This window comes from Lepisosteus platostomus, chromosome 6 (assembly GCF_059453375.1).
Source record: "Lepisosteus platostomus isolate fLepPlt1 chromosome 6, fLepPlt1.hap1, whole genome shotgun sequence".
In the NCBI taxonomy this organism is placed as follows: domain Eukaryota; kingdom Metazoa; phylum Chordata; class Actinopteri; order Semionotiformes; family Lepisosteidae; genus Lepisosteus; species Lepisosteus platostomus.
In genome coordinates, this window is record NC_142616.1 from 17,662,015 (window position 1) to 17,734,103 (window position 72,089).

At 39.6% G+C, this 72,089-nt stretch overlaps 1 protein-coding gene across 2 annotated transcripts; it reads right to left on the bottom strand.

Moving 5' to 3' along the window:
- Positions 1-25,629: 25,629 nt before the first annotated feature.
- cxcl12a (chemokine (C-X-C motif) ligand 12a (stromal cell-derived factor 1)) lies at positions 25,630-35,693 on the bottom strand. 2 transcript variants are annotated; one of them, XM_088634495.1, is made up of 4 exons: positions 35,538-35,693; positions 33,389-33,506; positions 30,847-30,930; positions 25,630-28,702 (listed from the first exon to the last, which is right to left on the bottom strand). In XM_088634495.1, the coding sequence occupies exons 1-4, from the start codon at positions 35,602-35,604 to the stop codon at positions 28,672-28,674; spliced, it is 300 nt and encodes a 99-aa protein (XP_088490621.1). In that variant the 5' UTR covers positions 35,605-35,693; the 3' UTR covers positions 25,630-28,671. The 2 variants fall into 2 exon arrangements, with proteins under 2 accessions (XP_088490621.1, XP_088490622.1); XM_088634496.1 differs by having other exon boundaries at positions 30,823-30,930.
- Positions 35,694-72,089: the final 36,396 nt, after the last annotated feature.

Consider the following 72,089-nt stretch of genomic DNA (forward strand, 5'->3'; position numbering starts at 1 on the left):
CCCCGCAGCTCAGGGTGAAATTATAGCCTTCCTCTTGCCTTCAGACCCAGGAGCAAGAAAAACAGCTTTCCCCATTTCTGAGTGAGGCTTGCACTCTTACCGGACTGCGTCCATCATTTGTTATTATTAAAGTCTCAGCAATGCATGAGCTGGAAATGACTGCTGCCTTTTTTAAAGAGCCCAGGACATCGTTTCATTTATTTAATATCTTGCAGAGTTTCCTTATACATAATGGAACATGATAGGTCTGTAATTCTGAAAGAAAGATATTAGGTTGGCCTGTACGTGCTACTAAGTCAGACTTTCAGATCTCTGAAGCCCCAAAAATCTTTTAGGCATTTTACCCTTCAGCTGTGTGACATCTTATAAAACATATCTGTTATTCCAAGTCTTTTCTGGGCTCAGTGACAAAAACACAAAATACCGACATTTCTGGATCTCATACTCTGTTTATCATCTTTTCCATTGTGGAAAACAAAACATACATATAATCACCTAGGATTATGAGTGAAAGATCTGAAATAAAATGTTACAGATGGCATTTTGTGGATGGTCCATGAATGGATTTATTATCCACATTTATCAGGTTACACATGTACAGTAGGATCCCTAAATATCACAGAAGATGAAACATCATGATAGTCTATTCATCTGGGACAATAATTAATCAAAGGAAAGCTTTATAAATGCTTTATTTATCTAAAGAATTGAATTTTACAAGGAAGAAGAAATAACCTTTCTTACTAAACTGAAATGATCTCAGACTACCGAGCTTTTTGGTAACATTAAAATAATAAAAACGTAAGATTGTTATGTAATAATGATGCTAAGAAAGATTTTTAAATTTTCGTCCTTTGAAAGATCCTTTATTCCCAACAGCTGAGCAGTAGAGTATGCTACTATGCTAGTAGATTACCTTACACTTTTCTGGGCTCTATGTCCCTAAAGATCCATTCCAGTGATTTATCAGGATCTAATTCTGCGTCCTGCTTCAATGACTAAATGGCTATTTAGCATTACTTATGCACGGCGGAGATCTATTAGGATTTTTCTTTCATATTTTACATAATTCAGCACATTCAGATGTTTCTAGATTCTATGAACAACTGTTTATAATTCTAAACGGTATAATGACTTTCAGATTGTGTTATTTTTTCTGCACACCTTGATGTGAACAGCTTTCTTACTTAATAATATTTTTATTTTTAGACTTAAATGTGTAACAGTAAGGTTTGAAGTGTGTGTAATAGATTGTTCTCTGTGAGTCACGATGACTGTATTGCCAAAGGAAGTGGTGCCAGACTGAAAACCTGATTATTCCCTAACTCAGGTTATTGTTCCACTGTATTTCCGTCAAGGACTCGGAACATCGGAGCAGTTCAGGAAATTTCTTGGGAGCACTCTTGCTCCTTTAGCCAAAATTAAATTGAATAGAAATAAAAATAGAATTGACATACATGCCCTCCATTTTTTTTAATGAGGTTACAATATAATTTAAAACAAATGGAAAAGATCCACGCAACACAAAAATTCAAGAAGAATTCCTCATCTCTGTATTTCTAGAGAAATATTTGCTCAGAGCCAGTGCTGACTAAACCTGAAATTCCCTGAAGTCTTGGTTCTTTTCATTCCACTGAGCCCAGTCCTTTCCTGCGCAAACTGGACCTGTGTTTGACGGATGTACTATATCTCATCCATTGTGGTATCATCCTTCTACCAGCTCCTCTTCCAGACACATAGACACCTGGAATGTCGGCACACTCAATCAACAGACTCCGAGTGGTATGAACTACAGCTGTAGTATTGAGGCATGTTGTCCTGACTACAATATCCAAACTATAGAGGACTCAGGTTCTCAAAACTCATCCAGCTAACCACAAGACCACGGTGACCAGCTCTCTGATCTTCCGACCCCTTATCCAACTGCCCATTAAATCTGGTTGAGGAGGCCCCTGAGATCAGCTTGCTTCTTCTTCACCTTCCTGGGAAACTACAGCAATCACTTCACACGTTCAGCTACTTCGCCTCTCCACTCAGGAACTGTCTACCAGAGGAGAGGCCCTTAACCTCCCCTTGCCTGCGTCTTAATTGAAAACAAACTCTGTCTCTCCTGGTTTTCCCTGAAACACTTACTGTACTTTTCTTTCAAGTGTGATATTCGTTCCCACAGAGATCTGTACATGTTGCACATGGCTTTTATCAGGTTGTCATTGTAATGCAAACATACCTTTAAGTCATAAAATCTAGAAATTTAATGACATTCCATGTAAGTCCTCGTGTATCTTCTTGTATCTTACAAGAAAGAATGCAGTTTCTCTTTCTCTGTGAGCTTTATTGTCTGTGTGTTTGTTTATTTATAAGGGTGGGCTGACTCCAGTCATTGTAAAAATAAAATGCTCATGTTCCATTGTTAATCTTTACCAGAGAGCTTATTGTAGTTGGTTAGCAGTCCTGGAACTCTTGTCACAAGTATAGATAATGCTGCAAGCTGGGACCCACAATCTTCTGTATCTACACGGTTCTTGAGATTCAGTTCAGATCTGCCCTCTGAGAACAAGCTGTGTTTCTCACAGGAACGTTCAGACTGCCTTTTCAGACTGAGCAGGGAAGCATTAATCTCTCAGGAGAATGTGCTACAGTGAAGCATCAGAAAAGACAGATAAATCACAGTGGAAATACCACTCGAATACTTTGGAACAGCAAATTCGCATAGTTCTGTTGCTTTTTATAGAGGTGCATTTAGAAATGTTATTAAAGGAAAGGACTTAATCTTTTCTTCTGCATATCACTTTTATCAGCAATGGCATAATCAACTTTTAAGTTCATAAGAAAGGTTACAAATGAGACGAAGGCATTCCACCCATCTGAACCATGTGGCAGGTTATTCTTCAGAGGATCTCATCCAGCAGTTTCTTGAAAGACATTAAAGTACAAACTTAAACCATATAGTGAGTAGCTTCTTCCATTCCACAACCCTTTGGGTGAAAAATTGTCTCCCGTTCTCAGTCTTCAATACCTGTCCATGTAATTTCCACTTGTGTCCTCTGGTTTGTGTCTCACTGTTCATTGTGAAGACTTCTGCTGAGTCTTCAAGTTTTATCAGTCACTTTGTCAGTGCTTTGGAGGTCCTTGATTAAATGTATCAGGTGTTCTTTGTTCTAGACGGTTCAAGGAGGTTCAGTTCTTTCAGCCTGACAGTGTAGGACATCCCCTTAAGTCCCAGAATGCCTTTGGTTGTTCTTCTATGAAAAGCTTCCAGAGGTGCAATATTTGTTTTTGTAAAGAACAATATTGTACACAATTTCTCAATGAGGTTTTTCTAGTAAATCGCCAAATGTTCTCATAACATCCCTGGATACGTTCTAAGGCTTGTCTGGAAAATGTAAGATGTGAAGACCCCAGCCTTTTCTTAACTCAGTGATTCTCATTTTGTATTTAGAGTTTGTCTTTAAGGAACACCAGACAAAGAGTGAAGTAGACTGAAGTAGTTAACTGCTGCACTGCTTCACATTGGTTGCTTTTATACATGTTATAAACTAGACTTACAGTTTGAAGAATCTGATGAATGTGACTTAAAGACGCCAAATGACATGCCTGATTTCTCTTTATTGATAGCAATAACAAAAAAAAAATACAAGTGCAGGCTTTGAGCTACTCGGTACTTAACAACACACTCATTTTGCAACGCCTGCTTGTGCTGGAGATCTGCACATTTTTATAAATAAGCTTCATACGGTGACATGGCATCATTTCCTTACTACGTTTTGCTCTTAACGTAAATCTTTGCACAGCTCCTCATAACTGCTTGTCAGGTCTGGAACATCCCAGAGCACCAGAGTGTCTACATTTTCATTCTTTTAGCAAGACCAGAGTGTAGTTCGCCTCAGTTGACCCTGGTGACCGAGTACGTGACACAGCAGGCTCGTGTCCTGGAGTGATGTGAGGACGGCCCCTGGCACGGGGGTCCAACAGCAGGGCCCCACCCTGGATTCAGGGTCACTGCTCCAGTCTGGAGGCCAGAGCCCTGACAACTGCTCCACCCGGCTGCCGAAACACATAAAGTACCACCCCAGCCTTTTTGAATGGAGCCCTCAGATTTCACAACGAGCTTTTCCTTGGCCTTATCAGTTAAGTATAAATTAATGGCCCCATTGAAGATTACAGAAAGCTAGTCCTACAGTTTTCTTTCGCGGGGAAGGAAATTGCACTATTGGTAACAGGAGGAACACCCCAGACTGAACAATAAGAGTTCAGCCACTTTGCCAACCAGCCCAGCATTGCCAAGCTGGTCCTGGCAAAAGTATTCCTTCCACACGCGAGCATGGATGGCCTCCAGGGTCAACAATCCTCGTTTTCCTGTCTTTAGCTGCTGCAGTGCAAAGGCACATATGAAATGTGTCATTTCAAACCCAGTGCTGAATTTTCTAAAGTAAAAGACCCTCATCTGCAATATAATGGATCCTTTGGACGTGAAAAAGAAAAAAAAGAGCCAGTATTTTTCAGGTCCATGACATTTCCCGGCATTTAAAAATTATTTTTTTTCTCAACAACACAAAAGACTTCCCAGGAAGAACATGAGTCATCTTCAAAATAAACTTTTTCTGAGAGAGGGGCATCCATGTCCCCGTAAGTATTTCTGTTACAAAACTGCTTTAGCAACTGTTTTAAACTAACTTATTCAGGCACACCTAGACCTTTCCTAAAGACCTACAGTACAAGAAACCCTGCCTTCACTATGTTTAAACAGCCAAAAAAATAAAAAAACAGCATCATATATGCAAAGCCCACTAATTAAATCCCACGTGAGAATGTCCATTATAATTAGTAAGTTATATGATTGTTCTGGACCTTTAGCATGAAAAGACTGAATTTTCACTAAGTACATGTCTGTGACACAAAAATAGTTATTGAAACTTTGTTTTGCCTTTCAATAAATAAATAATGTCTTGCATGAACCCCGTTTAGTAATGAATCTCATAGCTCCACAAACGAACGCAGCTCTCCCTTCGAAAAGAGCTTGTGCTGTATTTCATCTGGTTTTCATTCCCATGCTGGAACCCTGCCTCATACAAAATCACTCTGTCACTGCGGACTCCCTTTCTGTCCTTCAGCGCTGTTCAGTCTCAGCTGGGAACCATAACCAAGTATCTACTCACAGTTCAGACAGTGTACTACAGTACAGGTCAGACATCTTACTGATATAGTTAGCCAAATGTATCTCTCAAAACTGCCATTGCGTTCACTTGTCCTATAGAGGTTTAGCATGTTTCTTGAAGTGGGAACTATTCCTGTCAGAAAAGTCCAGTCCTGTCAGTAACTGTCAATGATCAGTTTGGCTACGTTAAGTTTATTTCTCTTAAGGAATAGAGAACATCTTGTAAGTGTTTATTTGAATTCTGTTCTAAAACAAAGCAGTCTTACGAGCACTTATAAGAGGCAAACTTGTTTGTTTAAACTTGCATGCCTTTCCAAATTGTTGCAATGTCTTTATGAATCTATAAAATGAACTCAGCTGAGAACAGTGATGACCCCAGGAGTAATCACAACTGCAGAAAAATGTTGGACATGTTGTCTTCTGGTTTTCATTACAGCTGAGTAATAACTTAATTGGATCAATCAGTTGTTTAATTAGTAGAAGGGGAGCCGTTTAAGGCTACCTATAAAACCTCCAGGACTATGGTTCCCCAGGGTGGGATCCCTGCTGTAGTGAATCTCTTCTTTTTTCTGTTACTGCTTTAATGAGACCTCCTTTAAATTAAATTGAGTTCCATTCCAAGGACAGAGTATTTCCTGCCTGTCCAGTTAAAACAAAACCAATGCCATATCTTTACATTGTGAGATTTAATACACCTCCTTTTGTAGATCATGTTCAAGACAAATAAACAGATTATCCTGGTGTTCAGGCTCTGAGACATTCACAGATCCTGGTGTTCTTCAGGTTTACACACGGGGTTTTATATAATTCAAGTCACTTACAGATTGCAGGGTGTATCAAAAATATAAATAGCAATCATAAACATCGCAAACAAGAAAACAATGCTTACTTTTATTTTTGTAGCAGAAAAAATAGAATCATGCCGTTTTTATTGAAACATCACCCACAAAATACAAGTCAGACTGAAGAAACTGATAAATAAGGCATGCATCTGTGTTAAAAGTGTCATAGCGCTTCACTTGATTGAGCCTAAAACACTGCAATAACTCCTTCATCAACACTGCACAACATGATAAAACAACAGGCAATAAAAAACACACTGCAAAATAAAATGTCACATAAACACACCCTGAATGCTGTGAGGGCTGAATGACAATCGTATCAAAGTAAAGACACGGAAAGTAAAAGACAGTACCATGCAAGACAAAGGGCTGATCTCCTCTTTAAAGGGGAATTTTAAGTAGGTGACAAACTGACATGAATGACTTTTTAATTGGCCACAGGAACTGGGGGCACAGGCAGGTGTGGTCAGTTTACAGCTTTATTAGAACAGAAGGCATCTGCATGGCTTTAAATCTCAAAGACCGTTCTCAACAAATGCAAATGATTAGAACATAGATTATTGCAATGATTAGTGCTTTCCGTCTTTGCACAGTCCATAAGTGGGAGTACAGTAAATGATTGTTATGTTAAACATACACAAGGCAAACAGCATTTCTCAAAGATTGAATAGCAGAGGGGCTGGCTGCAATTTCTCAGCTGGGTTAAATCATGTTTGGGCCACTACCAGTGCACATACATTATACTGGGCTTTTTTTGCACAGTAAAATGCTTTCCATTGGAGGCAGGATCGGACAGCTCCACTGTGTCTTTCCAGACTAACATACCAGTCAACATCAGTGCTGTCCCATCCGGTGAAGTGCGACCAGTCTCATTCTCTCAGTGTCTGGTCCCCAGCTCCTCTCCTAGGCTTCCCATAACCCTGCGGAGAGCATCTCCCAGAGCTGTACTACCCCATGCCAAGGAAGGTCATCCTGGGTCAGTCCCTCAGCTGGTGTGTGCCCTGGCTGCTGGGATTCTACAAGTCCAAAATACTTTTGGAAATTCCTTTTACTTCACAGGCTCCCACTGTTTCTCAAAAGCTGAAAAAAGTACAGGCCTGTCAAGTGTAAAAGACCATTCCACCGCTGATAAGTGTACACTGAGCGTGTTCCTGACAAGTTACAGTAGGAGCATCCCCTTGTGAGGGGGAGGCTCCTGCAGTAACCTGGTGCAGTTTTCTCTTCACAAGTGCGTTTACCACACTTCACACTGCGCCTTGTTTCTTTACCATTGTCTAGCGTGATTTTGCTACACTCTCAGCACTGGAAATTCCAGTACACATTTATATGGGGAAAGCTATACAAAAAAATTAGCAGAAACCGCTGTGGCTTGAAATCTTGACAAACGTGGAAAACTAATTTTAGAATCCCAAGCCTTGCTAAACTGGGAATACATTCAGAGACCCACACAAAAGCAGAGTGCACTCCTGAGTTTTAAAAATATTTCTCATCTACAGTATCCCACAAGGTCATTGTTTTCCAACAGAGTGTAGTAACTGTAAGCCAAGGGTGGAATCACTAATTTGAAGATGGTAAAAAAAAATGTTTCAAAACAATTTCTTACATAGCCAGCTAAGAATTCTTCAGTGAACACAACCATTTAAGAACAAAGGAGCAATTAGCTGTTTTCCCTGTGTTTCTTAATGATCAAATTAGAGGTGCATTGTTCAGGGTGAATGGCTCACAACTGAGCACACAGAAAAGAGATTTTATTGCCTGTACTTACTCTTGTCTGCACAGGGTTGTTGATTTCAAGCTTACAAGTCCACGATCTTAACAGAACCTTCCACATTGACTTTTGAAAAATGTGATTTTTAAACAACTGTGTTAGTTCTGAAGATTTCAAAAAGTTTGAGTTATTGTTGTCAGAACCCTCTCATGGTTCTCACTGTTTTCCTTCATAGATACCAGATACTTGAGGTCCTTTTCTACCTGATAACTCATTAGGACCTTTGAAGATCTTAATTGTACCAGGGACTTCCTGAGGGAATGTTGACCTACATGGGGGAACTCCAACTAAGAATCTAACCAAGGCTTTCACAAGCCCAGCTTCGGGGCCTTTGTTTTTAGTATGTTTGCCAGTAGCCTGGCAGCTTCCGTAGTTAAAATTGCTTTTACAAACAGGGAATACAAACCTCTGGGGGCTCCAGGTGCAGCTGTCACCCCTCAGTTTCAATTCAACAAGAACCTGACTTGTATTCCAGAGGTGAGCTTGGATACTTCACTGTGGTATTAACAAAGCCAGCCACATTGCCCTGGACAGAGCCTTTTGAGCCTAATCCTCGTTAGTTTTAGTAGGAAAATGAAGTCAACTATTTTTGGTGTACATAATTTACCTCAAGGCAAATGAATAACCTAATTAATCCATGGTATCAGCTTCGGCATATTTTTTTCATTTGATCATATCAAAGTCAACAAACCTTATTGCATTTTTCTCTAAATAATTTCCAGCTGAAGAATAACCAATATACGGTTACTAAAAACCACATGTGAATCAGTTAAGCGTTAACCACAACATAGTTGTGGAGACTAGTAATTTATCGGTGAGATAATTGCCATGCAGTTACTCGGCATATGTTTCTAAATACAACTTTTGTCTGTGGAAATTAGTTCTGCTGTACCGTGCCCTCCAAAACATCCCAAACTGCTGGCTTCACTCTGAGAGTGTGAGCATCTCCTGATGTTGATGTTTGTTGTTTTCTGTTCAGCTGATAGAAGCTGATGCTAAAACTAGGGCGCTGAGCCAAGTCCATCGGTTCATATTTATTGCATTTCATTTCACAATCCTTTAGGAAAGCAATTTCAAAACATCAGTTTCTTTTTAGCTGTGCATGAGTGATTAAAATGATCTCTGTTGGTTTTTTAAAGCCGTTTCCTCTAGGAGTCTTAGCTTTAAAGACTTCCTTAGTAAGCATCACCCATTTCTGTTTTCATCGCTGTTTATTCTCCCCCGTTGCAGGGAGAATTACAATGGGCCAGCATCAATGACGCAGATGTGTTCTCGTGTTCTGTTCCAACTGGTCCTAGTTGTGTTTGGATAAACAGTGTGGAAAATGCCTTCAAAATCCATATTCCAGCAACACAGAAGACAGTCAGCAGTTTAACTGTGAGTAAAATTCGTCTCATGAGCTCTAATGAAGTTCTCAGGAAAATTAGCAGTTCTGCACCCTGCTGTGATAGGGAACTTCGATCCACCATTGATCTCTTTAAACATTGAAATCGGAGCGCCCTATGTTCAGGCTACAGAGATACGTTGATTTTCACTACTGAGCGGCATCTGAGAGTACAATGAGCAATCTTCAGCTTCAATATCTATTTTCTCTACCGGTTTCACAAAACAAAAATGACTGTATGCTGTGAGAATGTTTGTAAAGCACATATTTTGCATACATGTTCTTTCTATCCAGCATGTGAAAGAAAACAACATCAGTTCACAGCCCACATGGGGTGTGCCATCTTTTTTACCATTTTTTGACAATTTAAATACTGAGCATCAAGAAATGACCCTGAGGGCAGACGGCTATGGCCCTTGTTCTCCCTGGACACTCGTTTCCTCTTATTTACAGCTATTTTAGGCCCAGCATCCTCCTCCCCTCCTCACACATGCTCCCCAGGAACGCCAACGAACGTCTTTGGGGGGCTAATAAACTATACCACCCAAGACAGCATCTCCAGAGCTCTGGCCCACACAGCATACCCTCCTGATCACAGACCTGTCTCAGAAAAAAATAAAATAATCAAAACCGCATCTGAGCGCAGATAAGCATTACTCTTACTATGATTCTCAGATTTTTAGTAAGAGTGTCCACCTTCTTCCACTGTAGAAATCCTGGTCTGTCCCTTCTGAATTATTTCTATTCCTTCTCTGAAGCCCTTTTCACTTCTTGGCAAAAATGGGTGCAAACTACATTTAACCTCATTTTTCCATGGGAACCTTATCTCCCACTTGAATGACTTTTCTCAATGCGAGGTTTGTGTCTGCGGTTGCATATAACCAGGGGGGAGCTGTGCAGAAATTCATTCAATACATCAATGTTTACTCTTATACATGTATTATCAATGATTGAGACCCTTAATATTAAATGGTGTTATGTTTCTGTCTTATTTTTGAAAACATAGATACTGATATTTTTAGGGAAGACACGAGCCGTCATGTTGAAAGTGTTCTTTGAGTAGTTTGCAGAAGCTGTGACGAGTTGTGAAGGTCTCTGACAAGGAGTGACTGGTAAGCCGGTGTGCCACTGCTGCTGTCCTCCTCGACTGTGCTTTCATTTCTCTACCATTGCAAGACATCTGTACCAATCCATTCAGAAATGGAATTGATGGCAGCGCAACACAGCATGAAATAATGTTTATATAGTCTTTGCATTCACTCTCTTCATAGTCCTCTTTTCAATGCATGATTATCTAGTATTACTGGTGGAAATCAGATCTCTGCCCACCTCCAGCACTTCACAAGGGAACTTTTTCAATCAGAGCAGCAGAGTGCACCTTGTATTAGAAAACACAATGGTTAAGTCTCACAGATCGCTAAGCTCGGAATATTAAAGTTTAAGATGTGCAAATGGTTGGCAAATAACAGACTTGTTAAACACCTTCATCTGATCCTAATGCGGTCGGGCAAGTTGCAAAACGTTGCACCGCTGTCTTAATCATATATATCGCTGCACAGCAGCGATAGAGCATTACATACCACAGGCTGTTGTGAAATCAAATGAATAAACAAGCCTTATTTTTGAATTATCTCTAAATCCCTGACGTTTCACACCTCATTCAGGGCAGAGACAGCCCACTCTCCTGCCTCCTCACCGTTGCTCAATTGCACATTTATCTGTCAGAGAGCGACTTTTACACAAATTAAGGCAAAGCAGAAACAAAGAGATAATTTGTTTGTACCAGGCTTATAATTGTGATAGAAATTCCACTCCCCGTATTAACTTAGCTTTTTTTTAATTATACTGGGTCTTTAAATGGCTCATGATTTCAAGCAACTGGGCCACAAACGTCTTAATGGCTTTTTATGATTTCCAGCAATGTGTTCTTCTTTAATAGGTCAGTGTTATATGTGTACTCCGAAGCGACAGTCTGGATTCCTGAGCGAGTTGTTATGCGATCTATCCAGTATGTGTCACACAGAGGCTCACATACAGTACTTCTGTGCAAAGGTCTTACGTGGTGTACAATCTCCTGCTCTTTACACTCATTTTTTTCACTTCTTCGTGCAGAAACACACTTCCCTGCTGCTCTTCTACAGAAGTGATACTCATTTCACTCTAAGCTTACAATGATTGCTGACAGCCCTGACCTCTATTTTATAGTACTGTATAAGTTTTATGGGTGTTGTAAAAGGGCTGATGATATTAGGGATGTGGAGCACATGACAACAAATAAACCACTCTGGGAGTGTAAAAATGATGGATTGACTCCTACAACGCAAACATGTAAGAAAGACTGCAGACGAGATGATTCCATGTGGCCCATCTAGTTTTTCTGGTAATTAGTATTTAATTGATCCGAGTCATCCAGTCAGTTGTTGAAAGAAACCAGTTCAAAAGCAAGGCTCAGTAGCTGTTTTTTTCTTCCTGCGTGTTCCACTCTTCACTTGTCTGAACTAAGGGACACATGCCAGACATGTCCTCAGTCTCGGCTTTTGTCTCCTGCTGTCATTTCTTACTGCCTTATGTTTACTATTTTTTCCTTCGGCTGATGGACCTGTTTTTGAAGATTTCGATCATTGTGAATTAAATAAATATAGTTAAATGTCGAGCTTGGTTTCGTCTAACCCAAACTGAGCTGTAGAAATAATCACAATTGTTCTAACGGCAGAAAACTCTAGATGAGGCTTTGAGTTAATTGTTGATGTTCATAACACACACATTGTAACACCTGATTGTCTCTCATATACAAAACTCTTTTGCACAGCATTAACACACAGTTGTATTAAAATTAGATATAGCGTTTATATAATAGGTTGTAAACAAACTAGCAACACGGGTTAGACATTTTCTCTTTACTCCAGCAATCACAATGTTGACTTCACTTTTTAAGATAAGAACTAGCCAAGTTTATTTGTATCTATGCAATTAGACACTCTCAGGACACTGATCTGAAAATTCTCTCACACAGCACTTACATGTTTAAAACACTTTGCAAATAAGGCATTGGCTTCTGAGATAAATTCAAAACCACATTCAAAACCAGACAACACAGATTCAGCTACATTCTTGGCAGGAATTAAAGCTAGCAAATGTGTCACATACAGTATCTTCCTGTTGATTTAAGTCTCAAGGTCAGCAGAGAGTGTTATTTTGGCTCTGCATAGCCTCTATCCTACTGTATTGAGAAACATAAACATGTGTCGCCTGCATTCTGACCTGACTTCATAACGGTTCTTTTTATATTGTGAAGGACTGTCTCCAGAGACACATATTTTCACTCTGGCACTTACAGATTTGGACTGCAGTTTGGAAAATAGAAATTAATTTGTCACCTCTGTGGTCTCTGCTGTTTTTTTTATTTTTCTGATGTTAGAATAAAGGATACTAAGATGTATCAATAACACATAAAGTGTTAATGAATTATCTTGTGACGTTTCCTCTTTTTCTTCTCTTAATTCTTTCAATGCCTTGCTATCAATGTGGTGTTGCCTCATCAATAGATCACATTCAGTTATTCTCTAGTGTAACAGGACTAGTGCCAAGACTTGTCTTATTAAGTCCATGCCTGGACAGGTACAGTAGGTGCCCTGAGTTCAGTTAGTTATAGAGCTGTCTGTATGCAGATGCTTGATTGGCTTGCTGACTGATTGTGTATGAGAATGCAGATTCTCAGCACAGATTTTTTTGAACACAGAAAAAAAGCATATGTACTGTAGATCCAGAACAAGCACTGCCTGAGTGACCTGATCCTGGTCATTGACATTGTTGGCACAAGCAGACCTGGCTCCATTCAGTGTGAGAGAGGTGAGGTCGGGACAGAGACACATTTCTGTTGCACTGCTGTTCTGCATTTCTTTCAAAGTTGTCCAGCAATTCTGAAATACAAAAGGGATCTGTATTGCTGGATGAGGACAGTCACAGCCATACTGGCTCCACAATAAATAGCTACTTGTGCCCAGGCTGAGAAAAAACACTGCACTGCCCCACAGCACAGACTGAGACACACCACACTGTCCCACAATATAGTCTGACACACACCACACTGTCCCACAGCACAGACTGACACACACCACACTGTCCCACAACACAGACTGAGACACACCACACTGTCCCACAACACAGACTGAGACACACCACACTGTCCCACAACACAGACTGAGACACACCGCACTGTCCCACAGCACAGACTGACACACACCACACTGTCCCACAACACAGACTGAGACACACCACACTGTCCCACAACACAGACTGAGACACACCGCACTGTCCCACAGCACAGACTGACACACACCACACTGCTCCACAGCTCAGAGTGACACAACCGCACTGTCCCACAACACAGACTGAGACACACCGCACTGTCCCACAACACAGACTGAGACACACCACACTGTCCCACAACACAGACTGAGACACACCACACTGTCCCACAACACAGACTGAGACACACCACACTGTCCCACAACACAGACTGAGACACACCGCACTGTCCCACAGCACAGACTGACACACACCACACTGTCCCACAGCACAGACTGAGACACACCACACTGTCCGAAAACATAAACTGACACACACCACATTGTCCCACAGCACAGACCGACACACACCACACTGTCCCACAACACAGACTGAGACACAACACACTGTCAGACAACACAGACTTAGACACCAGACTGTCCCACAGCACAGACTGACACACACCACACTGTCCCACAACACAGACTGAGACCCACCACATTGTCCCACAGCAGACTGAGAAGGAGGGGAATGTCTATACTTGTTTCTTTATATCAGATCCATTATTCTTGTAAGCTGTTTGCTAACTTCTGAGATGTTTTTTTATCATTTCATTTTTATCATTTTCAATTGTAGAAGTTCAACATTGTTTGTTTAAACTTACTAATTACTATTTACATAGTTAATTGCACTTTGTAACTGCCTTGAAACTAGCCCAGATTTGCCATTTGTTTATTTTGAGTCAGTAATGGAAAAATAGTCTTGCTTTAATGAGACCAAACCTTAGAGATGTTCCCTGACAATCCATGTTTTTCTGAAGGTAAAGTCAACACAAAACATTTTGCCTTAATTTTGTAAGTATTTTTTTCTAAACAAAACGGGACTGATTTTAACGTATACTTTAACTGTTATATAAAGCCCCTAAGAATGCCCTTTAACTGAAATGCATACTCTATTACAGTACCTAACGATTATGATTTATGACTTAAATTGTTCTCCTTCTTGTCCCATTTGAAATGTTGGCTTACTGTCTGTTTGCATATCTTTGTCTTATCTGATTTTAAACTAAAAACAGAAACTCCACACTTCTATCCAAACAAATCAAAAGCAATTTCTGTAGCCAACTTTGCAAACTTCTGCAAATATTCTTTTAAAGGGGCCTAAACAAACGCTTTTCTTATCCTTTGTTAATTTGCGTCAAAGGCTCTCAGCTTGGTGCAGGGAGGCAGGAGTAAACTTGTTATTACGCTTTTCATGTTTACTTGTGCCAAAAAATCTGATACACTGTTACTCAATCAGTGCAACTTAAAGGAAGAACATGTGTACGAGAAGTGAAGTCTGGGGAATCTTGGCTGGTCCACTATTGTTCTGCGATTCTAGAGTCTATTCGAGCTTATTGTTTCACATACTGTACTGTTGTTTACTTCTGTCATATGAAAACTACATTAATTAAATTAATTTTAAAATGAGAACATTGAACATAGTACACACATCAAATGAAAACATAGCATCGTTATCTTTCAGATTTGTTTTTGCAATATTTCTGAGGGTTTTCTATGATAATGTCCTTTCATATAAACAGAGTCACTGCTGATGAAACACAAATTGGTTGTGGTTCAGAACACAGAGTGGTTGATGTGCAGGACTGAAGCTTTGGAAGATCTGAAGTTTTGTCCTTGTGATTGGACAGTTGCTTCCACTGTTCACTTTGTGTTCCTACAATTGTCTTGCTTGCCAGCGTTTTCTTCTGTCAAATCTTTGACCATCAAAGGTAAACAAACAGAAGAAAAAGCCTGATCTTGATGATAAGCTGAGTAGAGTGTCCAGATCACAGTATGATAAGATAAGATCACTTTATCAGCCATATACAACATTCTTGTATCAGGAATTTGTCTTTTTACATACCCTAATTTGCTCTCCATGAAACACACAGACAGGGAGAGAAGCTTGGGGTCAGAGCACAGGGTCAGCCATTTTATACAACATCCCTGGAGCAGTGGGGGCTAAGGGCCTTGCTCAGGGGCCCAAAGGAGTAGGATGCTTTTTCCAGCCACAGGACTTGTAGCCATAGGTGCAGATCCTTAGCCACAGAGCCACCACATCACCCAATGATAGGCAGGAGACCAGGGATCCTCTACTCAGTGGGCTGTCTGGATCACAGTGTTGTGGGCAGTGGACCCAGGAATTCTCTTTCACTCCGAAATGTTCACTTTGTGTGGGGAAACACTGGTGGGGCTGTAACTGCGGGGGCTGCACTCGTCTGTTTTTAATCAACCCGCGAATGAACAATTTAGACTCCTTTTGTTTTCTTAATTCATCATAGCCATCTTACTCACCCCTCAAGCTGCAAACAAGACCCTCAGAAGGTTAGTAATGTGGGTGTGCATGAGCGCATTAGGGAAGGAGTACTGAGTGGGGCCTGTCTGGTGTCGAGTCTCCACTTTTCTTTGAACATTTTGGTTGCTTGCCCACATATTCCTTGTCAAACTTTGGTTTCCTTACAGTATTTCTGTAACACAATTATATTAACCTGCAGCCTCATTTTAATATGCCTACAATGCAGAATATACCTTGCCCATCTGTGCAAAACTGAGAGCAAAACTGTTGTTAATGAGTAAAGGGGAAAACATCTTTTCACCAATGATTCTGTTTCATACACACCCCTGTTACAGTAAACTGCTTTGCTGTGTGTTGTAACTACGCCGAAAAACAGCTAACCAACAAATGTATAAACACATTTTTGAGACTAACTGCATGTGCACTCTGGCACAATGAAAAATCCTTTATCTCCTTCTCTCCAACAAGACAAAACACAATTTGCCCCTTTTTGCCACTTGAAATGTATATCATTTTACTGGCATGTGCGAATTACAAAAAGGACACAAAAATATCCGTTTTTAAAGAAAGGTCAGAACACAGAACTTCAAATAAATCCTTTATCTCTGAAATATAAACCCCAGTGGAATTACAGAAAAAAAAAACTAATGGTGTTCTAGAGATTTGAACCCAGCTGGAAAAAATTGCTCAACACTGCGCCGTTTTATAAGATGACGGATCTTGTCAATACACAGTACTGACAAAGCCCTCATCCCCGAGCAATGGTCACATCTACTGAAAGCTTTGTAGGTCAGCCAAAAATGAAACATTCGGAATTCAAAGTTCTGCACAGAGGCAGTCTATTTCTGCCTGCAACATTTTAAATACAGGGCTTGTCCACAAAGTGACCAACAATGATTTAAAGCTGAGAGCTCTTGCAGTGAATGGGGGCCTTTGGTCTGTCATTTGTGTCTGAGTCCCAGTCTTCCAGTTGTGTGGGTGCACACACTGAGGCCTGTCTCTGTTTCATCTCAGAGGTCTTTGCGCAGACTAAGGTGTGAGGTCTCTTGCCTTCCATCTCCTATTAACACATCAAGAGCAGGCATCCTTAGGGGGCTGTTGTAAAAACTTTTTTTCCATCTTTCTCCTTTTCACTTTCCTTTGTTTCGCATTCAATGTGCTGTATGTAGCTATTCCTGTGCTTCCATTTCTTTCTGAATACATTCTATTCTGTGTTGCTCAAGATAATCCTCATGGGACATTTAGAACCGCACTAAATTCCAAGATTTCTCTGCTTTCATCTCAAAAGACATCTCAAAAGTTCACTTGCAGTATTAAAAACATTTGACGCAGAAAAGTCCTTTGAAATTCTATGAAAATCTGTGCAAGGTTTCCAGTCAACATATTTTTTAAATAAAGATCCTTATTCCTGAAGACCATCCTGTGGGCAGCACTAGGGCCAGCAGAAATGTACAGAAACACTGAGTTCTACTAATGTGTTAATGTTTCCCCAGAGAAAAGGCCTTGGACACACAACACAAGAGAACTTCTACTAACTAGCATTAATCCAAAGACAGAAACACCAACATTAAATGACTGCTGTGTTAATAATACACATGAAAGGGTTTGAATGGCAAATTGTTGCCAAACATTTCATTGCCTCTCAGGAGAATATATTACACAGAATGTAAAATAGTCCTCAATTTCCTAATCCTGAATCAAATTTAACAAAAAAGCTTGGCTATCAAACTTTAAATGATACTCACACAGCCAGGAAACCCACCACAATGTGTAACAACTCACTTTGTGGTTTTTGCCGTTCCTAGCTATATTCATATTAGGACATTTAAAAGACATTTTAAAGATTTTACACAATTATTTTTATGTACACTCAAAGGACTGTGAATTTAAATGACTGTTACCTTCTCCCCATTTCAGGTTCAGCCTGAAAAGACAGACTAACAAGTGAGACATAAGCCCACCTGTTTTTAATCCTCTGCACTCACATTATGACCCTTCTTCCTATTACAAGGTTAAAGCAATGTTTTTCCCTTCTTGATAAATGTAAGAACATTCCAGCAGGGCTCACAGCTCCTGCACCGCCAGCCTGGTTCCAGTCCTGCAGGATGTGGGCTGTGAGAGATCTGGGGTGCACCAACTGTGAACCTCCTGTCTTCCACAGTGAGTTTCTCTCATCTGCTGTCAGGTGTGGAATTTCCACCAGTGCTGGCATCCTGACTGCCAGGTCTCTGAGACAGGGAATGAGACTAATGCATTTTGTCTCGCCACTTAAGATGTGCAGTGATTTAAAAATGGTGTTAACATAGGCATGTATTAAAAGTCATATTTGTTTCATATGATTAATTTCTAAGTTTATTAGTTTAACTTTCGGCCTGCATCTTCTTCCAAAGCTACAGTTCTTTACTCATGTAGCTACTGCTTTCTGTATTTTACCACCTGTTTTGTTGTTAGATCTATTTCCATTTCTATTTTGTTTGCGATTAACACCAATATGGAATAACGGCTGCACTCTTCATGACTTGATCTGAGCGAAGTGTTCACTTGATCGGTCTACAGTACCACAGCTGCAGGACCTTTACTCGTTGAACCTTGCATAAACCCTGGGTGACTATGGCTCTCCAGGCCTAGCAATGAATACCATTGGTCTGCAGGGATCAAGCCTCTTCACACCTGAAACCTCCCTGGTGGCCAGATGGTGTATTACAGTGTGACTGTCTTCTTTCTAAACGATCCTCACTTTTGAATTCCACAAGTTTTCATCATTAAAGTGGCCTTGTGTGACAGCTTCAGGCCTCATCTGTGTCCGCAGATCTGAACATTTAGCCATTTGTGAAGCTGATACTGCCAGGGCTGTAGGGCTTTGTTTAATGCTTCTACAGTACGTGTGAGCAGCTCTGGGTTAAAATCCCAGATAAGCCTCCTTGTGTTCCGACTATTCTAGATGGGTCGAGTGGCCACCTCTCGTTTCTCAGTTTTATTGTTGCCTATCCTTGCCCTGATCTTGGCCTGGCTTCCCCTCGGGGAACGGATTATCCCTCTCCAAACTCCGAATGGACTGGAGGTGTCCAGGGACAGATGATCAGTAGTGCACTCTCTGGTCATGTGTGATATTCTCCTGCTTATTTTACATCTATTCTGGGGGCTCTGGGATGACAAACTTGAAGGCTTTATTGTCGTTCTTAATGAAGAAATGATTTCTTTGCTTTTTCTGTGTCTGTGTCTTTTGATAAAGACCTTTGGCTGTTTTTCAATCAGCTGGGTGGTTGTATTTGCTGCCTGCCACTTAGTACATATTCCTTAGCTCTGACAATGAAGGTTGTCAATAACTGTCAGCATACAAAAATACACATTCTAACTGGAAACCTGCACAAGTTGAGGACTTGGAATTTGTGAGCAGTTACTATTACAATTAACTGAGAGTTAATTCAGTTATTCAATATTTTGGATAAACTGGAGTCCATTTCGTTCTATATGTGACTTAAAATGAAACTTAAAAGCAACATTGAAAAGAAACAAAAAAAAACAAGTTCTTATTCTAATGCGTTTTCACATGATATTTGCCAAGTTGTATCCAGTGTGCTGTAAAAGCAGATTGTTTGATGTTAATGAAAGATGCTTCTTCCAAGAATTTCCCATTTTACGGTAACTGGCCAGCACCCGTTCAGTTGCACAATCCAGTCACTCCAATCCAAGAACATTGATCGAACTTTTTTTTTTCTCACGCTACGCAGCTCTAACAAAGTGGCAATAAATACTATAGGGGTTTTCCTTCCATTAACTTTAACTGTTTCCTAGGTTTTCTTTTAATACTCCTGCCTGAAAGACTCAGGACAGTAGGACTATAAGAGCAGGAGGACTGCACAGTGTGAGATGATACAGTATGTAGTCTTAGAACTCTAATGGCCATCTGATCTTGTTGCTTAATTGTTCCTGTTTCTAAACATTTTCCTTCTGATTGAATGGAATGTTTGCCAGATCAGATTCATTTTGCACCATTGTCATTGTACCTTGAAGCAAGACGATTCACAGCTTGTGCACTCAGTTGCTGAAAACGGTACAGTGTGCCTTTGCCAGAGATGGCACAGCGAGATGCCCTCTTCTTTGAAACGTATTCTTCCTATCTAAGCATTTTAAAGGATTTATTGGCCCGACTTTGTTTGATATCTAATAGCTCTGAGCATTTTCCAAAATTCACATGTTTGAACAGAGACTGGAAAACAGATCACCGTGTTCTCATAGGGAGAGTTTCTTTTTCGTGAAATTTGAACAGGATGGAAGGCTATTACAAAACAGAATCTCAGGTGGGTGTTGAGCTTTATAATCACTTCTCACAAAAACTTAACATACCTCCAGGTGGAAACTTTTTGATAAATCAAATGACTGTTTATCCTTCTGAATCTACATGTTAGTAGCGTGTTGATAGACCTGACTTCACCCTTTCCTTTAGCAAAATTTGAGGGAATGAGCCCGTCATCCTGCTGTGAGGAAGACAAGTCTTTCAGTGTTTTTCCTCAATGCTGAACCTACAAAGAAGAGTCACAGTGTCAATGCAGTGACTGAACAAACATTCATTGTGTTTTTTGCGAGTCTCCATAAAAAATATTACAAGCTTCCCACCAGCTCAAAAAAAGTGAATTTATTTAAGATGAGTCTCTTAATTTACCCATGGCACTTTTTTATTTGTTCTGGATCTGTTGAAGGTGCTGTTTCTTACATGACAAAACTAAAAGCATTTGTCGAGCTAAATAACTCATAACGGCATTAAATGTACCCTGTTGTTCTTAGAGTTCTTTGGCACATTCATTTATTTCTGTTAGCTGCTGGTATTTGCTCATGTGTTCATTTTACCTCTTTATTGCTGCCCTGGTCCTGAGATCAGCATTTTAGTTGCGTGCTCATCAACAGATTTCAAAGACGCTCTTTCTGAAGGTGGAAGAGTGATGTGTGTGCTTGCGTGTCTGTCTGCGTGTCCAGATAGACAGGGGGCAGTGTGGAGATGAGCCAATCACAACCCTGAGTGAACCAATATGGTTTGTTCTCCCCTGTATGGGCTGTCACCACCTTCACCACCCACAACCCCACACCCACTGTGTGCTGATTTTGACTTGTGTTTAATACTCTTATCTCTGTACGCCATGCACTTGTAAAGTTATGAAGTAACACACCCTTTACCACTTTGCTGTATTTGATTTGTCATGGACATCATCAATCATAAATGTTAAGGGAAAATGTTGATAATGCAGAGTGCTACTTCTGATGTACAATAATAATGCTTACTTTTTTTGTGAAAGGCTCCAATTTATATTGTTTTATTAATAAGGTACTGTATAAGAAAGTTTTATCCTGTTAAGACTCTTCATCCTTTAAATACATAATCACTGCTGTCCTATCATATGGCAATTCACTAATTGGGTGAATTCACGTAGGGGTGTAACCCCGGTGTCCTGGCCAAATTTCCCATTGGCCCTTACCAATCATGGCCTCCTAATAATCCCCATCTATGAACTGGCTACATTACTCTGCTCTCCTCCCCACTGATAGCTGATGTGTGGTGAGCGTTCTGGCGCACTATGGCTGCCATCGCATCATCCAGGTGGGGCTGCACACTGGTGGTGGTGGAGGGGAGTCCCCATTACCTGTAAAGCGCTTAGAGTGGAGTGTCCAGAAAAGCGCTAGATAAGTGTAAGCAAATATTAATTATTATTATTAATTCACAGCACCAAACCTAAGTATAATGACCATCCATTCTTGATCTTGAGTTTATCTGATTACATTCTTATCACACAATGGAAGATCTCAGAATTGAAATTAAATAGATATACGGGATGGTTCCACAACCTAATTATTATGTTGGATATTTCTAATATTTTAAATATGGACATTTAAAAAATACAAATACAAGTAATATGCTGTGGTTGCAAATGACATTACTTTTTAATCTTTGTTATATTCACAATGTCCTTTCCATTCACAAATCGATTAATAATAGGAATCCATAGTGCACAGACATCAAGATTGGAAGAGAGACATATTTTTCTTCCAGTCACAGTTTCTGAAAGAAGATAAACTGTCCTGTCACAGTATTTCACAGCTGAGCAGGTGTGTACTGAAAGCCAGACTTTGTGTAGTTGATTTGGATAATCAGACTACTTCTCACCTTATTAGTCAGTAGGAATTCCCATTCCCAGGCCTCCACCTCCTCCAGATAATTTCTGGATCGTACCAAAGACCTATTAACCACAGAAGTATGTTCTACAATCCAACTGCCAGTATGGAGAGATTATTCATAGTATGATGACAAATCTGTTCACCACAAGTCACCGTTCATTTCATTTCAGACTGAAAATATGTCCTAATGCAACATGTCAATGTTGAGGTCAACGTTCAACATGTTCATTTTGTTTTAAGCAGCCTCTATATTTTGCTTGCGAGCAGTATTTGTTTGCTAATGGGTTACTACAATTACACTCTGTTTAATAAACATCCTTTAGATGTTACGTACAAGTGAACCCTGAAAGAATTTTATTCCTTGAACTGTTCCCATGATCATAATGAAACCATTAAATTTTGTTGACGTCTCATGTTACTGTTCAGAATATTTTCATTTTTTAGATGATTGCACAAATACACAAGGTGACTCTCCTTCATGCAAAAATAACAACCTATAAATTAATTACTTCTCAGTCAGACTGTTTGTTTTCCGATCCTGCCATTTGTTTAGTCTTTCACTTCACATATCAGTGTTTGGCAGCCAGTGTTGATGTTTAATACAGAGCCACAGAAGGTGCTGTCAGTCAGCAAGTGTGTGTGAGCATACAGGAGCTGTGCACAGAGTAGGGCAGTGCCACTGGGCTGCAGACCAGCAGGAGAGCTAGAGCTCAGCCAATAGTGAGCAACGTCCATCACAGGAAACAGCAGGGAACAGCCAATCAGGTGTGGGGCAGGGGCAGGTTTAAAACAATCATCCAGAAAAAAGACAACCCATGGCAAAACACATTCAGACCTTCCAGTTCAGGAGACAAAGAAATTAAGAGTCGTTACTTTTATTGCAGTTTTGTAGAAAAATGTCATTTTGTGTGCTGATATGTCACATTTGGGTCAGATTTTGGGTCAAATTACCACTGCGTTGCATCACATCACCGAAGCTAAGTAAAGTTGGGCTTGGTTAGTACAGGGAAAGAGACAGTGTTCCCCAGTCCTGGTTTCTGGGGTGTAACCTGTTTCTTCTGGTTTCATACTAACTGAATCCTCAATCAATTCAACTTGTTGAACCAACTGACTGTTTTTTCATTGTTTTCAGCACTCAGCTCTTGTGCTCACAAATAATTGGTTTCTTGTATGCCATTTCTAAGAAACACAGTGAGTAGGATTGTGTCACAGTTCACTTTGGAATTTTAGCTTTCTATACAGGTGTTATTGTTTATCAGTGATGTGCAGACACTGGTGGGAGTGACATTAGTACGGTAGCAGCAGTAGTTAATGTTCTCAGAGGGCATGGGCTCCTTTGTTAAATTTAGCCAAGTGGTTCAAATGACAGACCTAAGAGAGAGGAGATCTGAAACCCAGTAAAGTATAAGCTAAAGTATCTGGTATACTAATTGTTAAACTTGTTCTACTATTCAAAAACTGAAGCGGGTCTGAAAACACAAGCAAACTGTTTGAGTTAAGAACCTGCAAGGCCAGACTTACAGTACAAAGTACCTTTTACAGTGTACAGTATGTCAAGTACTTTGGAATGAGTTAACGTTATCTATTATTATTACTGCTATCACTTCCACAACCACTCTAAATCACTTTTTATCAAGGCGCTGGATGGTAATTGGCTGTTTCACTCATCTCGAAAAGCATAAATCCTTATGACAGAAGCAGCATTTCCTTTGTTCTCTTTGGGCCGACCACAGTGAGGATATAAAAAAATACTGGCGCATATTAAGCTAAGAGGTTTATATCTCTTCCAGCCACGGACTTGCACACAGTAATTTCTTCCAACACGAAAGTCGGATTACACCGACAAGCCTGTGGTTTGCAGCAAGCGTGCTTCCCATTACATCAAAGGAGCAGCTCTGTTTATCTGAGAGGTGTAAGTGTTTGAATCACAGAGGATTATCCCAGCCATTTGAAATTAAACCATATAAGCAAGAGATTCTCCAATATTAGTTAGACAGACTGAAACTCTTAATGCATTTGACCAAATTTACTTATTTCACCATGGAAGTTCCTGAATGTGACGCCGGGCACTTACATACAAGTGGATTGATAATCTTGATTTTTAAGTGCAAAGTGAGCCTATGCTTCTTATTTGGCTCAGCTGAAATTCAAGCCCTCCATCCACAATCCCCCGCCCCACCCAAACAATATATTTGAATTCTAAATGTGTGTCTATAATTGAAAACACATCGCCTATCATTTTAGAATATCATTCTACTTGTCAAAATCAGTTTCTGCTTCCCAGAGGTGTAATATTAATAGTCTATTTGTTGGAGCTGTGAATTTCCCGGTTATTCATAGTGACAGCTGTATGCATGTATATGAAGCCCCCTATGCAATGAATGTCTAATGAACCTGTTGTAGTGAATATATCAACACACAAAGTGTCAAAATGTTAAGTTTCAAGTCCAGTAGGTGCCTCGATTTCTGATGGGCCAAGCTTCTTATATGTTTCAATTGCTGCATGTCTTGGAATAAAAACAAATGACTAGTGACAAGACTTAGGAAAATACATTATGAAAACAGAAAGGTGTTTTACTTTTAATTTTTCAATATATTGACATTTATACTGTTTAGCTCCTTGGTGACAAAAAGTGAGTTAAGTAGTATTTGCTCTGTTTTAGCTAGCTACAAGCTCATAAAACATGAAGGCCTTTTAGTACTGCATTGACTGCACTACCAAGAATATGATACAGAAAGTGGTGTTTCAGTTTCCCAATGCAGAAAGCTGAACTACAGAATAGTTTCTGGCTTGGTGCTGAAATATTGGCGAGTTTCAGCCTGTGTAACACAGTAACTTTGGATGAATAACCAGCTCTTCATCCCACAAAGACCGAAAAGCTCAGGTCTTTGAGCACTTTCACATAACAGTGGCTATATTTACCTTAGTGACATGATGCGATTTCCTTTCTGTGTCTTAGTTTCTTTCAAAACTCAAACAGCATTTTCTCAAGGAAAGCTTAGCGAGGGGTAGAAACTTGTCTGCAGGAATATAGGGGTGTCTTCATCTGCAGGAAAATAGAGTTTTCTGCAAATGTTTTACTTTAGATCATGTAGGCGTTCAGTGTGTTGCAATATCAGTGTGTGTCTTTTCTTTAGAAAAGAGATATAGAAAAACAGACACGTTAGTAGCCTCAACCTGTAGTGCAGTCCTTACACTGTATACAAAGCACCATTGTTTGAAATCAAGTTAATTCTTTTTAAAAACAACATAATTTAAATACACAGCTCTTCATGTTTCTATTTATTGCATAGATAAATGACAGTGAAAGCAATGTTTTTTTTAAAAAAAGTTTTATTTAAAAAATATCAAGTGAATTGAGATAACAAATGTATTATGCTTGACTGCATACAAACAGTGAAACTAATTAAAAAGCTAGGTAGAATGACATAGACATATATTTATGAAGTAAGCTGCCTTTAAAGAGTATATTTTTCTTCACATTGTGTGGGAGAAAGACAAGCAAAAAGCATTGGCATTGAACAATTGGTATACAGTGAAACAATCACAGTTTTACATTTTAAAATATCAGTACAGTAATTATTTAATTCCTGCAATAATACTCAATTTGTACTTAAGTTTAAAGAGGGCCCTGTCTCAGAATTCAACTTTCACCTCCCAAAATGTATTTTGTCCACAGTGTGTTTGGCCAGGCTGTAGGAAACATGAGTGAATTATCATGGCAATAAAACTACATAATGACAGACTCAAGAGTTTTACTTTCTGTTGTTTCATGTAATGCTTCCAAGACACAGAATCAAAAGCTTTTGATTGTGTTTTTAACTTACAGTTTAAGTGACCCTGCATGGTCATCTGCTCTGTCTCTGTTTGAGTTAGCAGCTACATCGATACAACCAAATACTGGGTGAACATGGTACTAAATTCTTTTGTAATTACCAGATTACCAGCAACAACTGAATTTACCCAAATCTATTTCTTCTTTCCAGATATTTTTCAGTTATCATTAGACCTGTTCATTTGGGGGATACAAAGATACCACTGTTATCAGCACCTTAAATCAGCGGACGTTCTCAGATAAAAACAGAAATAGCACCTTTTTAATCCTTTTAGGAAAATCAGTTTTGGTAGGATTGAATTTTTGTCTACGGCTCTGTGTGAAGCCACACAGAGTCTCTTTCCCGTCCAGCCGTCAAATCCCCACTAAATTCTGCTGTGAGATCCTTGTGTGTTTCTCCTTGATCTGTTTGCCCGCAGGCTGCTGCTCACATAATCAGGGCATTGATTGATTAAGCGGAGCAGGGACCCTGCCACTCACTCAGTGGAAACTAACACCGAACATTAATGGAGACCGGGTGCGAAAGCAGTGACCTATCACAGCCGTCTGAGCCCTGGGCTTCAAATCCCAAGTCTCACTTCCTGACCTCAAGATCATCCTGCAGGTCGCTTGTTCCGCGGCTAGGGAAAGAAACTCATGAAATGCTGATCTATTGATACAAAGAGACCTGGCAGCTGAATGAATTATAAATGTCCAGGAAATACGGAATAAGATATATTTATGATTCCCTTATAAGGTACAGTAGGTATGGTTTTCGAAGTGTAGGACTATCCTGCACCTGTCTGGGGGTGATCGGTCAAATTCTGTGATTTTTTTTTCCGACTGTACTTAACAACCTACAGTAGGTTAAATTGCATCTAGATACATGGCTAGAAATTTTGAAAATCTGACCAATCAAACTTTTGATCAAAAGCAATCTTTGGGCACATTTTGTTCACTATATGACTACGACTAACATCTGAAAGACTAAACATCTCAACTGTTTCACATATTATGTTTTACAATCATGTTAATTTTTGTGAGTGTATTTCACATCATGCTTGATATCATTTAAAACATTTTGAAACTGGACGTTTTCCAGATTCCTCAATAAAAAGACAAACACAATTTTAAACTGCGCAACAAAAACAATAGAAAACACTGCAGTCTAGTACATTCTGGGAATTACCTTCATATTGTACTGTCATAAGAATTACTATGTATAAAAATGTGACAATTACAAAAATAATCTACTGTTCCTTATTTTGCAAAAACAATCTTAAAAAAGAGGTGTGTCAAAATGTTAACTAAGTAGGATAGAAACAAAATGTTATTGTTTTGAAATACTTGCTGGTGCAAATGGCAAATAAGAAAGAAATATAAAATATAATTTGTAGTCAGATAATGTTGCTGTTTGTTTAAGTATAAGAGTTCATTTACATTACAAAATGAACTGCCTGGTCTGAAGGTAAAGTATATACTTCTCTAAAGTGCATTGAACTGGAGAAAACAACTGCCGAGTTCAACTAGACAACACTGGTCCTGGATCTGAGAGGAAACACTACAATGGCTTTGTAACCAGAAGGCAGCTTTTTACATAAAAAGGGTTGATATAAAGTCACAAGGAGCGATGTACCGGGACACAATGTCATACTGACTGTTATAAGGACATTTTAGTCCATCTTGACAATGGTTCCTCAGGTCCTTGGCGTTTCTTTTCTTTTCTAGTTGTCTGCAGCTGTGAGACAGACCTTGGCAAGCGGCACACTTGTCAGTTTTGGCCACTGGCCACCTCACGCTGCTTCTTTTTAACTCCTCATTGCCCTCCCTCACTCATTCCGCCATCCTAATTGGCGAGCAAAAACTGTGTGGCCCTTTCTGTGATTCTCTCCTTTTAAACATTCGTTTCATTTAAAACAAAAACCAAAAACAACCTCTCTAGATGAAATAAGATCAGAATTCTGTTCAAAATTTTGGTCCCAGCACAAACAAAGGCCAAAGCATTGGTTCATATTTTCGTGCCGCAGAAATATCTCTTGCAGCATCTTCTGCATAAGCAGGATTTTTTCTGTGTTTGTTTTCTATTATCCAGCCTCCAGCACTGGCACTGAGTGGCATATGACACAGCACAGCCTCTTCCCACTGTGTGACAGCATAGGCACTTACTGCATCCAACACACAACGCACTGCTGTTTCCTATTTAGCAGCTTCTTTCCCTCGTTATTAATGTTTTATGGCATTCAATAAGAATACTAAATCAGCTTGTCGTGTCAGCGAGGGGTCTTGGGTTAGAGGGGGGTTTCTCTCGCACAGCAGGCAGTTAAATCGTGGCCAGCTTTGTCTATAGCTCGTTTTAGACCAGAGTCTTTCGGCCAGCCTCAGGTCAATTTCGAAAGGGCTCATTCTGCAATCAGGAGGCTCCTGTAAAAACATTTTAAAATCCCCAATAATATACTTATGACTTAGGGTCTTTCGCTGCCAAGGTGCTGAAGTTTCTCTTGCGCTGTGTTTGTGCAAAGCTCAACGGTAATTTTGATCTCTTTCAGAATAGGGGGTGGTCTCAGAAACGTTGAAGGTGATTCTTTTCGGCTCAGCTGGCTTGTCGCAGGTGACAGAGTGCACTGTGCCCAGAAACTCAACTACAGCTCCTTGTGACAGAGTGTGGAGGAATGAAAGGGCTACATCTCCAAAAACCTCTTGGTTAAAAAAATAGATATTTATACATATACACATATATTTCTAATTGCACTTGTAAGAAAAGTGTCACTAGGGGTGGCAGTGAACCGCTGGCAGGTTCAGTGCTGGGGAAGCATGTCTGGTTGTTGAGTGTTGTTACAGGAAGCAGCCCAGAGCAGAGCACACATTACATATCTGCATGGCAGGGCAGGACAGCGGCTGTTAACCTGCACAGGTCCTTAATTGCCTGATCTTCCCTCCTTTTTAATTCTGAAACACAGAAAACAACAGCAAAGAGCAGAAAGGTTATTTTGTGCAGAAGCCTTTTGATGGCAGTAGGCTGTAATGATACAGTATATCCACTGCTGTGCAAAAGCCTTAGACATTTTACATTTTTCTACCCATTTCACACAGTGGTTTCCCCTTCGTCTTGCAGAAATTGAGATCTTCTACCCAGACTGTACCTATTTTGCTTTCAGATAGCAGTTAGTCCAGATAGATTCTCTATTTTTTTTAACTTTTTCTCAATTTTTTACCTTCACAGGGGAGCACATGACTAATGGTGAAGACCACCCAACAATGAGTCCATTAGTCCTGATTGGTAAATTGATTGATTCATGACAACAACACTTGATGTACTTTAAGATGCTCAACAAAAAGTTTGATTCCTTCTTTTCCAGAGTAAAAGGGATTAATTAAGGCAAATCTGTGACAATGGCAAATAATACTAATGGCCTTGAGTGAACTGCTAATTCTATCATACACATACTGTATTGTAACTACTGCTTGATGTCTAAGACTAATACACTATATATATGTATTTCATATACAGTATATGTTTTATTTTCCTTTTACCTTTTATGGCTGCAGTGTTGTCAGACAGACAAGAGTGACTCTGGATGACAGGGTCACTCTTTTGACAGTTAAATGTTTCCAGTGTGCAAACACCTTGGATCTGAAACACTTCTTGCAGTTTGTCCTCCAGATAAATATCTGCATTTGTACTATCAATTAGATTTTTTTAACTACAAAGCTCATTCGAAAACACTGCTGTTACACTTTTGCACCTACTGTACTGTTCTTGGACCATTTGGGTCTGGAGTATTAAGAGGGTAATGAGACATGATCAGAATAATCTTTCTTAAACGTAAAAGTCACAATTGCATACTCTTTGTATAATGATCTTTTGTATATTTAAAATCTCTGGGATAGATAGTCCCTTTTACAAAACAAATCCAATATCTTCTAATTCATTGCCCTAACTAATTGCATTGTCCACAAAAAATAAAGACAATAAAAAACATTTAACAGCAACTGAACTGAGCACTGCAAATATATACAGTAATTAAGCTGATGCTAATTAATAGTGTCTTCAAGATAAGGAATAGCAAACAGCTGCAAAATGGCACATCTGGTTAAATGTCACACATTTAACAAAACAGCACTATGCAGATTTGACAGTGATGAGGAGCAAACGTAGCATAGAGAGAAGACATCCTACTGAGAAGAATTGCAAAATTGTCTGATAATAGGGGCACTAAACACAGGGAACTCAAATATCCCTCACCAGTGTTGTTGTAAAAGAACACATTGCTCAAAAGCACACACAGCTAACATTTAGAACATGGAACATTCAAAAGATATGGTGTGGTAAATGTCAGGCTAAAACAATGGAAAACCAAAAGTTTGAAAATTCACCTCAGAAAAGTACTTTAAAGACAAGAGGCCACAGACAATAACCACACACACAAGTCCTTTCATGAGAAACAGGAAACCAGAAATACCAGCAACGAATTTCAACTGCCTGTTTTTATGTGACAAAATGCAATCATGATAAAATATGTTTTATGATTTTAGTTAAAAATTCATATTTGAACCACTTTGACCAGCTGGAACATTTTGGGATCTTATTTTTAAAAAAATAAATAATCTAAGAAATATTTTTTAAAGAGGTTATAACATATATTATGGGCAGCATGGTAGCACAGTGGTTACTATTGCTGTCTACCAGTTCTGGGACCAAGATTCAATTCTGAACCTTGGGTGCTATCTGAGTGGTTTTCTTCCAAGTATGTGTTTTTGACAGACGTTCTCTTTACATATACTTTACTGAAAGTCATGCAAGTCTTTAGTTTTTATATTTCTATGAAAAAATATTGAATGGACACATGGGTTTTTATGCTAAATTCTTTAGTTATACCTCATCTGGACCATGATAACATTTGGAGACTATTTCAAGTACTAAACCAATTGTTGTTTTGTCTCACCCTTAAGTAAAGCTTTAAAAATATTTACTTTGAAGTATAAAATAAACAAGATCTTTATGTGCACGTGAAAACAGGCAAGTATTTCATTTCATGTTTCTCACATTTACCTATGTGTTTTCTTACTTGCCAAGAAGTGTTTCTCCTTACTTGTTAAGAGCATTCTTTAAGTACTGCTGCAGCCACTTAGTCTGAGGGCTAATGCACACTTCTTTGCTGTTTTTCAGCGTGACACTGTCAAAAAAAGAAAAGACAGATGAGAAAAAAACATTCAATTAAAATTCTAAGAGTGCGTTCTACTTTTTCCGCTCCGAGTTAAAACCAAAGTCAGGGACTGCATACTAAAATCCAGGCATCCTAAATCCCCTTTATTGGATTAATTCTTAGATGGATGAAAGACTGTCTCAATTCCCTCCTTTCTGCCTCATTCTGCCGTCTGTGATGAACTGGGGTAAACATGTTGATTCAGATTAACTGTCACATTCCAGCCCGGCATGGCAATAATTTCACTGGAGCTGAGAGATCTCTATCAAATGCTTCAGGATCCATAGAATGTAAAATGAAGTCACCTGTAGCTGCTATACACCTGCGAACAATTTTAAAACAGATTCATGCTTCAATTCCATGTATAATAAATTATCATTTACAAAGTTCCACAAACCGAGTCAAAACCCAGTACACAAATTTCGAAGCAGGTCTCTGGTTAGAGAGGGTTTTTTTTCTTTTCTCTGTTCTTGTACTGAGCTGAATGTGCTGGTTCCTTCGGGGTAGAAACTCAAGTTCTGTGGTTCTATTGAAGAGAAGCATTAATGAATGCCGCAAGAGTACAGCAAGTTGCTCATTCAGACATCAACAAAAACCGCATGAAACACCAGCAAATGCCTTCCTTGCCTTCAGTAAAGAAGGCGGTATGGCACTCCTTCGGGTATTCACTGTCTCTTGGGTCTCAGTGACCATACTGTACATCTCATCTTGGGTTCGCAGTTTTTACAATGAGAGAGGCATGAGATTTGATGAGGCAGGTTTTACTGATTTCCTTTTCAAATTTGGTTACAAAGCTGTTATCCTTGAAAACACAACCAGGAGTAGAGCAGTTTTTAGGTCTGCAAACGCATAATTCAATCCACATACATATTGTCAGTGTTGAGGTTCCCTGTTAGTCTGATTAAATCACTGCTGTTGCAGTATATTGAAGAACAGGTTCTAAATGTTTAGAACTATGGGCAAGGTCAGAACTGTGCAACATATTGCAAGGACATTTTTTTCACTTTATATCTCTTATCTAATCATAACACATATTGCTGCAATTGTATATTTTGAAAATCTTATATCTGGAACCAGTTTAGCAGTAAATTCACTGCAAAGCTTTACTAAAAGGATGCCAGATTCTTTAGGTATTCGGTATTGCGATGGGTATTGACCATTAAAAAAACATTCCTTTTTTTCCCAGGGGGAAACTTAATTGTGCAGCAACCTGAAATATTGTATGCAGAAAAGTGCTGGGATTAACACTGCCAGTTCCACTGTTAACATCTGTTTCCTGGAGTTCTTTTTTAATCGCAAAATGATTATTAAAAGAATTATGGGAAGCATTAAAGCAATGCTGTAGATGAAAGAATTTATAGAGGACCCTGGTGCCAAAATTAGCCACTGCCCTGAACTGTCCCCAAGCGCCCATTTGTTTTCCATTTGATGAGCTAAAAGTCCCCTTTAATGTTACCCTGACAGAAGCGCACTCTTGAACAAGAGTTATCAAATATATTTTGCCTGGGGATGTTAAGCAATCAGCCGCCTCTTAACGCCTTTGTAATTTGGGAGGTTTGAGCACAGGAGTTGCATTCAGAATATGGGTTTCACAACCCCATGCCAAAAGGTCACGTTTCACTTAGCAGCTGGGAGTGAGAGCACCTTTACAAACCCATTAAATAAACATGCTCTTCTGAGTGGAACACAGAGCTCCGCTTGTCAGAATTCCCAACACCAGCATCAACTCCTCGTACCAACAACTAACAGTGAAAAATTAAAAGGAAATCACCTCAGAAAAGATTTCAGTCTTTTTTTTTCTGCTAGCTGTTGTAATTGGTGTGTGTCTTTGGCAGCACATCTTTCTAATTAAGCTGGAAGGTAGCAGAGGTCCTGAGTAAGGACAGCGGGTAGTAATTGCTTCACAGCAAGTTAAGACCAACAGCAAACACAGAGATAGAGTTACAAGTTTCTCTCATCGACAGGGTTAAAGATATCAGGAGACCCTGCCCAGGGTCCTGCTGCTTGGTTGTCTTTTCTGCATTTACTGTGACTCCTGTGTCAGCAGTAAGGAAGTTTACTCTTGCCATGCTTTTTTAAGGAGTGACCTTTTGCCACGCTTGCAGTTGGGCTCTCTCTGACTCTTACAGTATGTTTCCTTTCCAAAGTGAGCTTTTCTTTAATGCAGTGCAGCCTGAATGAACGAGAATGTGCTGTGGGGGGCACCTGACTAAGTACCAAGCCCTGGCAGACACATCTCTCTCTCTCTACAAATTCTCAGTGATGTACTTAACCACGTCGGCTCACACCTGAGCCGTTCTCAGGCTTGAAAAGTCACGGGCAACGCAAAACAGCCATGTGTCGGGGGAAAAATAACGCGCAGTCCTTTCCAGGAGACAACAAAGTCGTCAAGGGTTAGCGGCCGGTTTGCTTCAGTCTATAAACTCACACGACTTGGAAGGGGCAGTTGGGAGTGTTCAGGAACTTCAGCTGCTTGACGCTGCTCTTGGGTACGAAGCTCTCTGTACCTCGGCACCAGCACCTCTCTCCCAGACTGAAGGGTTTAGCTGCGAAGGCAAACGGGACGAGATCGTGAGAACTGTCGCGTCGCTTGCGCGTTCGGGTGACAAATTCATGTGAATATCTCACATACAAGACCACCTGTCTGAAAATGATACTTGTGTAAAATTATATGCGTTATGTTTTTTTTTTTTAAAATACAAGAGTACATCAGTTTCCCAAAACTAGAACAACATCATGGCTGCTTTGTTTCACGTTTCTTCTAAGCTAGTAGGAGAGCAACGTGACATACAACTGATTTAGGTGTGTCTCACCGCAGATTTCCGATTTCCCGCACTTTATTAAGGGAGCTATAAAAGCCTGTTATCAACATTTTAGCTATTTATCAATTATATAAGCCATCCAAATCCAAAGGATCTTTCAAATTCACAATGCATGAAATCTAAAAGCTCTGCAAGCAATAATTTAAACTGAATATCATTTCATCTAGATAATATTGCATTTCTCATCTTTCTAATAATTGGAAACTCCTGTATTCTCTGCGTACAAGCTATTATTCATAGCAAGCAACTAATAGGTGGTCTGATAAAGAAAATACATGCAAATGCAAATAAAATATAACTTTAATATATATATATATTATATTATACTGTATACTGTACAGATTTTGCCTATGAACTTGTTTAACAATGATTCCAGCCCAAGAGCTTTACCTAATAATGACTACAGCTGCACAATGAATAAGGCAATAAATATGAAATTCTATTTTAGATCATGATCCATCAAAACAAGAACTAAGTACACATTTCTAGTGCACGAGAGACACAAACTACATAGTGAGCAATTATATTTTTACTAACAATAGAAAGAGACACATTCATATTATAAAATTTCAACTAACAAAGCAAATTGTTTAATCTCTTGATTGCAATCTAGTATTAAAAAGGATATTAATCTCTCAAGATGGAAAAACTCAGTTTTCTAATTACACAGTCTAATTCTCTCGTCAATCTCTGCAGTTAGGATATGAAACCTAAATTCCTTTAACATACTGGAATATCAAATACTTGCATGCATCTTTCAAGCGAGAAACACTGTTTTCCGTTATATTTAGACTTGGCACCGGAATTGTGGCAATTGTATCTAGAAATAATGAGGCAGGACCCCCTGAATGACATTCTTTGGATGTTTATACATCCATTTTGAAACTGTAATTGGAATTTTCCCCTTTCAGAAACAGAATGGTGTTAATTGCCCTTCGATTAAAAAGGGCTCCATTACGCCAGACGGAGAGATTTACTGAGAGATGCAAATTAGTTTCTCACATTATTCCGTGATTTTATTATGTAAATGACAGGGTAATTAAGCCCATACAAAGGTTGACCAAAGTAAAGACTCAATAGTATTTCATCATCATTTTAACACCTATTTGTTGGTTCTTGTTCAACACCTTTTATGTAAACGAATAAGTAATGCATTCTTTGCAGTGGTACTCTAGCAAATTCTTTAGAAGCATGCATATTTAAAGTGTTTTAACCTTGCCCTTCAATGTTGTATAAATGTATGTAGTCTTGTACCTCTAAAAAAACAAGTTATGCTAGTAAAATAGACACTGCACTGGACAGTTTTCTCCAATTTTATCACTACAGGAATGCAACCTATGACATTTAGTGTGAACTGCAGGATGGTGTTAGACATTAGTGATAGTGATTTCATTACAGAAAAACTAGAGATAATTCTATAGCAGGCAGCACAAAAGCTTTTTTTACTTAACAACGTTATAACTAAGTATAATCTTATTTATGACTAAGTTTGAATGCACACAAATACAACAAATACAAAATAATAATATACAGCTATTGTTAAGAAAACAGCATACAGTATGAAGCAGCTGATTTGTTATTTTATATTTAACACATTGCAAATCAATTTAACTTGTGATGCAAAACATGTTCCATGCTGAAACCAATTATCCCTTCCTCTCTCTGTAAGATGTTCTAGATATCCTCGAGTCTGTTCAGAAACAGTCAATCAATTTCTGTGCTAAAGCAAGCAAAAGCAGCACCCAGCTAACTCACCATTGGACTCCTGCAGGCAGAGAGTCACCATCAGGAGAGTGGTCACTGCAACAGCTTTCAGATCCATGGTGGGTGGCTTCTGCACAGCAAGATTCCAGCACGACTGTGGCCTGAGCCCTGCTGCAGAGTGTTAAATTCACCGAGAGCAAGCGACTCCCACTTTTTAAAGAGAAAAGGGGGAGTGCCTCAGCAATGATTTATCACCTTTGGCAAGACATACTTCCTCTATTAAAATGTTTGGCTTAAAATCAAGGGTAAATGTCTCCCTGCAACTTTCTCTTTTTTCAACTGCCTCAATGCAAGACCTCACTATTACCAGTCCCCTCCTGTAGGTGTGATTTGACACGATTTGCTGTGCCATTATTTTCCAAAGTGACCAGGAATGATGCTATTGACTTACACTTCTTTTTCTGTATATTTTTTTGCATATAACGATTCTCAGTAAACTATGTCCCCTGATTAAAGATCATGTACCTTGTGAATTTTATAAATGCAATTTTATTATGATTATTAAAATATAAATAAGTAATAAAAAATAAGAAAGTCAATTTGCTGAGTTCCTTGTGTTGCCTTCTGAGCTTAGTATAACATATACTTATTAATCAGAACAGTAGAGTAAAAATACTTTGTCAGATTTTCTGATCGAAATTGTGCAAGAATTTTCATTTGATTTTGCTTTCATTTCCCAGCCTTTCGCTCATTAGACTTTGCTTTGTTATTGTCATTAGTTCAAAGACCATGTAGTGTATATTGTTCTTGGCACATGAAGCACTTAGAATTGTTCTGGAATGTCTTTTTCAAGTTGGTGTAATTTGTCCGTACAAGAAACAAGCTTGGGCGATGCAAAGCAACATCGCAAGATCACTGCTAACAAGGACTTTTTTCTAGAAAACGACTGCAGCTGGGGAATAGGCAGACAAGCAGAACACATAGTAAAACCCAATTATGCTGTTGCCACTTAGAACATACCAGCTAACTCAAACCTTCTCAATAGGAGCAGCTTATTTGCTGCTGTAGCAGGTGTGACGAAACAGAAATCGCACACAAAATGATTATTTTTTATGCTTTCTTCAGTCCCCAAACAATTAGGTTTACCTTGGAATGGAACTTTCCACTCAGCCCTGCAGTTTAATCTGGCAGAGGGCTTAATGAGCAGGAATTATTTTGGTGTATAACAGGACACAGATGTGCACTCTGTTTCCATGGATTGGCTGTTGCCTACTAGAACAGGACAGGGTGCTCTGCCAGACATATCCTTGAACAAAGACTGAGATGTGAGGAAACTAATAAAAGGTCTTCCAAACTCAGCACCGCTTAAGACTGCCTTTAAAACAGGACAAGGAAAAGAGTTTTCATGTTTACGTGCTGACATATTCCAGACAGGAAAAGTGAGTTTAGTGACATGAATAATTTTGCAGTTTATAATTGAAAAATGAATCTCAAAAGCCCAGCCAGTCATTGAGGTTCTTAAGCTTACCGAGTTCAAATAGAAACTTCCTTGGCAGTAGTGAAATCAATTAGATGTAAAGACCAGTTTTTTGTTAGTAAGAAAGCTCTGGAAAAATTCCTGGAGCCCAGTCATGACAACTTTAAGACTCGCAGTCCCTGTTTATTGTCCAGTACTTTTGTCCCTGCATGTCAGGACATTTCCTGTCCAATTATATTATCATGTACAACACTGGTGTTAATTATTGATTTCTGACGTGCATATCCAGTGTGTTTAGGAGATGTGCTGTAAATCCTTTTGTTGTATTGTGAATACATGATAGTCTTTCAAAGTATAATTGCATGTTACTTAACTACGAAAGCTGCCAAGCCAAATTTCATTCTTTCATAAATGCATTTTTTTTGTTTTCTGATTTGGTTATCCAGTTTATTCGTGCGTGTGCGTGGACAGAAGGGAACTTCACCTTCAGATTGAAATTCCGCAGACACACTCGGAATCACACCTCGAAAACAAATCGAGTGAGAGCGAGATCCCTTGTATCCCAAGGAAGGGGAAAGGGCAGAGTGGGATGGCTGGTGTAAGATTTCACTAAAACCCTTCTTAATGGTAAATTCATGGTTTCCTCTATCCACATTTCCAGCACAGATTGTTAGTAATGCCCAGTCATGTGTGGACATGAAGCTGGGTATCTGTGTAGCATCAGTATTAAGTGATTTTCTGTAGAAAGAGTGTAAAAACATAGAATAAATTGTTAGATGTTTCTGCTGCACTTTTTTCTGAGTTTAACGATTAAGTGAGCAACAACATTTCGGGTGCTTGTGAGATCAGTTCTCAGTAAAAACACACTCAGGTTTCCCAAAGGTAAAGGAAAATAACCTTCCTGCTGCCTCATAGGAAAAGCTGTGTTAAAACAACAGCTTGTCATCAAAGAATGGCAAAAACAACTAGAATCAAAAGCCAGAATAAAATTGCTCTACTGCGAGAGGGGATAGAGGAAGCGGTTGTATGATTCCGCTGGGTGTTTATTGCTACTGTACGTGTAGTAAAAAAACTCCACTGTAGTATTATTTCTAATTTTCTATCACACTACAGTGAAATGTCCTTTCTTTGTCAAAATATGAATAACATTAAATTTCAGACATGCTGTCCATGTAAATTTCATCTGGACATTCTAAATCCCTCCAACGGTTTGTATTAACCTTGCAGCATACATTTAAGATTTCAAGCCATAAAGACTTTGCAGATATTCAGTGCAATTTGAATTGAAATATGTTTGAACTTTTTTTGTTATATTTTTGTGTGTGCAAATTCTAAAGCTCACGATATTAACTCTTGCAAGGATTCAAGGATTGCACTTTTTATGTAAAGTAACAAACTGTTGTGCTTCGTAAGAGCTCCTGTTTATTTTCTACTGTCAAGACCTCTGCAGAAATAAATAGAGCTTGTCCTGATACTGTGTCCCCTGCTGGTTAAATAAATACAACAGATCACTGGAAGAATACATAAGCAGGAAATATACACATGAAATCTCTCGCTGTCCGGAAGAATATATACACAAATACAAATAAATGTATTTGACAGTTTTTGTTTCTGTTTATGCTCATCATAAAGTACATAAAATGAGCATTGTAATGCTGAATCTGCAGATCAATACTATAAAAAGATAAGAATGGCTTTGGCGTTGAATTCATGAAGGCTTTCAACATTTTTTAGATCTTATCCTGCTTATTCGGGCTTTAGAATGAACAAAGCCAGGAGGAAAATGCCCGTCACAAGAAATAAAAGACTTATCACAAAGCTTATACCTCCAAGCGAGCCATTCCCACTGATCTCATCAGAGTTTAGAAGGCAGCAATAGAGGAAATCTTTGCAAATAGCCCACCCGATAGAGGGGTCTGTGCTGTTATTGGTTAACTCATTCTCCTGCCTCAATGGCCTGTCTTCAGCACCAGATCTCTGTGGGGATGCCCTCTGCACGCTAGGGCTGTGTCTGCTATCTGTAGTCTGGTCGGGCCTGTGGTGGCTCTCTGCTGATAAGAAGGGCCTGACCAATGTGTTTGTTTACAGGCAGATGCAGTACAAAATGTGGTATAAATTATACAGACAAAGACGGAGACACTAGCAATTTCTGTGTTTTAGTTGCAATGACAGCAGTTTTATTTTATTGACCACTTCAACCACCTCAATTACCGTCAAAAGAAAAAATATATCCACATATGATATTGCAATTTTCTACAATAAAAATATTTTGCCATTTCTATTTCCTGTAACACTCTGTTGAAAAAATGAAAAAGATGCTACTAAAATAAGTATTTCCTTTTATTTTCTTATAAATATGTTCTTTAAATCAAGCTTTGCTGAATTATTGTACCAATTCGTTCTTCAGATTTATTATATATAAACTTGCCGGCAGCTCAGTGGAAGACAAGGAGAGAGACAAAAAGAAAATGCAATGTATAAATACTGTGTAAATTCTCAACGTGAATTGAAAAAATATTTTTTGAACCCTGACTTCTATTAAACAAATGTATAATTTGAGCCAAGCTGTTCCATGATGCATGTTGTGTGGATGGAAAGCTTGGTGCTCATGTTCGCATTCTGAGATGTATTATAAGCTTCATTGTAATTCTACTACATCACAAAGCCAAGAATCCTTAAGATTTTTCAGACTCCTTCTGAAGGTGTGAGTCACAGATATGGCACTAGTGCTATAAGGACTAATGGCCTTTAGAGACAGACGAGGCCTCTGTCCACCATAGCACTGTAGAATTGAGTATGAAAGTGAACTTTTCAGGGACACGGTCTCACTGCTAAAGACATCAGATTAGAGATAAATGTTTTACATTCAAAATGTTAATCTGTGTCACAGTACCATGGTGTCACAAGGATACGTCTTTTTTTTAACTGGTTTGCTATTTTAGCTTGATTTAATAAAAGACAAAAATAATAAATCCAGACACTCAAAGTGTCACCTTCAAAGTCTATAGAATATACTAATAAAGGTTGTAGCCTTTCAGTAAAAATACCTACTAAAATCTTTACTTTTATAAATAGTTCTATGAGTTAGACTCAGATCATATTGATATAGTGGCATAATAAAAGAATGGTTTTGAAGAAAATAAACAAGGCACATTCTATGTACAAAGAATATAATTTTAATCATTGCACACCACCCCAACTCCTTCAAAATGAACTGTACAGTACATTGTTTCCAAGGAAAAGCACAAAGTACCCAGCAAAGGAAATAACTTGAAAGAAAAATTATGGCTATATGGCAGCTAAATGTCAGCGAACAGCTCATTCTTCAGGAATCTGGGATAATGAGTCACAAATGAAAGAAATTAGACATGATTCTAGTGCTATGGTTTATTGTGAGGCAGATATAAAGCCTTGGGCTGTGCTGTTCAGACTGTGTGACGGTCCCCTGGGGGGGGGGAGAGAGGGTTTTCAAGGGGGTTCTGGAAATAGAAAAAACCTCAAATTTAACTTGTTTCAACAAAACAATCCACTTATCTTTTTTTTTGTATCTGAATATTAAAAATTGTTTCTTAGTTCAGACAGTTTTACAAAATTGCAAATAGATTTCCCTCAGTGAAAAACAAAAGCAGAGTGAAATCCCACTTTCTGGAAGTCTTCTTTCTTAACATCCATGGCCGTTGCATGTCACAGACTCGGAGTGCGGTTAGTCATGGCCGTTCAGGTTTATTTAAGAGAAAACATTCAGCACTAAACGTATGAAGGCCAGCACCAGCCAGACTGGTGTCCTAATATCTGTGTCTTTCAATGCTAAAAGCTCTGAGGGGCATCATTCTCTTCAGAAAAGACAACAGCGTTTCATACACTGAAGAAGGAAGAAGATGTATTTGATTGACTCATACAGATTCAGCATCAGGATTTACTGTTAAGATACTAACAGAAGGTTTAGGTTGGAGAACTTATCAGGAAGGAGACAAGGTAGTACCTAAGGTACAGTACGTGGATCCAAGAGAAACCCCTAAAAAGGAAGGGTTGAGAATCCAAGGACATCTTCTTTCCGGCAGTGAGATACGGACACACAGCGGTGCTAGCGGTGCTGGGAGGAAGCCTCTCGTCTGTGAAGAAATCACTCAGAGCCACCGCGAAGTGTCCAGCGGTCCCTTTCGTCTTTGCCTGCAGCTCCTTAAGTGGGATGAGACTGCATTATACCAGGACGGGCTCGAGTCTTGACCTTCACAAGAGGAGATCCTGAAACCCATCACAATCCCTTTATTCCCCTTAAAACAGGCCAGGCCATTCATACAGAAGGAGAATGAAAGCCCCCCCCCCACACACACACACACACAAACGCAATAAGGATTTCCTCACCCTGGATAGTTCCCTGTGTGACCTCCTTCAGACTGGCATGGGAGGCACATTGCTACTTCTAGCATTTCATATTTCACATCGGGCTGGCTGCAGAACAGTACACTGTGATTGAATTTAACTCTGCACGGCAGAAGTGTGGTTTGAGTTTATGGATTTCTCTGTGATAAATGAGAAAAACAATATTTCATTCTTGTATGCCTTAAAGCAGGCGCTGACATATGGCCAACTAGCAGATTACTCTGTGTACCGTATATACCAAATACATCATGTTATTGTCATGCCTCTTCTATTAATATGCACTGCAATTACCTTTTTGTTTACATACTTAGTTGCTGTCAATGAGATCAAATCAATCAGATCTGTCATTTATTTCTCCTCATATTAATCTGAGTGTTTTCTGAACTTTTGTTATTACATTAATTTTACTCATGTTCACCAGTTCACTTAAATTCAATTTTTAACCCTTTCATGTGATTGGTCAAAGGATGAGAGTGTTGTAGTTAGTCAAGTGCAATAGTGTATATTTACAGGAAAAGAAAAGCTTCTAGTTCCCTAAGCATTTCTTTTGGACTTATTCTCATAGATTGAGTATGAAGATTAAAAAAAACTTTCTTGGCACCATTTCTGAGTCTCAAAACATATATAACCTGCCTTTATTACTGATTTGTGGTTAGTGTGGGGTAGGAACTGAAAAAGTAAAAACATTTGGTTCCCTGAGCACACAATAGGATCTTTCTGCAGCATTGCTCAATATGGTGCTCATGTACAGTACCTGTCATTACTGGCTCCGTCTTCCTTCCTTCTTCAAAAGCCGCTGTGTGTCTGTGCTCTTCAAACAGCCGGGCCGATACAAACAAAGAGCCCTGTGCGTCACGCGTGTGTGCCTTCAGACAGGCTCTGATAATCCACTGCCTTCCATTCCAAAGGGAAGAGCGTCTCTTTGTTACACACAACCACACTAAGTGCTCCAGGGATAACTTAAAATCCTAGGAAAACTCCTCTGACACATTCCCAAAAATTAGTTCAATGCATAAACATTTTTACAGGATGAAATAGGGGAGTTACCTTTCATCATTAAACATATAAATTCAGTCAGGAGCCCTAAGCCCAAGCTGAATGGCCTGCCTGTCACATTTTAACAGAATACAGCCTCAGATTGGCTTTACTTTGGGTTCAATTTAAATCATATGGGTTTCAACCCAGGAACCCAGTTCTAAAGATCTTTCTGGCACTGCATGTGCTAAAAACAGCCCTAATTACAAATGCCTCAACTCAACAAGTTTAATTAATAACAGCATTCTGAAAACACAACAAACACAGCCATCCCTATCTGACCAGAACACTTACAAGAGTTCACCACACAGTGCAAAGCTTTAACAATACAATCCAGATGTGCCCAGCTTTCTGAGCACTTTCAGAAAATACAATGTACTGTATCAGAATGGGCTGCATTTACAAAAAGAAGATGTTACACATGAATACATTAAAACTCTAATTTTTAACGTAGTTTATAGTCCAGCCATGATGGTCAGGTTTGTCCTTTTGAAAGGTTTTAAGCCCCATAACAGTGAGCAAAAGAGTTATAGAATGCAAAAAGCATTGTCCAACTCGAATTATACAAAACCCAACATTCATATCCAGTGCAATTATACAGAGATTTTTTAATGGATATTTACTGTATTACTCAGCTTTCAATTAACCCCGTCCGATGTAAATTGAAATAGCTAAAATTATATATTAATAACATAGAAGCTCAGAATAAAAGCCTTTAAAAGGTTACCATTTATTTTTTATGTTAAGTCTTTTTAAAATTTCTCAAATTTAAAACTGAGAACAAGAATTTTATTCAAAGGGTTGTGGAAGTCTAGCACAAGCTACCTACAGTAGCCATGTTATTGAAGCTTTGATTCGAGGAATGGCTGGACGAGATCCTGCCGTGAATTTGTAATTCACTACTAAATGGCACTGAATCTGTAACCTGTCAATGTTTAAGGCGCATACTGTACTCCTCTGATACTCTTCTGTACTACGGTTTTCAAAACCTTTAATTATCTGTAGCTGAAAGATTGAATTTAACCGGAAAAAGATACCAACTGCAAGGGCGTTCTCTCATTTGATCTCCTATAGAACCCGTGAGATCAACATCTGACACAGCAGACTCCTGCAATTCTCCGCGTTTGGATGGCTGCACATGTTGGGAGAAAAGCCCTGTAGCTGGTAATAAAGGCACATACAGATCACCTCCAGAATGGAAATCCAGTCAACCAACAGAGCCTGATAGGTCTCTGCTGTGTCTTAATTGTCACTCTCAATGGAGCAGGGGCTGTTTGGCGCTACTATTGTCTGGTTTCCTCTGATAATCTCTGTGACATTCAGGGCGACCCTCACACTGAGCCGCGTTCTATACAAGGAGTGCTTCACTGACGAGAACAGATGGTGAAGCAGTATTTAAACAACAGCAGCAGAGAAAATAGGCTAGTTAGGGAAGATTAAAAAAGGGCACCGCAAAATACTGCAGTGATTGCTTACAGAGCAAAAGCTGCAGTTTTAGGATCTTGTGTTATAGGCCCTAAAATGTTTGCTGTTTTCTTTGGCTGAAAGCACGTTTCCTTCTTACAGGGGCTTTGATAGCTTCTTTAGAGTTCTGGAATGAAAATTAAGAAAGATGGAACAATAAGAGGAAATAAAATGGAAAGGCAAGAGTTGGAACTGGAGAAAAGCAGCACGGTGGACCTGCAGACCTGCCGGATCTGAGCTTCATCTGGGAGGGAAATGCTTTTAGCTCTGACTGGAAGGCTCAGCAGTGCAGCTCCTGATAAGGAAGAGGCAGCCACCCAACCACACAGGACAGCATCTCCACTCTTGAAGACAGACACGGAATCTTTAATGACCACACAGTCGGTAATTCTAACGCCTCGTCCGTAGGATGCTTCCCAAAAATGTCTTCACAAATCGTAATTTTTTCATGACCAAAAAAGAAAGACTGAAAGATAATGTCAAAGTTTCACAATTTGTTTTAATTGAAATATGTGTTTTCCTCTTGGGTATACAGCAATTTAGCAAGCATTTTGAATGTTGCCCTTAGACTTCCCTTAAGCTGTTGTCTGCGATAAACATACCACAGAAGCTCAACCTCAGTGATCTTTACTGCATCACTTCCCTAACAATTGGCTCAGCTCTGAAATAATGAAACCCCAAGTTCCAGTAAATGCTTTGGAAGTTGGCGGAGCCACTGACAGTCATTTCACAAACCTGGCATCCAGCCACTTGTAGACACAGTTCAGTCTCTATTTTGGATCCTACCGAGCGGTTGTTTATTTTTCATTCTAAATTAAAACATTTCCAAAATTAGTTTAATGATGAGCCTGAAAATGTAAGATGTTTCACATAATCTCTAGTTTCCGTAATCTCATAAATCTCCCAGAGAAAGTGCCACTCATTGTCCTTTTCATTGTCACTGAGAGTGACCCCAGCCATGTTTCCATGATACAGGTCCTTTGGATTCATGGGAAGAGAAGCGGGTCTTCCCGTAACACTGCCCACCAGGACGGCTCCCTCCTCACCCTGTATCCTACAGAATCTCAGGGCCCTGAAGCGAGATTCCGGCTGGAGTCCTCGTCACAGCTGCACCCTAGCAAAGGGAAAAAAACGCCTCTTGACATGTGGAAGTTGGTTCTCGGCCAGCGGGTCTCTGTACCTGCGGAAAATCAACACTCAGGGTGTAGAGTTCCCACCTGGTGACAACAGCCGTCATCAGAAGTGAAGGAGGGGGCAGAGGTTAGCCTGTGAGTGTGTTCCTCTGGCAGCAGAGTCTCTGGCAGTCTCACATTGAAACTGTTTGTCAGGACCTACCAGCAAATCCAGAGGAATGCAAAATCTAAATGATCTTAAGAAAGAGAGTCCGTTCCCAAAGTAAACAGAATGCTTGATTTAGGGCCATTCTTCATGGGATGAAGATGCTTTCCAGCACTGTTTTTAAAAAACGAAGCTTGTATCGATTTCCTCAAAGAATATAGCGTGTTGCTATTTTCCTTGTAACGCTCTTCATTGTAAGAGCATACAGTATTGCTCTTTTGATCTTCAAAGGCAAGATTCAATCGGCGTGGTCTTATCTGTAACAGAACTGCGCCCAGTTCTTTCTAAATTCTCAGGGGAGCTGAATTTTCTGTGGATAATGAATGGGTATACTGTGAAAAAGCTCTCCTATTAGGCAAACCTAATACACCACGCAAGTGAACATAAATAGGCCAGATAACGAAAGAACATGACTGACAATTTTATTAAAAAGGACAAAAAACACATACATTTCACTACATTACAGTTATTGAGTAATGTCTTCAGGAAGATACGATGCAATGGGAGAGATATGATGAGTAACGCCTAAGAAAACACAAATTCTGAATTGAACCTGAGTCAGTCTGAGTAGTTCTGAGGTTCTGAGAATGTTCTAGAAGCTTAGAGAACACCTCCTGCTCCAGGCCTGTTGCTGTTACTACCTGTCGCTAGCCTTTCTAACCAAGATCCCAGAAAATAAGGGCCGTATTCAAAGTATTTCCCAGTTTACTGAATTAAATCAAATTTCAGTCTGAATCACCAAGAATTAGGTCACAGGTGCTGCTATGTGCTTTATAATACCTGAGTCTCACACCAAGTACTGTACGCCAGGTACAAAAGTCTATATAAAGTTTGTATAATTGTTTTTATGCTGTGTGTATGAGGAATTTTTGGTTTATGCTTTTATGAATTTTTGAAGGATGTGTTCTTTTAATGTACCCAGCAACACAAATGAAGTTCCTTCCGGAAAAATACATTTCATCAAAGTCTAAGTCTAAGGTCCATATCTGTTGTGAGAAAATTGACATAAGGCAAAGGTGTACAAGATACCTCAATAATATGCAGGCTGCTTTATTGTGAGGCAGTGTAATACAAGAGATGTCAGAGGAAGATTTATGAACTTCTGTTATCAAGAAATTCGGTCTATACAAGTGTTCCTGACTTTCTCAAACACGTCCAATTTGTCATTGCAACACTACTGCCTTGTACATTAAAAATTCATCCCATATAACCTTTGACTCCCAAAACCTTTTTCTGCACCACCCCTCCCACTGGAGGCACCCCACTGCCCCATCACTGATTAAACAGCAGGAGCCATAGATGTGCCCCCACTCCCTCCCCCGCCCCCCCCCGGAGAACAGCTGTGTTCTCGGTAGAGGGAGGCTGTCTCTCCAGGTTTAACCCCCGGCCAGCCAGTGAACCCCTCCAGGAGCACTCAGAAGGACAGTATTTTACATTTCTACACATCCATAGCCACAAAAAACATTTTTTCATACTTAAACCAAAACACAAATTATCTAAAGTCACGTGTTTTTCAGGAATTTGCCTTTTTTTCTTCTTACCAAACTTGAAAAAGAAAACGAATTGAAGACCGACATGCTGATGCTGGTCGGCATCGGCATCGTGAGGTTGGAAATGTGTGGGATATCAGCCCGCTGTGCGTGTTTGCTGCTCGCTCTTCAGGTGCTGAGCTCTGTTGTCGGATACAAGCAGGTTCAAAAAGCTGCAGGATCAGCACAGCGGGGCGGAGAGGGAACCTGAACTTCACACCTGCGTGAGAAGCTGACACCGAGTCGAACACCAGCTCCTGGGTTCTCCAGTCTGAGCCACTGTGTTCCATACACTTTCAACCACACATTTACACACATTGTGCTGCTCTGAGCAATTCACATTCTCATTCAGTGGTTTACTCTTCGCTTATGACATTTCTTGTTAAAATAGAGCTAAATATTCAAAAATAGCCCTCTCTTCAGCAATAACATGGTAGTATTGTTCTCTCATTTATGTTTACTGGCATGTTGATACAACAGATTTCACCCTTCTTTACATTTAATGAAATTATCTAGATTTGATATGAAATTCAATATTGTAACTATTGAATCATATTTTGTTTCTCCTCAGGATGGAGTTAAAATAATCATGATGATCTTAATTAATCATAATCTCACCAGTGGGCAGAACCAAGCTGAGTTCACAAGTTAAAGGTCATCTTGTAACAAATCACTGAGCGGACAACTAGAGAGTAATGCTATGTTTAAATCCTAGCCAGTAAGGTATCTATGTTTCTAAAGACCACAACTGAAATTGCCTCTTAGTGTTTTAATGCTGCAGGGGAGGTGTGTGTACAAGCCAGACAGATTAACGACTGTTAGTGACTAGTTTGCAGGTCAAAGTGTCACAAGTGTTGGTGAAAAGGTGTAAATTGTAGGCAGGGAGGCTGATTGCATTAAATCATCTGAGCTGCTCCTCATCATCAAAGAACACTTCTTTGCTGCATAGATGCACTCAATACTTCAAAGAAAGTCTGAAACAAAATGCATAAGAATTTGCAGAGGCTGTGCTGATGATGTTATTGTAGTCACAGAAATGTGACTATAGGTGAAGTGGAGGTAGATACACACTGTTCTCGAAGACACAGGAAACACAGAAGACTGGGTGGTGTGGCGTAATATTTTAGAAAGAGTCTTCAGACTTCAGCAAGTAAACGTAGAGGGAAGAAAAGTCTCTGAATGTCCAACAGTCAGAGTCATAAAAAGAAATTCTAAATCATATATCATATGATTATAATTCAACACTGCATAATGAAATTAAACATTTATTTGCCAAAGAAGAAAAGGAGACGTTTTAAGGGAGACGTGAACTTTGCCCACATAAACTGGGGACAACCTACAATATGGCCCTGTTAGCAGCAGACTGAACCGGTAGGCATAGTTGATGACTGTAGTAGTTCAAGTAGGTAGCTGCGTCAGCATATGTAGGCTGCATGTGCGACACCTGAAGAAGGCTCCACAGCCGAAACGTTGTGTTTCTTTTCTTCTCTTTTCAGCATGGAATAAAGCTATAGTTGACGACTGCTGTCTTACGCAGTCCTTTCAGAGCACCTACAAGAGGGGATGCTTGTATTGATCTTCTCTTTTCAAACAATCAAGACAAAGTGAGGCAAACAGAGGTGAGAGAACCATTAGGGAGCTGTGGTCTTTACGTGGCATGGCTTTGAAGTATTTTTGAAACTGTCCAGATTGACTCCAACTCAGAGGTTTGCTATTACAGAAAAGCAGTCAGTGAAGGAATGAGAGATGAAAAGTAAAATGGGAGAGATAGCTAAAACCTATTTTTTCAAATAACTCATCACATCAATTAGAACAAATAGAAAGGAAAAGAACGTTTTATATGAATAATTCAGTCTCAATTCAAAATGTGTGTGTTTTCCTAAGCATTGCTCATCACATCTCTCCCACTGCATCATATCTTCCTGAAGACTACTGCACTCAATAACTGTAATGAAAGCTTTATTCATGATTACAAACTCCAATTAAAGAAAACGATTTCAATTAATTACACAGGTAAAAAACAGAGTTCTGAAGCCAGGTAAGGACAGTGCGCTGTAGTCTAAAAAGCTAATGATAATGAGAAAAGTTGGCCTTTAGCTATTGTCTGAGAGGTGAACAAGACTTCACAGTGGTAGAGTTGTAGTCCTTCATACCAATGCAGAAATAGATTCAGACAATTGTTTTAAAAAAAAACAATGAAATAGTTGTGTGAACATTAGCCAATGTGTTATTGTTTTGTTATTGAAAGGACTTCAATGTTACGAAAAATCTCCTTTGAGAAGTCCAAAATACATTAAAATGTCCTCTCCAATATCGAAGCTGAAAGGGCCCTCTGTCTGTCACCTCGGCATTAAGCAGATCTGAGTGCAGGGGTGACTTGTGCCTATAGGGAGTGATCTGCGCTGTCATTTCACCAGCTAAGTCTTTCTGTTAACTACCCTGCCTGGCAAGCTTATTTACAACATACATCTGGGTCAATACAATAAATCTGGGTTTGCCTGCATTTTCCTACATCTTTGAAGAATGGGGGAGAAAATTTGTGTGAAGAAAGTCCAATGTTTTACTAAAGAACAATAAACGTGTCAGCTGGAAATTATGAATCGGTGAAATGTGAGCCTTCAAGACTGAGATACTTTTGTGTTTTAAACGTGTTAGAATTTATGTACACACTCTCTAAGACAAAATGGACACACTAATTTATTGTTTGTGAAGACTAGCAAAACAAAAAAAAAGAGAATTAACGCCACCAAAGGGCGTGCTTGACATGCATATTCACAGCTTGTCAAAGACTTTCTGGTCCAAGGCGTTCTGTGTTACAATGTAGCAGCAACAACAGCACGGAGGAAATGTCATACGAAGAAACGGGGAGTTTTTAGTTGCTCCAAGACAACAAAATAATAGAATAGGAAGCGGAATTACCAGGGCTCAAAACTCTGTTTTTGTGGTAATGATAAAACCATCCTTTTTTAAAAACCAATTAGAGGCTCTGGAAACAGAATTTAAAAAGCCATGTCACAGGTAGATCAGCATTCCTTCCTAACCCTAATGGTCGCAGGGGAACATCTCCCTCAGGCTCTTGCCCGTGTAGCTGTTTATTTGACCTGTACGGTAATGATCGCTGTGATGCATTGGGTCCTGTTGACTGCCATATGAAGGCCAATATTTGCTCAAGCACGCCTTCGTCACAGAGCCCCCTGGTCTGTTGTGCCACAGTCTTGACCAGGTCCTGAGCTACACGCTTTAAAACACAAATATAAAAATGTCTGAGCTTTGGTTCTATAAACAAACTGAAAAGGCAAGGCCAGCTTCTCTGTTGTTGATGTTAGACCCTGTGTTTTCCTTCGAGTTTCCAGTTGTGAGTGCCAAGCACAGAGGCTCTTTCGATATGTACGGTGAACTCTGGCCGGGTGGCAGGGAAAGATGAGAATCTCACTGAATGGAGGCTGTTTCCAAAGCTGTGTCTGATTAGGCAGAGAGCTGCGTTCTGTTTCGAATTAACTTCAGGGAGATTTTTTGTCCATCTGCTGGGTACCAAGATATATTGAGAAATATATGATCAATTGTTTCCCTAGAGATGCGTAAAAAACATGTTAATCGGGGCAATTTTTATGCGCTGCACGGAGCCTGATCAGTACTGGAATGGGGAACTTCCAAAGTCAGGCGGCTACTGTAAGTGATGTCGGTGGACCAGCAGGTGGCGCTCTTCCAGCTGGACTACCGTTTTCCAGATGAATATCCCTGTATGTATGGTGACAGGGAACACTGTGTACGAGGCGCCATCCTTCAAACAGAGACATTAAACTGAGGTCTTGGCTAGTTGGTCATTAAAGATCCCAGGGCACTGCTCATTAGAGTAGGGGTGTTAACCCTGGTTTCCTGCCTAAATTCCAGGATGGGCTTGCACAATTTGGCCTTCCTGAAGTTCATTTTAATTCAATTGATGAAGCAATTTCTCAGTTCTCCCCGATCTGCTGTGCTATGGGGTTGCTGATGCAGAGTGGCTGCTGTGTGTCACCAGATGGGGCTGTACTTCAGTGACAGATGAAGTGGATGAAGTGGGTCCCCTTCTATATTTATCCTAGGATATTAGGATGAAAAATGCTACATGGATTTATAAGGAATAATTCATAAGGAATTATTATTATTATTATTATTATTATTATTATTATAAGTAGTAGTAGTAGTAGTAGTAGTAGTATTGTTACAGCACACAACCACTTCCATAATATACAGTACGCTGAAACCCTATGAGAAGCCCACTTGAGCTCTATCTCAGTGCCAGCTGCTTTTCACAAGCTTTTTCCAGGAGCTTCTTTAGTTACGAAGATGGTTAATTTTAGTTATACTTTATTTAAAAGTGTTTGAAAATTAAACTGAAAATATCATGTAGAAATGTTCAAGTGGCCTGCCCTGGAGCCAGTTACCACTGACCAGTGACTTTGCCCAAGTGGCTGTGTGGCATTGCTTCACTCTTCAGCTCTCTGGCTCCTGTTCCGCCCTTCCTGTGTCTAACAGCACAGGTGTCTCCAGCTGGCGGCTCTGCCGCTGCTTTGATGGCACATCCGAAAGTATCGTGGCCTGTCAGCGACTGGCAGCCTCCATCAGATCTGTGGCTCGACTTCTGTCTCTGTCCAGTGACAGGACATTAAGCTGTGCAGGAAACAAGGAAAAAAAATGTTTTCAGACATCACCTCCTCTTTTTTATCATCACCTCATCTGTTTTCAATCTTATGATACTGGATTGAGGTCTGACTGTGCAATGTTGTTAAATGTTGTGTTGAGGGGGGTCCCTCTCCAGCAGTTGTTTTGTTTCATGTAATGTACTGCTGCTGTATTGTATTATTGGCATATATAATAATTAATAATAATTGCTTACACTTGCAGTATATAGCGCTTTTCTGGACACTCCACTCAATGTTAAATGTTATGAGCTCTTGATGTGTGAGACAATTTCATTTAGAGGTAAGAAAGGTTCAATGATTCAATTCAACTCTTCAAGCCCACTTTTACACTATTTACTCTCAATTTTACACTGCTGCTGAGTAGATTCAAAGTGGAACTGTGTGTCTTCTCTTGCTTTTGTCAGGGCTGCATTGTCTTTGGCCTGGTATTCTGCCAGTCTGAAAGGCACAGTGAGGCCGGCAGACAGGATAACTGTTGACCTGTTGTGGCCTGGCAATGGCTCTTTCTTGTTGCCGAGCAGTTGGCACTATTAATTCACCCCAGCAGCGTCTCCTTTCATCTACCAAAAGATGTTATTAAAAAAGTCAGCCTACATTTTGGGAATAAAAACAAACACACAATAGGCATAAAGAGCGATTCTTCTGAAAACAGTTCCAGATTTCTGCTGGGTTCCTGTTTTCTGTCTCGATTGAAGTGGGGCTGTGACTGCAGAGTCACCTCTCTAGGGCGAGGAGGAATGCACACGGCCCTGTGGCGCAGCCTGATACAATCTTCACCAGAACCCCGTAATCTTATCGCAATGGAAAGGCTAACAATCTACAAGAGGTTGGCCCACTTAACACCAATTTGCCTCCCCGCAGGTGCTCTTTGATCTTGGCATCACGGATAGACCAATAAATAAAACGCTTAATGAGATCGTTCCAGCATGAGCCCGGATCCCTGGCCCAGGCGCAAAACACTTACCTTTTCGCACTAGCTGGAAAACACCCACCCAAATAATCATACCATAATCATTTACGTTTGATTTCTTTCTTAGATATAACTTTTCCCTGAGCTCAAAACTCAGGGGTTGACGGGTTTCAGTTCTCTCTTCAGTAAAATAACATGCTCTTCTTGGTAATACACTATACATCTCCAGTGATTTCTGTGTTGTTTTTGTTTGTTAGCTTTGATCATTCCCTTGGCTTTCTACCCCAAATCCACCATATTACCACAATAAAGTTTCCATGTAATTTGGGTGGAATAAAGACGATCAAGAGTGACGCCTTTGTAGGAACAGGCCTTTCAGCCCTACCAAAAGCTTTCCTTTTTACTTTGCCAGTGTACAAAGTTCAAAAGATAAAAACCTCAGAGACCTTAATTTTTTTGTTAAGTGCTTGGAAACTGTAGCTCTGCCATTGAAGAGTCAGCAAGAGCACAGCTGGCCAGTAAGATATCCAGAAGGACAGCCCCGGCATGGAGGAGAGAGCAGCTAAACACATCCACATGTCCATTAACACCCAGCCTGAAGACTCCCTGAAACACAGTCAGAAAAAATAATCATAATTCCTTGCACTTGAGTGGCAATTTTCATCTAAATAATAATTACCCTATACATATATGAGGGGATACTACATCGCAACCTGTGTGACACATGAGGGACATTTGGCACCAGCAGCCACAATACACAGGTCATCAGGTGGAGAACTGACAAACTGATACCTCACCACATGAATTAAATGGGAGGCTAGGTTAGAAAGCACAAAGTAAATATTAGCCTTTATTAGTAAATATTATCCTGGATTACAACCAGTATCCTCCGATCAAAGCCTCAGATTCCGTAATGACCTTTAATTTTATTTTAATGTCTCATCTGAAGGATGGCACCTTCTACAGGACAGTGTCCCCTGTCCCCATACTGGGATGTGTATCTGGAAACCAGTAAGTCCAGTTAGAAGAGTGCCACCTTCTTGGTCACCAACACCACTTACAGCAGCAACATGGCTTTTCTGGGGGTCCCCCATTCCAGTCCTGTCCAGACTTAGCCTTGATTAGATCATGACAAGATCAAGTTACAGGTACCGTATATTAAGGTAATCCTGCTGTCAGTCAGAATATCACAGTGAAAAATGCAGCTGTGTGAAATCTAATGAAAACTCCACAAAAACACTACAATGTATGATTGCAAATACTCCCTTAATTCTTATTTCAGTCAACATCAATTATGCACCTCATCTTGGGAACTTCATTTTTAAGCAACAGAACTTAAAACTTAAAAACAGCAAAAAAAAGAGGTTTCTGTGTGCTGCTGGATTGTGTTGGAGGAAGATTGGTATTGCACGCGTTCCTGGAAAATGTTTGCTTTGATTGAGCTATCTCTCTTTAAAATGTGAGAGTATATAAAACAGCAAGAAAGATACTCTCACATCTGAGAACATTATTTAGTAAACTGCTGGAACATTTCTGTCTTTCTGTGATATGCTTAAAGGGGGTTTGGAAGGAACTGGCTCAGGAAGGTAGATGCCAGCTGGTTAATACACTGTAAAACATCTGCATTGAATACATGAGAGCCCTATCTGGAATTAGATGAGCTGCATCTAGCTGCTGTAGACATTCTGCTCACCCTTGATGCTCAATAAACAGCAGGACTTGCAGATGGGAGCTTGTCTGTAAGTTCTGTGGAAGCATGAAGTGACTTTAAAAGTATTCACCCCTTCATTTTCATTAGATTCATTATGTCTTTTATTCTTTGGCCCTGGTGTTAGATAGTCAGTTCTTTTTTTAATGGCGGTATTGCAATATTCACAAATTCAAATTTAAAGTTCTTATTAGAATCTTGTATTTGAGTTTTGCAACGTTGGTGTTTTATTCTTTTCCATCTATGAAATCAATTTGCTAAGCAAAACACATTTCTCTGGAGGTTTAGAAGACCTATTTAAGTAAACTCTTGGAACATGTTCAAGTTCAATATTCTCTAACATTCTCTTTTCTCCTTTTCCGAACATTATGAAAAATGGTGGTTTTCTTAGCGCAATAAATGAGCAGTTCCTCTTTTTTTAACGGAGCTTTGAAGCCACGTTGGAGCTACAGAATAACATATGTTACACATTAGAAAACGGCTCAAGAATTACTGGATATGTAGCAAGAAATGAAAACGACTTACCTTCTAATATACCATTTCAATAAGCCGTGCCAATAAATTATGCAAGTCTAGTCACATGTAGCACAGGCAGTGAGATTTGTGTTGAAAGACTCCAGCTTGGATATAAAATGAAAACATGTTCAGCAATTCTTCACACCTTGTGTTGTCTTGGGAATCCAGGCCGTTAAGGGCAGTGACCACATAAGGCCTCTTAAAATGCCTTGAAAGGGTTTACTGTGATAAACCATGTGGATGCAAAGCAAACCACGGCAAAGCACAAGAAAGTTGTGTTATAATATGTAATGAAACCTGAATTGTGGTTTTGCTGCCCTGATTTACCAGAATATACATTCATAAGGCTAAACCTACGTACCTCCAGGGTCGATACGGTCTTGGCCTAGAGATTAAAAAACACATTTTTCCTTGTGAAACCTCACAAATTTCATAGCCACTTTCTCTCAGTGAGAATCAAAACATTGCTTCAGATTTGACTTATCTTAATACACAGCAGCTGGGATTAGTCAGATGATTCTCTATTGACCGAACACGGCTCATTTGTTTGAGTAACATAGACATTAGCCTGACAGGTGGTCTAGGTGATATAGGTACTCACAGCCTACACAATGAATGAAAACGTGACGGAAGGAATTGGGCATCTAGTAACTATTTTATGGTTTAACAGGCATAGACTAGAAACTGTTACAAATGACTGTTTTTCTCATGAAGAGAAAAAGAGGAAAGGAGCAGATGCATTCGAGATGATAGACCCGAGGGAAATGTTGCGAGTGTCCTGGACAGCAAAGAAGACAAAGCAACAAGCCCTACCCGAAGCAGGAACAGGAAAAGAGTTGTTAGCAGCTGTGAAGAAAAGGAAACTGCAGTATGTCAGACATGTGGTGAGACAAGAAGCCACGTTGAAAAGAGATGTCATGTCGGGAATTGTCACCGGAAAACGAAGCAGAGGAAAACGAAAGGACGAACCTAATGTGGTGGGCCACGGTGCCAGTAACCGCAGCCTGCAGAGCAGCTGAGGAAAAAAACAACTGTGCATCGTTCACAATCGAATAAATGAAAAGGGCACAGGGTGGTGAGGATGATGATATTGATTTTCTAATACAATTGTAACCTCGTATAATACAGTATAATATGGAAATACTAAGGAACCTACTGTTGGTACACAGCTGTGCAGAAAAGCACAGTCCAGTACATGGTCATTTCTCATGATGTTGTGAAGGATATTGAATGTAGGAGGAGTTCTGCAGTTACTGCAGTGCCACACTGGCCTTTCTCTCATTCCTGTTCTTTAGAGTTTTGCAGAGCAGCAGCTGATGGGGCTGACAGCAGAAAATGTCACTAACGGGCTTCAGAGCACTGTGTTACAAGGTTGCAGAGTGGACCAGAAAGGCCTGCGTGTGGCACGTTCGTAGAGCAGAGGAGTTTATTGTCATGTGTACATGTACACATTATTATTCGAGCTGATCTCTCAGGACATACACAGTACAACAGGCAACTCCACACAATGTAGACAGTCCATTACAACATAACAAGTCAAAATAACAGAACAATTAATACACCTCCATCCATCCATCCATTTTCACGTCGCTTTTCCTGGTGAGGGTCGCGGTAGAGCAATAAATATGTTGTGGATAAATATGTTTTACACAGACCGGGGGAGTAGGGTTTAAAAGAAACATTAAACAGTGCTAAAGCAAGAGAACACAAACCGTAAAGCGGAGTTTGTGAAGCACATTTTGCTCAGAATGGCCATCCCTCTCATCCTCCCTTGACACTCGGAGAAGTGGGAGGCTGCGGTTCGAGGTCCTGGGAGAAAACATTACGTAGAGGCGTTACTCCACTGATAGCACTTCCTTCAATAAAGCAAAAAGAAACTTCTGCGCTGTGCATGATTACTGTACCTCTTCTCTTATGTGAATCCAAAAAACCTCCTCCAGAATGAAACAAATTTTTACAGATCTAATCCAGACACTGAATATTAGCCCCTCTCAGAAGGGTGATTTATGATTTGGGCCCTTTGGCAGAAAAACTCACAATGTGTAGCTGTTGCAGTGCTTGTAAATGAAATGTATATTCCCTGAGGGTCATCCCATTCATATTTATGCAGCTGGTGAGGGGATAGAGGAACATGTTATATGTTTTTAGACAGCTAAACAATGTTAATTCAAAACCTATTATCATTCTATATGCATGGTTAAGGTCATGGTATAAAATTGAAAGCTCTTTTTTTTTCAAAGGCTCTTAATTGTGAGAGCATTTAGTATTTATTTTTGTAGGTTTTTCTTTCTTGCAGTGTCTCCATTACAATTTAATTATCTGCAAAGCCTTTGCGGTAGCCTTATTACTGTGAGATTTAAAGAATGTATTAATTTAAAGGGTTTAGTACTATTATAACACCATAATTCTCACTTCTATTGCATCTGTTATCCAGGGGAAATCTGATCAATTACTCTGTGTGACATTTTGTAATCAGTCAGCAGATATTGATATATGATACACAAATAAAGTACTAGAGAGGCTGACAGGTTCATTTACAAGACTAGACTGGTTTTGGAGCTGTTGGAAAAAAAATCAAAGAAAGGTCACAGGAAATTGAAATGAAAGGAATGTCTGTTTTTCCTTCTTTCAAAAAATCTGTTTCGATATCGTGAGCAGTTTCCAGACTGTCTGTTTCAGAAGTAAAGCGTTCGATGAAATATAAGTGCAAGCGTTCACTGCAATTCCAGCACTGCCTCAGAAAGTAAATAAAGCCTCTGCTAACATGAGCATGAATCACTGTGGAGAACAGCGTCCTGCGCAGACGTCCGGAGCAGGCCGGGCTTCCTCGCTGATCTCTGCCGAAGTGCTGCTAATCTGTCGTTACCATGCTACAGTTCGCACCACCGAAGGGACTCGTCCTCTGACCTCTGAATCACCTCGACAGTTTTTGGCATTCACAGTGTCTGTTTTGTCATATCCTTGTACCTCAATATGTTGGAAACCAAGGTTTTAATGTTTAAACCCCAGTTAAATGAAAGCTCCCAACAGGCTCCTCACGGTCAGTTTCAGACAAGCCACTACACTGCAGCTTTTCTCGGCTGGAACTCCACCAGTTGAAATTTGTCACGAGCAGGAGGGAGTTTTGTTTTAATCTCCGATAATTACGATATCCGGATGGCGGTCTAGTTGGGATGGGAGACCTCCAAGAAAAAGCAGGTTGTCGGTGGACTGGTAGGTGATTCTGTTATTTTATAACCTGGCTTAATTAAAATTAATTCAATGAGCGAAGCTTCTCCACCTGCCCTGCTGGGTAGTGTGGCTGCTGGTGGAGAACACAGTACATCACCCAGGTGGGGCTGCACTGCAATGGTAGGTGAAGTAGCCTCCCATCTACGTAAACCTCTCTGAAATCAGTTGGGATGGAAAGTGTTCTAGGAATGCAGGGAATTCTTCTTCTTCGTTACTACAGAAAAAAACAGTAAAGGGTCAGTCTTTCCCAAATATTTCATTTAGATCAGATCAGATTTAATTGTCATGGCTTGCCATACATCCAAGGTATAATTACAATAACACGGCGATAAAATCAGCTACACGCATGAAACATTCGTGCTCCTCTGTGCCGTGCTGAGTCAGCAGGAGCTCGCTGAAGTGAGGGGCTCCTGACGAGCCTGGGGTGAGAGAGCTGATGGGACAGCACTGCTGCCCCGGCTTTCTCAGACAACTGAGCCACCCAGGGGCTTAGAGAGGAGGAACAGAAACAGAGAAAGCAATTAGCCTGAATTTATAAAAGCCTCTTTTTTTGTCTAAAAATTGTAATTGACATGCAAAAGCCCGAGCTTCCGAAGCACAGCGCGGCTTTAATTATGAAAATAAACCCCCCTGCATTTATTGCTGTTTCAGTTCGCCAGTAAACTGAAAGCACTACGGAATGCTCTGAAATGAATAGCATAAATACTTCCCATGTCTGATTGTCAAAAGACACCTTTCAGCCTGACAGCTTTACTACTCTGAAGGAGAAGTGCTTTTAACAGGCCCCAGGGATTCCATTCATGTTTATCTGAGCAGCTCTAGAGCAGCAAGTGACCCAGAACACACCGGAGAGCAGCTTTCTTACTGACACCTAACAGCTCGGGAGGACCTTCGCTTCAGTATATTTGTTTAAATGCCCCTGCTTGGTATTCCTGTTCTTCTTTCAACTCCCTTGGGCGAAAAAACATAGTTAGCGCATGACATGACACTGTTTTTTTTTCTATTCCTATTTTTAATTTGAACTGTTTTCCTAAACTTTTGTGTAAGCAGGCCCTTTAAAAGGTAAGCAATTTGTGGGGTCATCTGATCCAGCAGAACAAATCGCAAAAAGATTAATCTCCCTATCCAGAGTACAATTAATATTCGAACAACAACAGCGAAGGGGATGAAACAGAGTGAACCATGAGCACGGTCAATTTGTTGTACGAAATTATATTTTCTTTTAGCTAATGCTGACCATCAATCCAGATATCAGCTGACAGCACATCATGAGAACGTAAACTGTTTTTCATTCCCTGGACAAAATGTCCTCAGCTTTCAGCTACAGCTGACTCCATTGCGCAGAAAGACCGTTTATCAGCCTTTTCTCAATCAATAAAACAAGGTTCATTAACAGATGACAACACACAAATTCAGAATAGAACGAGAAAAGAAGGAAAATTAACATGGGTTTGTACAAAAATAAAAAAAATTAAACAAGGTAAAATATTTAAAGCCTCAAAAAATAAGAAGTACATGCCAGGATTAGGTCAACATCATACTACTGCAATCAAAGACTAAAAACACTACGATCAATTTTCTCAATAATACCGTGAAAGGGGACAAACTAATTCTGAACATTTTCACCCATAAAAACATCAAGGAATCTCAAGCTGTGAATATGGTGAATCGGTGTGTGGATGTATCAGCTGGTGCTTTTTATTGTCTAGTCTCCTTTGGAGCCAGTTGTTCACCCAGATGTTGAGATATGGCCAGTGAGGTGTTCGGCCAACTGCAATCTCCAGTGAGGTAAACGGACCCCAGTTTGGAGCTGAGTGCCTGTTTTAAATACGGAGTGGAGCTCAGATGGCTGTCGAGTTTATCAGGCCGGGTCTTTCCTCTCCAGTCTCAGACTGGAATATCCTGAAGGTGACCAGCTGCTCGCGTGACAATGTGGTCAAGGACAGGACTACAAAGGGAGCGGTAGGGTGGAATGAGAAGAAGGGGAGGAGAATCGACAAGACAAGACACTGCGAGTTACAGCCTACATCTCTAAGTCCAAAGACATGGCGATTGATTAAGGGGGAACTCAGACTCCCACTCCAACCTGCATCAGGGGGAATCAGTGGAGATGATAGAAAAATAGAAGTATTTGGAGACCATTCCGAACTGCAAGTCAAATTTTGAGGCAAATGTATTCTATATTCAAGAAAGGGCAACAGCATCTATTTTTCTTAAGGAAGGTTAAGTATTTTAAGGTTAATAATTCAATGTTGATCATGTTTGATCAGTCTTTTATTGAATATGCTTTAATGTTTGCAGTGATCAGCTGTGCCATGTGCTCAGCTGTGTAAATCTGAATCTGAGGCGTGAGAACAAACTGGGGAGTGTTGTCAAACTAGCTGGAGCTGATCTCCCTGCCCAGCCCAACATCCATCAGTTCCAAGTTTTACATAAAGCATATTCCACTCTAGAGGACTCCTTTAATGAATTCCTATTACTTCCCTCAGACCGCAGATACAGATTTCCCAATTTAAAAACAAATAGGCTTAAGTTCTCATTTATTCCTGTCTGTAACCTTGCTTAACAAACAATTCTTTGGTGCATGAATACTGTATGTCTATTGTTTGTTTTTTCTTGATATTTCTGCTGTTTCTTCTTTATATTGTTTGCTTCCCCGTGGGGACAATAAATACTCTCTCTCTACAACCTTTTGTCTCTTCTTGGTTCTTCCCTGATGAACCAAAACCTAACAGCTATTGGGCAGTTAGTATGAATGAAGAGAACGGAACTGTGTAGTTTCATATCTGAGGAAGCTTTGAATTTTCTTTTTTAAATGTGCCAGGTCGAGTTGTTCATACTTGTTGAGTTTGGAAGCATTTTTGCCCTTTTCAGCACTGGTTTAGAGGGCAGGGTCACCCATGGAGCATTATTTCAGTTAGAAGTCTGACTTATCCTTATTATAAAGATGAATGTCCACCTCTAAGTGCATTCACTGTGGTCAGCGTTAGGGATCTTAAAGGCTGGATGTAATATGTTAGGCCCTGAGCCCTCCCTCCCATTGTAATTAGTGGTTATAAATATATCTTTTTTGCGTTTTGTGTCTTGTGTGTTTTCTATCAAAGTCAAATGCATTTGTGGAAGATTAATGAAGCCTTGTGACCTCATTCTACGAATGCTGATCACTGGGGATGACTTATCACTTAACTTTTTCTAAATTTCTTGTTCTTAAACTTTCAAACTGGCTATTATTTTGACCTCGGTAGTTAAACTATTACCTAACACCCCCTTTTTGACAGTATAATGTAATTATAAAGACTGTTCTTTATAATTAAATCAGTCATAACGTCTCTGCCTGAAAAATTCCTTGTTGTATTGTTTGAACGTGTTTTACTGTTCTTCTCGGTTCCCGAGCCTTTTTGCCAGTTTTCATGAGGAGGAATTAGAGGTCAGTTTCCGCTGCACTGTGGATGAAATGGGAAGGTAAAGGGCTATTTTTATACTGTTTGTCCCAAGCCCTGAGAACCGTATGCTCAAAAAGAAGAGAGAGCCATGAGAGAGGTTTGCACAGCCCATTGTTTTATCAGTTTGGGAGGGGTGATACAATGGATAATTTCAAGTAGTTTACAGTTGAACTAAATGTTTCATCGTCTCCTAAAACCTACATGAAGAATAAGAAGCTTCGCCCGGCAAGGTGCTGCACTTGAACAAAATAATGGCAGAAACTCTTTTTGCCTCCTTGTAGCCCTGCCCCAGTTGCAGAAGAAGTGGGGAGACAGGCAGACAGATAAGGTGTAATGTTTAGATTCTGTTGCTCTTTAAAGTTTTCATTTTGATAGCCCAGCATTAATTTGCATTTTCATCCTCATCCCCTCATCCTCATCACCCTGCACGTTGGTTTTCATTGCTGAAGGGAGGTGTAGGACATTCACACACTCCAGAGATCACACAGGAGCAGAGCTGCTGACCTCGTTGCTAAGCCGTCCTGTTGTCTTCACCTGTGACGCTGAAGAAGACATTTGTGTCTCACATATCAGAGCATAAATCTACAGCAGACATTTCCCACAAGTTTGTACGGGGTCACACCATTAAATGACTACCATACGGCTTAAATTAGCGATCCATTTTCCTTCAATGTCTACACGGAGCAGTTTACAACTCTAAGTCAAAAATGAATGCTGTGCCAAGCCCATTACACTGAACATATATACTGAAATAATGTAGCGAAACTGATCAAATAAAGATGCAATTCTCCATTGTTTAAAAAGTAAATATTTTTTAAAAAGGTATTAAAACCGATAAAGTGAAGTAGTAATGTCATTAATAAAACCGCTTTCACAGAGCTATGCTCCATTTATACTTAGCTATTACATGTATCCTAATATATGATTATTATTTATAAAGCCAGATTTGTAGATTTCATTTAATCAACTGTAAGAAATACTGCTGCCAAATTACAGAGCCATTACAGTGATCTATAGCTGGCCAGTTTGTCTATAACACATGATGTCATTTCTCCTATAAACATTCACCTTTGAAGTGCAAAAGCAGCTCTCGAGAAGGTTTACACTTTGTTCAGTAGACTATCCAATATTTTATGCTTGTTTCAGCCTGCTTTTCTTAATGAAATTGCACAGAAACCTTCACTGAACATTTCCGAAAATGTGAACCCCTCCATCAGAATTCTGTCTGAGTTGTTGCGTATTACATACATATACATTATCATCAAGTGACATTCGTAGAAGGTCTTTTGTATATTTTGCTCGACCAAATCAGACAGAGCCCAGCTGCATGCGAGTACAAATGGTCTTAAAGCAGAAAAACAATTACAGCTTCAGGAAGGGCAGCAGTCCAGTGGGGCTGTGGGGCCTTGCTAATGACTTACATCCCCTGGTTCTGATCTCCGCCTCAGGGGAGCCTGGGCCAGTGTTTCAGAAGGCTGCTACTGCTGAATTCCAGACGGGGGCAGCCCGGTGAGGACTGCAGGCACGACACAGGCAGGAGCATCAATCTGCGAAAAAAAAAAGAATAAAAAAAGAATTGCTGTCTTTTAATGACTTGAGCTTCACTTTGAGGTCCATTCATTTTATCCAGGACAGATAGGTCCGTGTTGTTTTTTACATTTTTTTGAAGCCGTGATCTGAAAAAGTGGCTCTTTTTGCCACATGTGCCGAGTACTAAAATGTTTTTCAATCTCAGGATTCAGCCTTTTTCTTGTGAGCCTCCTGCACTACAGAAAGGCTTTTCCAGCGATAGGTTTGTGGGCTGTATATAAGGTGTACAGTATGCTGTAGCTGAGACACAACCCATTCTGTGCAGCAGACCTCTGGGCAACAGGTTCAGAATATCAGGTCACGTCAAAGGAGTACTGGGAAAACCACCACAAGCACTGTGGATAGCACTCACTTGAATACTTGACAGACTCTGGCCTCTTGCTACTCCAGCTACAGCTGGAGCCCTAGTACAGGCCAACACCTTACCCTGAGCAGACCAAGCCACCAAATCCCGCAGCTGGACGCTGTTAATAAACAGATGTTTGGATCAAATGCTGTTAATTCCACCAGACCAAACAACGCGTAGAAAAAAGAAATAAACAGCTCAGACAAACAAAGGGCACCCAATCCAAACTTGTAACTTGCAGTGGCAAAGCTTGAACTTCTGGGTTAAATCTGGGAAGCATTTATTTTGACAACAGGTTTAGTTAGGGAGTAGCAAAATTTTAAAACTTGTCAGCTAATTCTGGGTTTGCCAAATGAAAAAAAAAAGCTCTAAAGAAAGGAGTCTTTTTTCATGGCTTTATTTCACATGCAGGATTGAAGTGTTGATTAGATTTGTACATGTAGCTCTCTACGAGACAATGGTTTAAATCTGGGGAAAATGGCATGGTTTAAGTAAAATATGTTTCACTATGCATGCCTTTGAGAGATTTGGCGCCTCTCAGACGTGAAGACTGATTAAACATAACTTTAAAAGAAAGTAGGTAAATAAGAGAAGATATTCTGAAATATTTTACCTGAGACTTCACAGTCTATAGTCTATAGTCAGGAGCTCAAGGTATTTATTTACCCAATAAATAAATACATACTGTACAAGCCCACAGTGCTCACACACTGCATCCAGAATCACTATTTACTAATCTGCCTGTAACTTTAACCTTGTCACAGTGTACTTATTCTACAGCAGATACCTCGACTCAGTTCAGTGCTCAAGAGGTGTTTGATAGAAATGTTCATTAGTATTAATCACGGGGTTTTTCATGACACCCATTATGAAAAAGACCATTCCTCATGCTGTTTTACATTTAAGACACTGTACTATCCTCATTTGTTTTCTTGCATGTGTTTGCATAAAAAACTATTTCCCTGTCCTTGCTCTTTGCGGAAATAGAATTTGCGCATGTTAAATCGGTGCGGTTCTGAACACGAATGTTTAATTGGCGTGAGAATCACTTTGGAATGGCCCCATCACAAAAAAGCTCCCTATTATAACTTTTGAAAAGTTTTTTGTGTTTTGTGAAAATTGATTTTGTAAATGTGTGTTTTTATGGTATAGAATTAAATGGTTCTTCCAGGAGGGCATCCGAAAATGAAATGCTCCATTACTCTGCATTATGTCCTGCTGCTCAGTTATCCTGCCTTCAGCCCTAATGTAACTTTCTGTCAGTCCTTCGACAGCTGAATTCCAACCCAGCCTTTGGCATCAGCTTCATAAAAGCACTTAGGTGGCTGTTATAAAGGAGAGATGACCTGTCAATCACTAGACCACTGTGAATAATACACAAATGCACAAAGCTCACTGCTTCCTTTTGTATACAATTTATCCAGAAAGTGAAATATTGTTAAATAACCACACACAAATAAAACTCTCTAAATCTGAGTTAGAATTACTTTAATTTCCTGATGCAAACATTAACTATATAAGCAAAAAATCTGGTTTATTTAATGTGGGTTTGTTGGTCGACTGCATAAGAGTGTAGATATCAAATGTTTAAAACTTTCCTCAGCTGAAATTCTGGTGTACCAGTATTTATTTTAATGCATTTGCCTAACAAGCCCATCACATTTCAAAGGGAGACGGCGGTTTGTATATACAATAGACTGTTTCTCACAATAGAGAATCCCTGCCTTGCAATCGCTGTATCAGAACAGTTTATTTTTCTTCCTGCCGCACAAAGAGGCAGTGCACTGTGTCTAGCAATTTAACAATGCCACATCTGATAAAATCCCAAAGCTCAGTCTGTGTGCAATACAGGCCCGTCTTGATATCTCTGCACCTTATTGACAGCCTCCTCACATCGCTCGCATGACAACACGTGACATCCACTTCACCACCCGAAATCTACCAACGATGCATATATTTTACAAAAGCCTATTGTATATTGTGCTTCCCTTATTCCCATTCTCATTTTGACAGGTGAGGCCTAATGACAGTCGGGAACTGGAATTCTCTTTTTTTATTTTTTTTAGGACTTTTAGGAAAATGTATTTGACCTAAACTATTTTCCCAGGCACTTTTTGTCGAGGAATCGTTGACAAAATCTCTATCTTCCTAAAAAAGCTTTGTTTATTTTTACCACAAAATGTGGTTTGACCCCTAGTTGCGCCGCCTTTCGGAAGCCTGCCCTGGAATAACTGCCACGGCCTCAGAAATCCTCGGAGAAGAAGCGGATCAAGTGGAACTGCTTTATATTCCCACTGAAATTCCACATACGACTTCATGGGAATATTTAATTTTCTGTGCAAAGTGCTCTATAAGATGCTGATTGCATGTGAAATACAGGTTTCATTTTTAGTTCGAGTGCACACAAACACCACATAAATTCGATCAGAGCTAGGGTTTAAACAGGCTAATACTGCACTTTCTATATATATATAGTATCTACACAAAGAGGCTTAAATTCAATTCAATTTATTTTTATATAGCGCCTTTCACAACAAAGTTGCCCCAAGGCACAAAAGTCAGCTTAGAAAGAGGTTGTAGGTTCATGGAAAGGCCCACTGTGTCCACTATACATCTGTTCATAATGTATCTGCAAAGCCATTAACTGTTACAGTTTTTTTTAGCTCCTCAGACAACAGCTTTTCCTGTGTGCTTCACATCTGTGAACTTGAAGGTCTGGATCACTCTCTTCCATCTCATCTGCTGTAAGTTATCATGTGTAAAGCCCTGCTTACTCTACAATCCCTAAAGTAAACAACATGTAACTCAGCTGTAAATATATCAGACATATGATGGATGACTTAGGACAAACAGAGTCACTCAAATGTCTGGTTATTACTCACTTAATTATAGCAATATGTTAAAATTAGATGTATTTAAGTAAGCCTCTCTTACAGTTTGTGAACGCTCTAGGACAACCAAAGTGTCCACCTACACATGAAACAACAAAGTCTTTTGTTGTAGCTTGCAACATGGGTTTTCTCTCTTATTTTGTTTTTTTTTTTTCTTATTTCAAAATTCGGCGAAGTTCTTTATGTTTATATAGTCCATTTCAAATCACTTCATACTTAACAGTCACAAGAGAGAATCTCTGGGGTGTCTGTAAAATGAAAAAGAAGAAAAAAAGATCCCTTCATATAAATCATTTAAGTTTTAGTGCGGCTAAAATTATTTCATGTCAAATGTTGTTGAAAAATTGTGAAACAGTCTGAAAATTCTGAGTAAGCTAAAAAAGATAACACCCTCAACCTCAGCCCTAACTCAGATAACACGGGACTTATATATAAAACAGATTATCATATTTGCTTTCTCCTGTGGTTTTGCTGTGAGGAATTTGATAGCAATTTATAACGAATCTCATTTTACATTTCTTATAGAAAGGGATTAGATAAACATACATCTTGGAGTGTTTTGCAGCTGGAGAACCCTTGACCTGATGGGGAAAGTACAAGGTGAGTGAGGGTTTATTCGTGGTGAGGTAAGTCTGAAATCCCAAGGGAACGCTTGCTCGATGAATTCAACCCATCAAACTCCCTTTGCTGTGGGTTTTGACTTTGATTAGGCCAAAACCCTCTGGCATCCACAGAGGAGTTAACAGCATGCAGCTCCGAAGCAAAAGTAACATTTGACATAGAACTAAATTCAATTACATGGTTTAACAGTTTGATTTGACTTCCTCAGAACACACAGTGAAACTCAAACCAGAGGACGGGAGTGGAAACTACATGGAAGTGAATTTAAAAACAAGAACACAAGGCACTTCTTTACCCAAAGTGTTGTGGGAGTATGGAACAAGCTACCCGGCCATGGTGATGAGGCCGATATTGTGTCTACCTTCATAAATGGCTGAATGAGATCAGTGATATTGAAAAGATAAGAAGGATTATAAATGAGAAGAGGCCATTTGGTGCATCTTGGCCATTTGGTGTTTAGTAGCTGATTGATCCAAGGATCTCATCCAGCCATTTCATTAACTCTTTAATTATGCATTCTAGCATTTTGTTTGGCCTTTTAATTGCTCCCCCACTTTGTCTCGACGATGTAAATGAGGTGTCAACATAAACACCTCTTTCATGAGAAGCCTTTTCTCCTGTTCAGTGTTTCCCATTTTCGATTTCAGTTTGCGTTTTTCACTACCTACTGTACATGTAAAACCCTGCACTAGTCTACAATGAGCTGGATCTTTTTCAATTTATTCTGCTGCTTCCGCAATGTTTGATAGCATTTCTATTCTGGTATCATCCACTAATTACTTCACCTCTATTTGAGCACTCATTCTGTATTTTATGGTTCTTGTTTATTAACCAAATTACTGCCTGTAATTTGAGACTTCATCTATTACGAAGACTTTATCAAAAGCCTTCTGAAAATCTAAACACACCATATTATAAGCTCTGTATGTACCCATTCTACAACTCTAATAAGTTTGTTAGTCCAGATCTACTATGCTGACTATTCTCTTATATCTGATTTCTTCCAACTTAGTTTTAATAATTATTTCCATATCCTTACATGTGAGAGAAGCATCGGTTAGATACTTACATCCAAATGGGCTAGAGAAACTTCCTCTTCTTTACATCCCTATATTCTAATCTTCTTGTGATTCCTGTTCTATCACTGACATTTTGTTTTGATAAAATAATAAACAACAGGAACACCAATTCCACTCTTGATTAGCCTCATTGTGGATATATTTGTAATTAAAGCAAATAAATTAAATAAAAGGTAAAAGTAACATGACTGCCCTTATGAAACATCTGAAACATTACTGCACAGTCCCAAATTAAATGCCTCGACCAAACAATAACGATGTAAAAAAAAAGAAAAAAGAAAAAAAAGATCCTATAGGTACTATCATATATATGAATTGCCTCTATCCGTGCCCTATGAAAGACCTCTATCCGTCAATTCTTTACAAACATTTTATACCATAATCTTTAAAACCATTTCACTGCAAGATGAATCTGTCTTCAGTATTACATTTTGAAGAGTTTTGTGGGGTAAACCACAATATAAAGGAGGGAAAAACACATTAAGCTTTAACATAATGTTAACAGGAAACCAAAGTATTCCTGTCAGATTTATTTTTTATGTATAAATGAGTCTTTCTTCACGGTAAATGTACTGTAAAGGCAATTGTGTCTGACCATCTTTCATCCTTCTCTGCATACTTTTATGGACAAATGAAAGATGTTAGTTTTATTGGGAGCAGTAGAGGGGGTTTAGCTCCATGTGTTTGTGGTCATTTGCTTGTTATTTTTGGCAAGGCTCTGCCGCTCTGAATTGAGTGTTCACAAGGAGGAGATCTCAGCTTTGCAAAATTGCTGGGAATTGTGGGAACAGTTGTCCTAGGTTTTCTGTGACACCCTATGTCCGCATTTTTTCCCTTACCTACGTCTTTGGTTGAGGTGTACGTCCCAGCAAGCACGCTGACAAAGAACATACCAAATGTTTTTATTTTCTCCTTTAAGTGACTTTGAAAATCTTCCGAGCGTCACGCAGGTGTTCCAGTGAAGTGAAATAAACATGCATGTCAGAGCGATCCCCGGGGGCACTCATGATTACTTGCATCCATATGTGACGTGTAGTCAGATACAGGCGACTGGAGGGACATGACCATGGATACAGGCCAAGGAACAGCGCTCTCCTGCTGGAACACGGCTCTGCAATTGCTCAAGTCATAGTGTCTGCGCAATGTACCAAGACAGGGTCAATCTCACTTATTGAGAGCAACAGAGGAATTTCCAAGAGAGTTTATGGAAGGTACAAAACAGCACAATTACTGTATGAGTTTTGCATGTTTGGTATATAGGACTGTATTCTTTCAGTAATAGTTGCATGCACGTCACATTTTAACACATACACCATGTTCTTGAATTACCTTATGCATTTGGCTACCATGCTTCATTTCTTGTTATTTCCCAGCCTTAAACCAAACCCTAAATTGAATTGGGAGGTAAAATCCCATAATGAGTGCCTTTCAAAACCACTAATAAACTAATTTTGTACCATTAACCTAAACCTCATTCAAATATGGGTATCACATTTCTTTGCATTCCAGTTTTCATGTAATGTTTTCATAACTCGGAATCAGCTGTAAAAATGCCAGTCTTCATTTCTGCATCAGAAATACTTTTAAGAGACTCTGTCAGACATGGTGGCCCCTCGGTATACAGTTAAAACACAATGTGGGGAACTTTACCCTACAAGCAAATGTTCTAGTGATTTTTTGTAAATTATTTTTAACAGCACAGATTGCTACCATTCTGACTCGACACTCATACCAAACGCTACATCACTACTGATCTCAGTTAAGCAGATCACTGGTAAAGACTCTGCCTTGTTGAGTTAGAAGCTTCAGCTGTCAGCTTTGTCCTGGTGTCAGTGCAGGGGTCAAGCAAACTCCCCAGAGCAGGGAGCTCTTAGACTTGTTGTTCATTGATAGCTTTTCTCAATACTTTATTTTAAGGTCCGTGTGAAGGAACTTAAATTCTTGAGGATAGTTAGATTTTGGTAACAATGTAAACTTTAAAGCGTAATACCTAGATGGTTTAAACAACTGAAGTATCTTTTGTGTAATTTTCATTTTAGTACTGTGACAAAACCATTCAGTAGGTAGCTCACAACTGCTTTCAATAGGCACCAGTATTTATTTAAAACTCAAACAGGATAGGGGCATCACACCTGGCCTTTCAGAGAGATCAGATCTGGTTGCTGGGCTCTTGCACTTAAGCTGTTGAAACCCTTCACATAATAAAATCTTTCTTCAATTTTTATGATCTTCAAGCCCTTCCAGCCATCTCAGCTGTATCTTCAGGTGTGTTCTTTTTACTTTGAAACCCTGCTTGACTGTGAACTGTAGCTTCTCAAATATGATTAAAACACAGGTTATCAAATTTCGTAAATAAGAGATCAAAGATCAAATAAACTTGATGTCGATAAAAGGTCATAACAATATAAACCTTTGAAAATCTAATTGTGCTTCTCATGTACTTTTCACATTTAGGACAACTAGTACAGGGAGCGTCCTGCTGCAGATATTAGCTCACGGATCAAAGAGATGCACAGTAGATCTTATTTTATAACCTGAGAGATGACGTCATGCATTCTGTACATTGTTTTATGTCAATTTAGCTCAGAGGCATCATAGTAACACCAGACTGGGGTAAAGACATGATATTAGAAATCACACAGCACCCTGTAAATTTGTTATTATCTCTTCGCTGGACGACAGGTTATATACACAATATGTGCAATACAGCAGAGATGAATAAGGAGGTGCACGGTGCAATATTTGCTAAATATCTGCAAAATACACCGTATGTTACTGGTTTTAAAAAGATTATTATTTTGATGAGATAAGAAAATTACACTTTGTTTTGTTTTTCAGCAGCACGCAGAGAACTGGAACTTGTGAATCATTGGAGGAATCTTGTGTGGATTCTTTTATTAAACATAAAGCCTTAAAACCTTGGAGTGAACGGAACAAGGAATACTGTGCCTTTCCAAGGAAAACTCACTTTAAAAAAACAGGGATCACAGAAAATTAATCCATCTGTGTTCTTTGCCAGGAGGCTTAATTGGAACAATATGCCAAAAGCTACAGAGCTTGACGAGAGTTAGGGTCCTGTCCAGCATCGCTGCTGTATATTGCTAAATCCATATGTTTTTTTAATTAATTGAGTTCCACACCACTGCTGTTTTTCCTTTAATTTAACAGTTTGTATAGCTGACTTATCTCAGTTGTCAGCTCTAGCCTGAGCCTTGGTTTTATAAACTTATTTTAATGACAGAGAACATGTATGTCCTTTTGCTTCCAGCATGTTTCTCCTCAGTTTTTGTCCTTTTGTAAACATATTTTTATACCACACAAAATGCAAAATGTCAATCTGCACACTTCTGTGGTTGAGAGATTGTGGGATCAACTCCCTAAAGGCACCACAGTGCCCCCTACTGAGCAAGTGCCTCATTTGTGCCGGTCAAGCTTCACTAACAGCACTTTTCCCCAGACGATTGGGAGATTTTAGGCCAGCAATAGAACCATAAGACACGACACTGCCTTCAGCTTCACTTTTTCTTGTGTTCTCTGTTTAATTCAAAATAAGGATTGGGACATTAAGCCTCATGTCTTCCCAGAGTATTGTGATACTAAATTTCACAAAACAATTTAAAGCATCCCATCTCTTCTTTCTGAGGTACACAACGGTGATTTCCATCTTCATGTAGAACGAAATATTTACTTCCTTCAACACCGCGCACTCCGTGATACAGTCTCTGTACCTCTTTGCTTTTCATTGGCCTTTCTTTGTACTTTTAACATGTATTGATAAAGACAGCAGACCACTTTGAGTATTTGTGTGACGAATGAATGAAATGCTAACCCATCAGCACATGGTCAATGAGTGTGACTGCTTGTGTATACAATACCGTATCACATAATACCACAGGAATGTGAATTTCAGATGAATGTTTTCATCATGGGAGCCAAGGTGAAACGAGTGAATGCAAAAAACCTGTACAAAAGCACATTTTCAGAAAAAATGAAAAGTTACACATCCCCTTTATTCTTCTCCTTTTGAGTGGTGGCTGTCTATTGAGTCGGGAACAACACTGCTATATTGTGACATTTGTTTTAGTTACCGTCCTTTGGGGAGGGGAGGCCAAACAAGGTGCTTGGTCTTTTCCAAGGAGGAAGCCTGATGTCATTGAAATCTATTAAGAGCACACCAGTATTCACTCCCCTCTGCCATTTGGAATGTATAAGGGTTTAAAAATGTTTTAATTGCTTGTTCTGAAGCGTGTCCTTCGTGAAGCCGTCCCCAGATGTTCACCCTTATCTCACAGCTGGCAAAGCGGCGTGGAGACTTGGCTCAGAATCCTGAGTCACAAAAGAGCGCGTCTCCATTCCAAAG

What these genes read in the sequence shown, in the direction of transcription:
- cxcl12a (XM_088634495.1), bottom strand. Translation starts at nt 35,604, where the DNA reads ATGGATCTGAAAGCTGTTGCAGTGACCACTCTCCTGATGGTGACTCTC. An exon ending in CTGCCTGCAGGAGTCCAATG is followed by an intron (nt 33,507 to 35,537) that starts GTGAGTTAGCTG and finishes TTGCCTTCGCAG; the next exon opens with CTAAACCCTTCAGTCTGGGA. An exon ending in TTAAAGAATGCTCTTAACAA is followed by an intron (nt 28,703 to 30,846) that starts GTAAGGAGAAAC and finishes TCTGTGTTTCAG; the next exon opens with AATTAAAAAGGAGGGAAGAT.